A 72089-nucleotide genomic window follows, 5' to 3' on the forward strand; every position below is an offset into this window, starting at 1 on the left:
TGACAAGTTTAGGCACCGCTGGTGTTATTACCTCAAACAAAAAGTAAGAGATTGACGTTACAAAATGGCATGATTTTGATGGCTAAAAAAGCTGCACTACCTCTTTATTAACAGGGAGGATTGCGTTTTTCTCAGCCGCGATCCTCTCGGGCAACCGAAGATGTTCATAACCGGGAAAGAAATCAATTCAGACGCCGCATGATCTCCCCACAAACTGACCGCTATCACGAACGGACCTGTTGGACCAGAAAGACGGACGATAACATGAGCAGCCTTCCCTTTTCCGTGGAAAGAGAAAGGCTGACACGACCGGGGACCCTCCCTCGCCTCCCATACACCCAGTCCACGCGCGCCCTCTCACTGCCCCGTCACCTGCCACCGCACACGGCTTTCATGGACCGCGACCACCCAGCCCCCAGCACCCAATCCAATTGCCCGCACGAAGACAGCCAGTCCACGGCTTCGCGTGCGCCCTGGACCGAGCCCCCTGCACCGCCCGGCCACCCGTCCCCACCTGGCAGGGTCGGCTCCACGCTGGACCCGCACCCACGGGAAACAGGCGCCGTTAATGGCCGCCACAACGGTAAACGTTACCCCTGCGAAGGAGAAGAAGAGAGCGCCCCGATCCCCTCCCCCTCCCCCTCCAGATCACACCACCACCGTCTCCGCCCCCAAATCCATTCCCAGGCCCGCGTCTCTGCTGCCGCGCGTTGCGAGCTCGGGAGCTCGGGCTGGGCTTTAGGGCTCCAGGTCCTCGCGTCCCCGCGCGCTCCGCCTCCCCGGGGTTGGTTAGGGTTACGCCGCGGTCGTCGGGGGCCGTGTGGCTGCGAGGCGCCGCGGGCCGATGCGGCGATCGCCGGCGATCGAGACGCTCTAGAGGAGGGGATCTGCTGCCGCCGCCGCGGTTTCTCCTGCGATGGCCGCCGACGCGCTCTCCATCATCCCGGGCGCCGTGCTGCGCAACCTCGCCGACAAGCTCTACGAGAAGCGGAAGAACGCCGCGCTCGAGGTGAGGGATTTCGATTGCTTTGGGGAGTCGGGGCGGGGCCTCGTTCGAGCAATCGCGCGGGATTTGAGGCGGAATTTTTTGTTGTGGCCGGATGTGTTGGTGTAGATTGAGGGGATCGTGAAGCAGCTGTCCACGGCGGGGGAGCACGACAAGATTGCGGCCGTGATCGGTCTGCTCACAAACGATTTCACATACTCCCCCCAGGCGAACCACCGGAAGGTTTGCTAGGATCGCTATGACTCTTGTTTCTGCTGTTGCTGGGCGATCAGATTTGTTAAGTTCTTTGGTGTTTTGTTGTTAGCAGGGCGGATTGATTGGGCTCGCGGCAGTTACTGTAGGCCTCACCAGTGAGGCTGCTCAGCACCTCGAGGTTTGGCAATTCACCTTGTGACCAAATATATATTGAAATTCTATCTAGTCTGGTCCATTTAATTTTTTGTGTAGAATTATTCTGTATCTCTATCTCTTGAGACTTCTCTGCCTTGATTTTATGAAATGTCATATAAACCGAGCAATCGTGGGACTGGATTGCTATTGGTGGTACCACAGTGTCCAGTTGGTTTATTGAGGTTCGCTAATGGTCATTGAAGAATATACCTGGCTTCACAGTCGCAGCTGCATTCATATGATTAATGGTTAATTTTAGTAAAAATACTGGATGTTCTAATGGCTTTTGGCTCTTGTAGTTTTCATTAGCTATTGCTTTTGATTTGCATGCTAATATAGTAATATCATAGTTCAAGTATTGGGACCAAGCTATTTAGGAATGAAAAATCATGGAAAGCTTTTGCGTGTTCCCTAAAAGAAGCCCACTTAGGACGCGCTGGATGGGATTTTATAAAACCCTTATTACTGCTAAAGTCGAAAAATCGTTCTGTGTATGGATTCACCATGATTGCTGGGAGGGTCGGCCCATTTTCCCTTTGATATTAGTTCTGTATCTTTTTTTTGTTCATATTACGACCCACAGGATACGAGGATATTATAGACATATTATTGCCGTCTCCAAGAGTTGATAGATTGGATTTGGAAAAGATTATAGTTGTTTTTTGACATCATTCTACCAAATTTAGGTGCATTAATGGGGTTTAATATTGGATCTGGGAACAAAATTGTCACATGCCACTGGTCGATCCATGACAAAATTACCTTATTAATTACATTATACATTCCATCAATGCTTTACACAGGGCAATAAACTATATTGCGCTGCTTACGCCTCCCCCACCCTCCCCTCCGTCGGTGCTGGTCTCCTGGATAAATACGCTGCTGTTGCTCTGTGTGGTGTTGTTGGGGATGGGGGTAGCATTCTGATGGTTGTCACTTTTCCACAAAGGTGAAACTTGGAATAAATTTGCATAATATGGTTGCTGTCCTGTGATATTGCATGACAGTACAGCTCCCAAGTAACTTTGCTGGTATTCCTGTAAGCACCATGTAATTTTTCACTACAGAAAACACAGTGTTCTTGTCTTTTGAATTATGTACGATCTTACTGCATCTATCATTTGTACTATGGTTCTGGAAAGTAGGGCATCTGGGGTTTATGTGTTAGCTGTGGGCATGAGCCCGCATACAAGACATACTCATATGTAACATACCAATTTGCTCGAAACTTAATCTAATTTGACTTCTCTAAGTAACAAGACAGGCAATAGTTAATTGTCAATACCTTGTTCTCTCACTTGACGTCTCAATGTTATATACCAGATAGATGCCTATAATCTTATATGTTCTTTAATACATAACATTCATCTGCAAAAGGACTGGGATCATAATTGGTACTCCCTCCATTCACAAAGTTTTGGACATTTCAATATGGACTACGTATGGACTGAAATGAGTTAACAAACACACTAAAATGCTTCTATATACAACTGAATCAGAAAAAGGTTAGAACATCTTATAAAGTTATAATAGTGAACGGAGGGAGTAGTTTTTATTTTGGATGGTAAACCTACCAAACTTCAGTATATGCATTTGCTAATTCCATGGTTTGACCTGAAGTGTAAAGCATATAGCGTGTTTAAGCTGCTCACTAATCCAGCTATGCTAGGACTGTGATCGATCATGTTTCAGCTCTATATTTTTGGGCTGTGCTATTATTCTCTTGCTGTCAATTTGCTTGCATAATGAGCTTCATTGATATGTGCTTCCAGCTAATTGTACCTCCCGTGCTTAATTCTTTCCTGGACCAAGATAGCAGAGTGCGCTACTATGCCTGTGAAGCGCTATATAACATAGCAAAGGTGAAGATTTCATCGAGTAACATGAATTAAGTGATATGTATGCTTTATGCTAATGTGGTATTTGTCTGTAGGTTGTAAGAGGGGATTTTATCATCTACTTCAACAAGATTTTTGATGCGCTATGCAAACTGTCTGCAGACTCTGATGCAAATGTGCAGAGTGCAGCTCATCTTCTTGACAGGCTTGTCAAGGTATGGCTTAGTTTATATACACCCCATGTTCACTATCCTATTTTTAAATTGTCCCTGATAAAATTATTTGTTTATTACCCAGGATATTGTAACTGAGAGTGATCAATTCAGGTATGCCGTACATCTTCATTCTGTTTCCCATTGTCGGATATTTTGCTCACCTTAATCTTAATAATGCCCATTTCTGATTGCTACCTTTATCTTAATTTTACTTTTTAGCATAGAAGAATTTATACCACTCTTGAGAGAACGCATGAATGTGCTGAATCCTTATGTGCGACAATTTTTGGTGGGGTGGATCACGGTTTTAGACAGTGTGCCTGATATTGACATGCTTGGTTTCCTTCCTGATTTTCTTGATGGTAATGGCTCTCTTTTCCCTTGGTACATTACTTATGTTGGCAGTTAAGCAAACCTTGTGCTTTGGTGCCCCCTGCAGGTTTATTTAATATGCTGAGTGATTCCAGTCATGAGATAAGGCAGCAAGCAGATGCAGCACTTTCAGAGTTTCTGCAGGAAATTAAAAATTCACCAGTAAGTCTATACTTTGTAAAACTGTTTATCCTTTTTTAATTCTGTACCACTCTGTAAACAGTGTAAATGCAATAGATGTCTTGCCTTATAGTTACTCTTTTTATGTGATATTGTGATTTTGCCTTTACATAAACAAGCAAAGTGTTGTTTTCATTTTTTACTCTTCCAATGCTGATTGTCCGCCCTTAAATGAGAAGAATGTAGATTATGGTCGTATGGCTGAAATTCTTGTTAGGAGGGCAGGCTCTCCTGATGAATTCACCCGTTTGACATCTATCACATGGGTAATTCCTGCCTTGCAAGTTATCAAGAATTTAATCTTTAGAATCTTATTGCAGTACTGTTACATTCTGTATACTTGAAAGTGCAGATCAACGAGTTTGTGAAGCTTGGCGGGGAACAACTAGTCCCTTACTATGCAGATATCTTGGGAGCTATCTTGCCATGCATCTCTGACGAGGAGGAGAAAATTCGAGTGGTACTTCCTTTTTTCTGCTTATATTGAGACAATTCTTGAGATGTAGACTGTGTGCTTATTATTTACTTCTTTGTTTGCTAGGTTGCACGTGAAACTAATGAGGAACTTCGAGCTATAAAAGCTGATCAAGCCGAGGGATTTGACATTGGAGCGATTCTTGTGATCGCGAAGAGGTTCTCTATTCGAACCATTGAATAGAAATTTTGATTTCTATGTTTAGTTATGTAATAAATGTTGTTTGTATTATATTACACAGTATCCTTCATATTGCCATGGCTTAGTAGGTACCTTGCTGTTCAGTGTTGTAAAACACCCTACATGGCTGCGGATTAAATGGATACTGTAGACAAACCGTCATGCATATGATAATCAGAGTGACGTCATGGTCCATGAATGTCTTTGTTTAATCAGCTGCATAAATCCATTTAATTACCAAAATTCAGTCCAACCTCCCAGTGGCTTTGAACAGCACAGTAAAGCCCAACGGTACGTTAGAGTAAGTTTTATGCTTCTGGAAACTGGCAAACTGCAAATTATAGTAATTTTTTGTTTGGGAAATAGCAACGTTTTTTTAATAGTGTGTAAATATCGTAGTGATTAGAACACCAGTTACATACTTATGTTAGCTCGAACAAGGATTTTGAGTCAATGAGTTGAGCAGATGAGTCGGGGTACCGACTCATAGACTAGTCTAGACTACTCGACATGTATTTTAGCAGTAGCTAGTACAAAAATACCATAGTACTCAACTATTGATACCTAGTATATACTCCCTCCGTTCCGAATTAGTTCTCTTAGATTTGTCTAGATACGATCTAGACACGTTTTACTGTTAGGTACATCCGTATCTAGACAAATCTAAGACAATTAATTTAGTATAGTATACAATATTTTTTTTGAAGGCATGGGAAGTGGATGAAAAACCTGAGGCTGTGCCAATTGTATCCAATGGCCAGGCCCTCACTTTTCCAGGAGTCAGCAGCCTACAGAAGATCAAACAACTCAGATTTGCACTATCAGCGAACTAGTTGAGTCGAACAAGCTAGCCGACAGTCAGGTTGCGACTCATAGACTAGTCGCTCGACTAGTCTAGACTAGTCGTTCTAAACTCTCAATCCATGACCTTGAATCATTAGTCACAGCATAATTCTGATTACTCATGCTTCTTCCAGTTAATCGCTTTGCACTATCCTGTCCAATAGCTGTATTTTGTTTCTTTGCAACACTTATAAATGTGCAAAGTCACTTGTAACTTGAGATGTCTGTCTGCTTGGGATTTGTGATGTGGCTGTCCTTCTCTGTTTCAGAGAATTGAATAGCGAACATGAAGCCACTCGGATTGAGGCATTGCATTGGTTTTCCACTTTACTAGTTCGAGGTCGTGCTGAGGTACTAAAAAACTATGCAAATGTTTTGGATTACGTATATCCTAACTTTTGAATTGCTAGTCTTATCTCCTCAAGTCTGGAATGAACATAACTGCAAATCTATTTTGTTATAGATGTGTTGATAATCTTATGATTGATGTCTTGTATTTATGTGGAACAGTTCTCGGCATACCTGGATGGCATTTTTGAACCACTTCTAAATGCACTCTCCGATCCTTCAGATGCGGTAAGCTGTTCCAAAAAGCCTACCAAACTGCACTACCTGTTTACTTGTAACTTGAGATTATGATATAACTGTGTCACATTGTGTCTAGCTAAAATTACTTTGCTCTATGTATGGTTTCTGTAGTCAAATCTTGGAAACAATTATTGCACAGTTTGGAACAGTGTGTAGTGTATAGATTAATTTGTTTCCCAAGTGGAGCTAAATGATGAATCATGGTTCTGTGCTTTCTATACTGATATTGTACCAAGGGGACAAAATCACATTTTGATCTGTTCTTGACTTCTTGGACTTATAGTCCCCATCTAACTCTCTCAACCATTTGATTCTCCAAAGCATTTGTACATGGGAGTGAGATTGTATGCTTGCACGATGGTCACTGTAATGGGATCGCCATCCGCTATTAATATGGTTATCATTGCCATTGGCGATAGAGTACCCTTGTTGTGATTGCCCTCGGCAAGTCTGAAATGGATGTCTGGACCCAGTTATCCATTGTTACCTTGAAATGACATAACCAGATATAGCTATATATGTGATTGGAACAAATTTCATGCTTTCATTGTATTGTAAAACAGTCATTCCATAGAACTAGCTTCCACTAGTGTTTTACTTTGGTAAAAAGAAAACGCTATCACAGAAGCAAGCCTGGCAGTTTGGTCACAGCATTTTTACTTGTGCAGGTTGTCCTTTTAGTGTTGGAAGTTCATGCACGAATAGCTGAAGAGTATCATCACTTCCAACATCTCATGTCTTACTTAATCCACACTTTCCACAACAATCATGTTCTTCTGGAGAAGTACGTACATTTTGCTACTCTAGAGCTGATTCTTTCTTCATGAATTGTTGTGGTTTAGGTTAGATACTTCAATATTTGGTTAATGCCATGCAAATAAATGTTTTATTGCATACTGTGTACAGGCGTGGTGCTTTGATTGTTCGTCGACTTTGTGTTCTTCTGGGTGCTGAAAAAGTTTATCGAGAGTTTTCTACTATTCTTCAGACTGAAGGTGACCTTGATTTTGCCTCCACCATGGTTCAGGTACGTTCAATTGGCACATCTTCCAACTTGGATGTTTTAAATGCAACATCTGTATAACTAAGCATTTTTGTGTGCAGGCATTGAATTTGATTTTGCTCACATCTACTGAACTTGCGGAGCTGCGGTCTCTTCTTAAAAAGTCATTGGTGGATACTTGTGGGAAGGACTTATTTCTATCTTTATACGCTTCTTGGTGCCACTCTCCAATGGCTACCATCAGTTTGTGCTTACTTGCTCAGGTGGTAATGATGGATTTTATGTTTGTGTTGCTTACCTGGACTCTACTGATCTTTGATCTTATCCAATGTGTATAGGCATACAATCATGCGAGTTCTGTTATTCAGTCTCTGGGAGAAGAAGACATAAATGTGAAGTTTCTGGTGCAGCTTGATAAATTGATCCGTCTATTAGAGACTCCAGTATTTGCTTACTTGCGTTTACAGGTGAAGTCGCCTTTTCTGACTAACTAATCCGTTCCAGCATTTGGATGTGTCTGTTTCTCTTTTTTTGTTCTCCTTTTTTGACAGTTTTGTCATTTAATCATCCTACTTCGACTTCTAGCTTCTGTTAATCAAGTTCTGCTGTAACACAACATGATAGGTCCGGATGCATCTTCGTAAATTACTGTATGTCCATGTCTTCTTCTGGTCATACTTTTCCCAAAGTTTGATGCTCTCTCCTAGAGATTTCACATTCAGATAAAATACTCTTAAGGCCAACACAAAGATACGCTATGAAAATTGTGATGGCATGCCTTACATTTTGCTTGTTTATACATTTAGACCTAATATGTAAGTTCTGTTGTTTCAATGTTGGCTACTATTTTATATGGTATGCCACTCTGCTGATGTACTATTTTATACATGCAGCTTCTTGAGCCTGGAAAACACACTTGGCTTCTGAAAACACTTTACGGTCTCCTTATGCTCTTGCCTCAGGTATGTTCAAATGTGATCCCTACAGCCTTTTCAATAGTTCAACAAATATGCTGTTTCCAAATTGTGAACTTGGAGACTTCAGATATTTATAGAAAGAGAAGCCATAGAGATAAATATGCAGTGGACGCTATTATCGTTATTGCCTGAAGGCTATATTTCTCCGTAGTTGGAACACGCATGTGTTATACTAAGGTGCATATTGCTCACACCAGACATGTACCATTATAATCTGCCTCTTTGCACAGTTTATTCTAGAACTTTTTCTATCAAAGTCAAATTGGAAATCCCTGGATAGCTGCAGCCATCTTGCACTATGATAGGTATCCCATGAATGGCCTTTACCTTTCCACTAGAACAGGATTTTCTACTCGCATAGATATTCTTCCAACTTCTGTGTGGAAATAGGCGTGTTGCTTTTGCGCCATTCCTTCGAAGTCTTATATCCATGTCAATTCCCTGAAAGTACTGGTGTTAGCTTATGCTGTAAAAAATGTTGCTCTAATGGTCCCTTTGTTAGTTCTGCATTTTGGCATTTTGATCTCCATTTCTTTGAGCCTTGTACTGTTAGGTTCCATGGTAGTTTGGAACGTGGTCTTCCATTTCTTCTGGAATGAGTTTTTTTTTGGCGCAGGGACTGTTGACCTTTTCACAAGTTCCCCCTTCTGAATGTTTACTTAAGGGAAGTTTTAACTATTTAAATTGTCTATAATATATTGTTTATGTTTATGCAGCAAAGTGCGGCCTTCAAGATCTTGAGGACTCGACTGAAGACAGTGCCTTTCAGTGAAAATCTCAAGCGCACATCTTCTGCAAATCCATACTCTCAGATTCTACAAGTGACAGAAGATGGCAATCGAAATCAAGATGCGCCAAACTATAGCGCAATTGATTTTTCATCTCGTCTCCAGCAATTTGGGAGCATGCAGCAGCAGCACCGAAACCATTTGAAGAATCAACTGCAATCTCGAAAATCCGCTTCAGCAGCAGTATTATCGCAGGTACTGTTTTGCTTACATTCACGATCTTACCACTATCTTCATTCTTAGGCATCTTGAAGGGCGTGCAATGAAACTAATCTAACTTTGGCTACTAATTAATATATGAACACTATTTAGATTGAAAAGGTCAAATCATTAGATTCATCCAAATAGTATAACAATTTTGTACTATATTTGTTATTCAAATTCCTACTATTGGACGCTTTGGCCTTGCTGCTCTTGGAAAATATATCTATTCGAATCCAGAAATGCTGACCCTTGATCACTGACTGGTTTTGCACCCCTTGATCACTGACTGGTTTTGCACTGGTGTTCTTAATCACCTTCCTAACAGAATATGACTGCATCTTTATTTAACTACTTATTTGTGTAAACCTGCCTTTCCTCCAAAGGATGATTGCTAGGGTAAGCATTTGTGAATTCCATGCAGGAGATTCAAAGATATGAAGAATCACAATCCTCCTCAACACCAGAGATAAGCAGGCCCCCATCTAGAGCACCCAAAGCCATTTCATGATGCACATATGGTTGCTTGTGATGTATGGTACGTTTGCAGGACGCATCGTCACAAATTTGTTGGGGCTTGGTTGGTCTCCTTTAGTTTTTTCCAAAGGAGGTTGCATAGGGGGGGTACATAGAGTGTAATCTTTTTGTTTGGTTCCTAGATTTTGTCATGGGATGGCAATTATTTGTTGGAGAAATCTCGTTTCCATTCTCCCTTTAGTGATTCTTATTTTTTTTCTTAGATGTTCTACTGCTCATCTGGTTTCTGTAATTTTTCAATTGAAGGCCATATGAGCATAGTAGTATCTGGAGATATGTTACAACTGTTCTGCCTACCAATCTCCAATAAATTTAGCGATATGCGGTGTAAATTTCTGTCTCTACCTTCGTGGGCTGGTATATGTAGCCTTTTGCTATTAAGCATGCATTTTTTGGACCTTGTCCATACATCAGTTTACATGTTATATTTGGGAGCAAGATCTGCGCTTAACCCTTTGTATCAACATATTAGTTCCAAACTGCTCTCGAATTGATCTGCCCTGTGTGCTGATTAGTGTCTCAAGTGGTGACGTGTGGGCGGTCTGAGTGGGTTTGCTTTCTCATTGTTGATTTACTATTTGGGTTCAAGCGGACGCCTCTGCAACTCTAATTGTAGGATTAGCACTGCGCAAGTTTTGACTGCCCGCTATGGCCTGCGGGCACATGTGGACGTCCGCATCTTCAGTTTAGCTGCTTTGCCTAATGCAAAGTACAATAGGCTAGCTTTGATCCTGACGAAGCTAGCTATACACATTCAGATTTCACTGTGTTATTTTTGTTCCGAACACAAAAGCTCAACCTCATGTAAACGTACAGGCTCATGAGGACACATTCAGACAAAAGTAGTTATTCAGGAGGAGCCTCGTGCTCCTTCAAGAATTCTGATTAGCTAAAGTACAGTACCTACTTCAACATTTCAGCATGAGCTTATGGCATGAGCCTTGCCGCTTGAAAAATTCAGATTTTTTCACTTTGGCATCCTCTTTACTTTACACAAATTCCTCTCTGCTTATTGGTTCTGCGCTAGGCTCGGTGTGTGTGAGGTGTAACAAAATGACTCGATGTGTACATTCGTGTAAACCGCAAATTGGTCTACTAGGCTTCTTAGAAGCTAGCTATACACATTCAGATCTATATATGCTGTGGAGTTCGGCTGCGGCTAGGCTTCTTAGGAGTTCGGCCAGAGATGCTCATGATACGCAGGGAATATATATCCACGTCCTAGATGAGATCAATTTGCGGACGCTCTACTAGGCCATGTAAGATTATGTACGACTGGTCCTAATCCATCCAGCCATGGGGCACATTTCTATCCAGTCTTGTCAGCAAAATAATGCATTGGCGATCTGGTGGTTCTAAGCCAGCCTCCTTTTTGCGTCTATCTTTGCCAATCCTCCTACTCGCTTTACTGTTACGGTGCCCGCTGCCCCTCCTTTCTGTACAGTGAAACGCACGCGAAGGAATTTGTGCCTGATGCCGATTCGATGCCAGTTGCTGTGTGATTGCCAATGTGTTTGCACCTGACCTGGTGGTGTTTCTTGCAGCTTCTGTTTTCTTTCAGAAGCTACACCCAGTGAATTTGATGCCAGTTGCGCTATAAAGAAGAGACAGAGGATTATAAAGCAGACTCTTTCTTGCAGCCATACCCAAACCTGGATATATAGAGAGATTTGCAGAGAATCAACTCTAGGAGAACTTATGTCAATGTCCCACAATTTCTGTAGTTTTTGCCATAAAACAACAGCTACTGTGCTAACGATTCACACACCATCCAAAACCCTCATTTGATGTGAAAACTGACCAGGACCCACCTGTCAGGTCACGTGACTATTTGGACTGAATTTTGTCTGAAAGAAAACCTTGTTGTCTAGAAAAATCTGAACAAATCCAAAAAAACATAAATACTTTTTTGGGAAAGTTTCAGCTTATTTGCAATTTTCCTAAGGGGACCGATCAACCAGTTTTGACATCATATGATGATTTCATGTGTTGTGCAAATCATAGCACACAAGCTGTGATTTCACGACAAATGATCCAGTTGTGCTGAATCGATATAATATCAAGCTTTCTCGGAAATTCAGTCATATATATACATACATAAATTACTCTCATGAGCATGGGAGCTCATATTTCTCAAGATAATCACCTTGAATGCCAGTCTCTCAACAACTCTATGAGATATGCTCTCTCTCCTTCTAAACACCGAGAAATGGGTTTGTCGGGACTTGGTGGTGTTTCCTCGCCGACCAGGTGTGAATTCTGAATTATGGTACTCCCTCCGATCCAAATTAATTGAGAGCGTCAATTAATTTGGATCGGAGTGAGTATCTCATGTTTGTTCTGTGCTTTAATCAATTAAAAATTTCATTGGGCCTCTCTGGTTGGACTAGTTTTTTCTTTCTCTTATTCCAAACACTCTACATGACTAATTAGTTGTACTGAAGTAAATATATATGCTTACTACTTCATTCCTTTTTTAACCGAAGGACCACACCGAAATGTAGTTGAGGTAACATCTACTACCAGATGCGCGGTAATCTAACAAGTAGGGGCATCCGTGACGTCCCATGACAATATCACTGGTTGAACGGAAGAGTACAAACATGTTCTTTTATCATATTTTTCAAAAGATGATAGCGGAAGTTGTTGAAAGGCCCATAGTTTTCTCATTACATTAATTAGGATGGAAGAGTTGAGAAACAATGGACACGTTGAATGATGGTTAAGTTTACAGGGTCTTGATGCGGAGATAGTACATAATAATGAGTATCTTGGTTGACCTTCCATCCATAAAAGATAATTTGTCCATCCAGTGTAATACTACAAGAGAGTTTTTATACTTCCATTGTGCCGAGAATAGATTCCGTGACCAATAGTACAAGCCGGTGATGCAACGGAGATGCAAGATTCCTCACAGAAAAATGGGTACCAAAGTACAAATTGAGTTCTTGGAAACAAGTTAAGAAACGTAAACCGGCCAGTCGGTTCTTGGGGGAACAAATGAGACACACTGGCATGACTTTTATGAGCCTAAAGGGACATCATGGTGAGATCGTCTGTCGCACCTCAACCCTCAAGGGTTGGACTACACTGCCCCCATATGAACACATGGACGGTCGTTGGTTTGTTGCATACTCTAGTATGCCCCCTGAAAAAATTTAGGGGACTACCTTGTACAAATAAACACTTATGCTTATTTTATTTATTTATTTCTCTAAGCACATTTTTTAAGCACCTTGTATTGTAAATGGCCTCCGTGTTCGGTTGGGAGGAGAGAGAGAAGAAGGGGATCATGCATGTGCGGGAGAGAGAGAGAAGAGAGGGACATGCATGTGATTGGTCAAATGCATGTCCGGACTCCGGCAAAAAACCCCACGTTTGTCTAAAAAATACCAGAATTTAGACGTCCGGACAGCTTCGCGGACGAATACAGGTCCCATTGGGTTGTAAAAGTGAACAAATGTGTCCGACCAAACATATACCAGTGTTTTGCGGGTCTCTTTTAGAGATGCCCTTAGTACGATGCCGACTGTCTATTATAACAAGATTTGTGTGGCTCCGGTGAGTGAGGGGCGATGACGGCGTCATGCCTCTGGCTTGCTTAAGTGTTTGTAGTCGTCGTTAGATGGTCTATGAATCGGATGTAATTTCTTTTATTTTTAGTGTTTCTTGTGTTGCCATTGTATTTGATGAATAGATCCGAAATTTCGGTGCACTCATACCTTGAGATCGGCGAAAAGGTCACCTGCCTTAAGTTCCAATGATTGGAGACATGCAGAAGACATCAAAACAGGGGGGCAATGTGGTTAAAACACAACGAGTTTGTCCAAAAATGTGTCCATCAAATGACGATCTTCCATGCCATAAAAAAGTCAATATCTTACCGCATGAAAAGGACAAGAGAGAAAAGAAGGCCAAACAATGTGTAGATGCAAAGTCAACCAACAATGCGGTGTCAGTAATTTCCCTCAAAGAAAAAAAACAATGCGGTGAATGGACGACGTTTAAGATACCACAGGGCATGTTCCAATACTGCCTTTAATTGGCCCTTGGTATTCCGTTGTTTAGAATCCAGTAGCTGTAGACAACAGTATAGAATCAAGGAGTACTTCGTAGTCCAGGTTAGCTGAATAATTTGGACAAACTAAGGAACAAAAATAAGATTGGCGGAGGCGAAAACTATAACGCGAGAATCTTGAAGCAAAGAGAGAGCTCACTTGTTTATTCCTACTAACTTCAATCATGTCATCAAATAACAAATCTCTCTTGTATACTCGTCCCCCGGTCTAAAAAACTTGCAAATTGGCGAATCGTCGTCGAAAACTCAGGAACGCGGCGTAACAGCGGATGCATTGTTCTTGTGATAGCCGGCCCGTTTCTTGTCGGTTTAAGCAAAATGTCATCGTCTATGCTGAAGGATGGGCCAATCCATGGCTTTTGTACCGAAGTAGACGAGCATTTTAAAAGGGCTCCGTGTGGATCAATTTGGCAGTCTTATCTTTGGCTGATGTTTCCTATTGAAAGCCTGATGATGGCCTACATGACGCCTACCCATCGCCCCATGAACAGAGAAAGGTAACGGCGAGAGAGAGAAAAAATGTTGCTGTTTCTATGTAGTCCACCCATTTTGGGTAGACTGATGGCATCCAATGCCTAGTGAAAGTTCTCGCCAAGAAAAGGCCAATGCCTTGTTATTTTGTTTATTATGTGCAATATACATGTAATTAACCAGAAGCATGGTTCTTGATTGGTTGTGGAAGTAGAAGCTGACAGCTCACATATAGTTCCGGCAAAAAAGAAAAGAAAAAAAACTCACATATGGGAAAAGGCCAGCCAGAACTTGCACTTGTTATAGGAGGAACTTGTTGTTTACTGGAGGTGATCGGACCGTAGAAGCAAGGTCACGTCGGTCGCTTACCAATTCCGGCCCCGAACAATTAACATCCAACGGGACAAGGGCAAAGCCAGCACGAAAGTGAATTCCTACACGAAATACCCAACTTGGTTCAGTTTAGCAGCTCTACCACCACAGACGTGTGCCGCTACCAAAAATCATTGGCATATTGCACCTCTACAAAATACACCCCAAATATTTCAGGTTAACACCGGAACATACATTTGGCCGATCGGCTGGCAAATTACAATCGTACCATGTTTGGCTATATAGGGGACACTCAATACATACTGAGAAACTTTTACCTCTTGGCTGCAACCCTATAATTATGGAATAAAACTTCTATTTTGTGTAGAGATACTGAACAGATCTGGCACAATTATTGGGTTGATATGGCTTGGAATGGGACACTACCTGCTCCACCCCTTTGTTCCTTAGGTGGTGGTCACATGTGTGTTTCCTACTTCTTCTTCAACGTGGAGTCACAAAACTCTGTGCCATTGGCTATTTTCGGGAGGTGGGTTCTACCTCAAGCTCTGCACGATTGCTTAACGTGTAACATTATTTATGACTCCACATGTAAAAACACTTGATGTTAGGGAGAGTGCTGCTTAGAGCATGTGAGGGACTGAGCAGGTAGCGTCGCTACCATGCCACCACACCTCTTTTACTTGGATCCTCACATGGATGATACATTTGTCACTACGTGTACGAGTAAGAACAAGTGGCTCGACATCAAGGACATCGCCAATTTGCCATCCTCTAAGCAAGGTACGGTGTGAATCTCTTCCACCATCTAATTGCAGAGCATATGAGATGCAATGATGTGCAATACTGCTAGAACACCGCTAATATTATTGGTCATAGTTGGCTGAATATGAAGAAAGTTAACTATATCATTTGGTTAATGTTAAACTCAAAAGTCCTCTATGAGAAATGATTGATCTAAAGATGCAAAGATTTTTTACAGTTGATTTTTGATTACGGTCACCTTTAGCTTAAAGCAAACCTAGACCGCATCCCAGTTTTTGGCAACAATTTCTTTTATTCTCTAGCGACTGGGAAATAATTATGTCCGCTGACAACTATCCAATTTAAACATCATATACATGCAAGTTATAGTTATTCCCAATTCAGAAACCGGTCCCTTACATTTTGCTCCTTTTAGTTAAGGTTTGCCCCTTTTAGTTACGGAAAAATTAACGCCCACACGTGTGGGCGTTTGCACATCGCCCACACGCCTCCATCATCACTCATTTTGCCACGTATGAACAGATGACAGCAGCGGAAATCTTTTTGGTTTTCGGCTTAAAAATGTTTTATCTCCTAATTAAAAAAGCAAATTAAGAATTCATTTTCATCATTAAATCCGTCTCGACGAGATCTTCAAAACTAGACCCCATGTTGATATGTTTTGACGAAATTTTTTTTTTGCCCAAAAGTTGCCATGATGTTTGCACTGTAGTTGCCATAGTGCTTAAACTAAAGTTGCCATGTGGCAATTATAGTTTGTATATCATGACAATTTTAGTTTTCCGATGATGACAATTCTAGTACTTTGACCATGATTTTTTTTGGTATGAACCATGGCAATTTTAAGTGCATGTATCATGGCAATTTTAATTTATGGTGCATGGCAAGTCTAGTTTCTTAATTCTCTGTTTTATAATATGTCAAAATTTACTTTTAAATATAGAAGAAAATAGCTGAAACATATCATGTCAATTCATGTGCAATAGATACGGCAACTTTTAACAAAAAAAAAATTTCGTCGAAATATATTGATATGAGATCTAGTATCGAAGATCTCGTCGCGAGGTATTTAATGGTGAAAACGGATCTTCAATCGGATTTTTCATTTAAGAGATAAAATATTTTAAAAACAGAAAATCCAAAAAGATTTCCACATGCATGCGGTGACATGACGTATTCTGTGTGCTATAGGGCGTGTGGACGGGTTTGGCTCTCTCCACACGTGTGGGCGTTAGCGTTGTAGGTCATTCTTTTTCGCAATACGATACTCGCACAAGTTGTGTCTTCTGGAATGCCTGACAATAAGTTTTTCTTTCTAAGGCATGGATTGCATAAGTCAATATTTGATTTAAAAAACTAAACAATATAAAAGTGTAGGGGCAAAATTATATATCCAACTCAAGTTACCATGGCTGATCCTTACCAAGAAAAGGGTCTCGTCCAACTAGACAAAGCACCGACCAACATACAACAAAACCATACAACTCGGACACCACAACACACACACTCAAGACAAGATCATGGGTGTTGAGAACAACTACACCACCCCATATAACTCCAAGCCATCTACAAGTAGGAAGAGAGGGCACCGCTGAAGTCTTCGAAGCCCTCAACCGTGAACGAGTCACAGCGAAGAGTCGAAGCCGTGCACGACGAGACGTGTAATCTAACACCGCATCTTTAGGAAAAGGGCCCGACACCGGAGCGCCGCCATTGCTCGATCCAGGGATAGAGGTTTCCCCCAAAACAACAAGGAGGACGATGAGGAACCGCGGTGACACCTTTCAAGAAGGAGACAATCCCATAAGTGTTGCTGTCGCCGTCCTGGCAGAGCAGAGAGGGTTTCACCCCGGCAAGTCCTCTCCGCCTTAGAGATGTAGTACAACAAGCTACGGGGACGCCCGTTGTACCACTGTTATCGATTCACACTAGCTACGGGGACGCCCGTTGTACCACTGTTATCGATTCACACTAGCTACCACGTCGCCTACACGACCATGATAACCAACCAACATCGGAGCCACGAGCTCTGCCCACGAGAACCGCGGCTCCCACCACCAAGGCCATCGCCCCGACATCCGAGACCACCTCTCAACCACCGCCACCGCACATGAACACCGGCAACTAGTTAAGGGGCAGAAAATACCCCTCCTTCCGCCCAAATGAGCCCCTTTGGCAGGAACGGAGCCTAGACGGCTAGATCCGGGCAGGAGGAAGTCGCCGATGATCATAGCCACTCGCCAAGCCCAATTTGGCACCACCAGATCTCAACAACGTCGAGTCCAAGAGACCCCTGCGTCCCTCCTTGAGGCGCCCCTCCCACCCACCGGCCAGCCATCAACGCGCCGCACACGTTTAACCACCACCTCCATCCCAAAAAGGGGCCGCCACCTGCTGCCGAACCAAGTGCCAGCATGAATAGAGAATAGGAGGCCGAGCCACCACCGCTGCCGCGCCACCACCTCCACCACCATCGCCACGGCAGAGACGGCCACCACGACCGGTGTCACTCATGACACTTGCCGCCTGGAGGGAAAGACCGGCCGCCTGCCACCGCCTTCCCAGGCGAACACCGCCATCGCGCTGCCGCTACAGCTGCGAGCAGCCACCACACCTGGTCGTCGTCTTGTGGTGACGCCCGGCATCCGCGCCACGCCCTGGCCTGGGAGCGTTGGCCTGCGCCAACCCCGCCACGTGAGAGGACGAAGAGTCCCTGCCGCCGACCACCGGGCTTCGCCTAGCCTCGCTCCCTAGCAGCGGCGAGGGACAAGCCCGGCGGCTCGATCTAGGGTTCCCTCCCCGTCGCCATCCGGGAGGGGTGGGTGAGCTTTTTCCTCCCTAAAGCAAACAAAATCTGGTTGACACCACGGCTGATCCTAACGGTTATAACTTGTAACCACATTATTTTACCTATATGTTTCTTACACGGCCTCAAAACTTAAGCTATTTGCCATCTCAAAAAAAAAAACAGCTATCTGCTCAGGTCAACTTACAACTACGGTCTGGTTGCGTGTGAGCCCCCCTCAAGTTGAGATGGTTACTTCAGGCTCTTGCAACACACACACACACACACACACACACACATACACACACAACCCCTGTGGATCCTTCTTTCTACAATAAAAATAAAATAAAAATAAGGAGATAGACAGAGTATCTTTTAAACGTCGCAAAACAAGAGAGAGAGAGAGTATCTTTTGAAACTGAAACAGAAAAACGAATCAATACGGGCAGTTGAGAAGAGAAACTTGGCACCGTAGCCGAGCCAGCTTCGCGCTATAAATACCGGCCGCGCCTCCCGGCTCTCTCCTCATCCCCTGCTTCTCGAGCCGCACACCTCATCTCATCTCATCTCATCATCGTCTTCCCCCCATTGCCATTCCCTCCTTGCGAGTAGTAGCAGCAGCAATGGCCAGCCTCGCCGACCTCGTCAACCTCGACCTCAGCGACTGCACCGACAAGATCATCGTCGAGTACCTCTGGTCAGTTACCTACCAGCCTCCTCTCCTCTGCTTCCCATCTCCTCCTGACCTTACGAAGAAGAAGAAGAAGAAGAAGAAGAAGAAGAAGAAGAAGAAGAAGAAGAAGAAGAAGAAGAAGAAGAAGAAGAAGAAATTCTGCAATATCGCGCCCTTATGATACTTACATTCTGCACCCATGATCTCTGGGCTCTGGCCAATTTTTCTGCCAAGTTTTTTAAAAACTTTTCTGACGAATTTTATCTGCGTGATCTTTTTTTTTCATCTCTAATAAGTGCTTTGTTTGCTTTGCTCAGGGTTGGAGGATCCGGTATCGACATCAGGAGCAAAGCAAGGGTGCGTACACATACCTCTCAACTCGCTGAACTCTCTCGTTCTTGGCTGATGAAACTAGCTGAATCTCACTGAAATTTTCTATTTCCCTCTGTTGGATGGAGCAGACGGTGAACGGCCCCATCACCGACGCGAGCCAGCTGCCCAAGTGGAACTACGACGGCTCCAGCACCGGCCAGGCTCCCGGAGAGGACAGCGAAGTCATCCTCTAGTACGACGATCTCGGTTCCCTCGCCTTCTCTAATGGTTTTATTTTACTTGCTACTGTATTACTTGTTTGCTTACAAGCTGTATTTTCTTTCTTCTTGACTCTGATGAAGCCCCCAGGCCATTTTCAAGGACCCGTTCAGGAGGGGTGACAACCTCCTTGTAAGTCGTTGCTACTACTTTTTATCTTCCTTGTTTCTTTCAAACTTTTTGTGCACCATAGATGCTGGATGCCATAAAGTAGGAAAAGTAAGATGCAGATGGGCATGGTCTTTGAAAAAAACTACAGGAAAACATTGTTTTCTGGGCACTTTTACGTTTTAACCTTGTCAAGATACTATTGTTTACCGTCGCAAAATTATACCGTTGCTAATTATCAGGGGCTTAATTTTTAAAATAAAAACTGAATTTTGTGGCTGTTTGATGTGCTTGGACATATGTGTGATTTGGTAGACAAAATAGCCAGGTGCTTGTGCCCTGCTGTATAAACACCCCAAAATTCCACCAGTTGACCTACTTGGCTCATAATTAATTGCTTATGAGACCGTCTCTTCAGAAAAACAACTTGGCCTTTCAGAAACAGTAGGTCAACTGTTTGACTAACACAAATCTTAAATACTTGAACTGAAAAATAAATAAGCTTGAGCTAAATCAGAGGCCAAGTTTCTACTGTATTTGGTGCAAAGTCGTTGGTTTGTTGATCTTTTTTCTGTTTATTACTCCTTGTAGGTTATGTGCGACTGCTACACACCACAAGGTGTTCCAATCCCCACTAACAAGAGGCACAATGCTGCCAAGATCTTCAACACCCCGAATGTTGCAGCTGAGGAGACATGGTACGAATACCTCTGTCGATATTTAAGGTTTTTTTTTGTCGACAAAATTTAAGTTTTTTGTTGTGGTGGTGTTTCATCTGAAGTTGTAGCGTTTAAAAAAAACACACACACATATATACTCTCTTTGCATCATATGGAGATGAGTTGGAAAAACAAGTGTAAAATTCATGTTCCTGGAATTACGGATTTATTTAAGCAGATACAGACAGAAAAGCTACCAAAATGGGTTGAAGGACCACAAAATTTGGCGGTTTCCACATTTGTATCCTTATCTGCTTACGGTTACGGCACTGATTAGGCTTATCTCTGAACCCAAACAGGTATGGTATCGAGCAGGAGTACACTCTCCTCCAGAAGGACGTGAACTGGCCCCTTGGCTGGCCCATTGGTGGCTACCCTGGTCCTCAGGCAAGAAAATTCTCAACAAATATGCTCTTGAACTAAAAAATTGTCCAGAATCCACTGAAGATAGATAGATAGGTTTTTCATCATGTTGATTGTGTGTATTTTGTGCAGGGACCCTACTACTGCGCGGCCGGCGCGGACAAGGCGTTCGGGCGTGACATCGTTGACGCGCACTACAAGGCGTGCCTCTACGCCGGGATCAACATCAGCGGCATCAACGGGGAGGTCATGCCCGGCCAGGTACCACTGCTCTTCCAACAACAATTTGGTTTCTCTCCTGTCAGAAATGCTCATTTGTGAACCTGATTCCTCATCCTGGTGACATGACATGACATGACAGTGGGAGTTCCAAGTCGGGCCGTCCGTGGGGATCGCCGCGTCCGACCAGCTGTGGGTGGCGCGCTACATCCTCGAGGTCCGTGCTGATACGTACTTACTGGACTGTATTATTCGCACCTCGTGTCGCAACTGACTGAATCTGGTTCGATCGATGGTTGATGCTGAACTGCAGAGGATCACGGAGGTTGCCGGGGTGGTGCTGTCCCTGGACCCGAAGCCGATCCCGGGCGACTGGAACGGCGCCGGCGCGCACACCAACTACAGCACCAAGTCGATGCGGGAGGCCGGCGGGTACGGGGTGATCAAGACGGCCATCGAGAAGCTGGGCAAGCGGCACGCGCAGCACATCGCCGCCTACGGCGAGGGCAACGAGCGCCGCCTCACGGGCCACCACGAGACCGCCGACATCAACACCTTCAAGTGGGGCGTGGCTGACCGCGGCGCGTCCATCCGCGTGGGGCGCGACACGGAGAAGGACGGCAAGGGCTACTTCGAGGACCGCAGGCCGGCCTCCAACATGGACCCCTACGTCGTCACCTCCATGATCGCCGAGACCACCCTCCTCCTCTGAGCCAGCAGCAGATGACACACGCACACGCTTTCTTCCTCTACCTCGGAGTGAGAGAGGGCGACGATGAATTTCTTTCTGCAAAACGTCTCCTGTTTCCATTTCTTTTGCAAGGTCTAGTCTGTTTTTGGGGCGTGCCTTTCGTGTCTTTCACTTTACTCGTTCAGATAAGAGTCTTCCGTGTACTCTGAAAATAATGTTCTTCTTTCCGCATTCCGATAAATGAAATCATGGAACCGGTTGTGATTCTGTTCGATCACATGTCATGTAGAGTTCACATACAGTACATGGTTCCATGTTCTCCACTGCTCTTTCCACGTCACCCCGAGCCGAACAAAATTGACGTTGGCCATGCTCTGTCCTTCTCCGTCTCTCTGCATTTTGAGAAAGTGTCGCTAGCTGCTGCAGCCATACTGTCTTATGTGTTGCAACTTGTTGCGGCCTAACGCATCTTATCTTATCTTTCCTCACTCGCTCACGCGACAACTCGACGAATGTGATACTATCTGGCCCTCTTTGACGTTGGGCCATTCTTTTTCCGCACGCCGCGTACCGCCATTCCTACTTTTTTGAGACGAAAAGTTGGAATTTCAGTTTCATGGACGGAACAAGGAAGCGTTCCGTCGGCTTCCAGCTGATCTGCGGGTAGTGACACTATGATCGATGCTTCTCCATCCGAGAATGGGAGAAAAGGGAGGAGAAATGCTCACCGCACGTCGAAATTGATCGCTACATCGACCAAAGTTATTGCCAAAGTGGTGGTCCTGCACCATTGGATTAGATTGGATGATGAAATTTATTTTGTCCGAGCATCTCGTAAAGTTTTCTGTTTGCTAGTTACTACTACTGTGAACCAAAATTGTTTCTGAATCAGACTGAAAGCAGTGGCATAGGCAGCAGATCAAACAGCGAAACGATTCAGCAGAACCCGGTTGCTCAGTGTACCCCGTCGGGTCAGGACGGAAAGACCGATCAAGATGGTAAGGCCGCGTTCGGCAGTCCACCGCTTCTTAAATCCTAGAATCTACGGAGCAGCTGTTAGCTCGCTCCAGGGATTATAACTCCAGCTCCGTCCGCTCCGGGAGCGGAGCGGAGGGACACCGAACGCGCCCTGAGTGTTCAGGTTTACCGCGTTAAGCAAAGTGAACTCGGATTTTCGCTGGTCCTCAAATTTGACAAGGATAAACCATTATTATGGTGGATTCAACCAAAACTAGACTTTTAAAGCACACGCCGTGGTTGACAGTTGCAAGATGGCCATATACACCCTTTACCGCATCAATAATACTCCCTCCATTTACTTATATAAGGCCGCTATAGAATACACATTTTGCATCTATACAAGGCCATCAACAGTAATTGAGGCAAAATTAATGATATTTTCTCATACACTAGCAACCTATTTAATACTTGCATGCATGTAGCCATAATGACAGTCAGCTACTTTCTCCAGTCAATTTCCTTACATGCATGTGGCGTATTAATGATTTCAGTAAACAAAAAGAAATCCTGACTTGCAAAGCACACATTAAATTTTACATTGGTACATGTAATTTGAGTTTGTGGCCTTGTATACAAAAATAAAGGGAGTATCAGGGTCACGAAAGAATGAAACATAAAAATTCTTCACGTTGGCACTTCAAAAGCGAAGAGGGATCCTGTGACAAATACTGTAGAAAGGAAAATAGCACAAAGGAGTCATGAAAAATATAATCACTTTTGCCCGTACACATATCAAAGGAATCAACATCATTATATTCTGATAGACAATTTAAAGTTGGGAAATATTCTTCTACTCAAACAATAATAGTATGCAAATTCACTAAATATACGTAGTGTAATTGTGTTTCAACTAATGTGCAGGTCGGAAATATAATCAATGCTTTGAGAAGTCTATACAATGATCATAACCCTTTGTTCAATTATGCAGAGGAAGGATAAGTAAAATGTTCATCATCAGGAGACAAAGACAGTTCAGGCGACAACCTGTGTGGTCTGCGTCATCCGCCGTGTGCAGCGGAGCCGACGCTAGCTCTGGTCCTCACGAGTGCCTGTTCCTCGTCAATCTGTCCGCAAGGAAGCCGATACAAAAGCTTAGGTAGCTAGCTCACGTAGCTAGCTTTGTACACAAGCGTTACCTTGAACTCATGGTCTGGATGAAGCTATCTCGGCCTTGTGTTCGGATTAAGCGCCCCGACCTGTGTTGCGCACCCCGTTCCACATGCCCGCGAGCGGAGGAGTGTAGGACAGCTGGATTGGGGAAGCAACGTCGGCGAACAACACAGCGCCACCATGTACAGCGCCTGTCCATCCTTGTTGAGTGCCCAGAAGTCCGTAACTCCAACCGCAGCACAGCCGCGCGTCCAATCTCTTCAGACTGGTACGTACCTCTTGGATGGGTTCGCCTTCCTTTCCCTGCGTCCGCGTGCCTCCAGGAGTTTTCTCCTCGTCCCCATGGGATCGTCCTCCATGCACCTGCTCCACCGGCTGCTCCGTCAGGAGTTTCCCCTCGTCCCCATGCAGGGCCGGTCCTGAGATTTTGGGGGCCCGGGGCGAAACTAAAATCCGGGGGCCCTTAACTAAAGCATCAAAATAATAGACTATGAAGAAAGTAGAAAACGATACGTGATGCAAACTCATGTTTATGTCATGCTTGAACTACAACTGTAGGAGTATATTATTTTAGGTACCGGAACGACAAAAAACTCTAGAATAGTCCTAAAGAATTTGCATCCAAAATGCATAGTTGGATTCACATTTTTAGTTCTTGGAATGACTATGGCAAGACTAGAGGAGCAAAATCCATGCAGCTGATGTGAAAAATATTCTTTCTTATATTCAAAAATTAAATACCTTCATATTTTTAAACAACAAATCTGTGGTGCTGCGATATTGCAAAGTTACTCCCACCTAGCGAGTTGTGCAAATGATTAAATTAAGAAATAATTACCAGATTGTGCCGTCATTGCTCAGCTCATATATAACCAACCGCCATGAGCAGCATCCAGAACCTGGTTCTTCCCTTGATCTATTTGATGATGAGATCTATACCAGGACCACCACATGAACATCAATATTAAACTGAAGAACTAGAACGATTAACTGTACTCTGTACAAACAAGGGACGATGTCGACTGGCCGGCAATACTCACCTCTACAGACGACACACAACAGCTCTGGTCCGCTGCTGATCTCCGGCGCGCACCCGTCGCTCCGTCCCTTGAGATCTGGGCTTCCTCCTTGAGCAAGCTTTGGTTCATCTGTCATAATCTGGGCGTGAGGAGGAGGAGCAAAGGCGGCGGCTGCTGCGTACATGATGGCGATGCATGCGTGGGTTTCTGGGTGGATCCCGCGAGTAGATGCGTGAGTGACGGCGATGTAAGTCACGCTGCATCACGAGAGCTGCTACTACTTGGGCTATGGCCCAGCCCTAATGATCTTTTTTTACTGCACCCATGAAATTATAGGCCTAATGCAATACATAATTGGGGGCCCCTCCACAGTGGGGGCCCGGGGCGGCCGCCCCCCTGCCCCCCCTCAGGGCCGGCCCTGTCCCCATGGGATCGGCCTCCATGCACCTGCTCCACCGGTTGCTCCGTCGTCCACGTGGGATCGGCCTCAGCGTGCCTCCTTGACCGGCCGCTCCGCTCTACCCATGGGATCGCCCTCCGCACGCCTCCTCGACAGGCCGCTTTCACGTGTTGCTTCTCCTCCAGCCGCTCCGTCGTCCATGTGGGATCGGCCGGCCGTTTCGTGTTTTGCTTCTCCACCTCTACGGTATCGACCGCCTCCCTCTTATCTGATATTTATCGTAGGGGTTAGGGTATTACCAGTTTGAAAACCGAACTGTCTAGATGGGAGGTACGTGTATGAGTCAGACACGAAAGAGAAAACCGAATTAAACCAATGTTTTTGACGCACAGACCGGATTAGTACCACCTTGGATTTTGGAAAAATATGCACATGTTGAAAAAAAAACTGAAAACGTAAATTCACGGGAAGAAGCGTATTGTGACGGTGAACCCACGGAGTCAATCTAGCAAAAGTGCCCGTGCGTTGCAACGGATACAAAATTATTTATGACTCAAAAAACATTTCGTAAGTATAAAAACAATAAGCTACCTCGGGCAGCGGCATGCCAAGTGGCGTATGGGAGGATCGATGTTTTTTTCCTACTTATCGATGGTATGGTGAGCAATTTCCTTTAACTTCAGGGACTGTTTCAATCACTGTTGAGAAAAGGCATCCCTCCCTTTAATAGAAGAATGTTATTGGAAAGAATTACCTGACGTATCCATTTGCGTGGAGAGCTGTGGTACCAAGGATTCGGTTACTGGGCCGAAGATTGTCTGAATAGATCATTATGTACCAATACACAATAACCGCCATTAACTCCAATATCTTTTAATTCATTGGATCTCTCTTTACTTCAGATTTCTTATACTTGGTTTATATCTTTCCACTTCCAACAGTACCAGAATATAATCCTAGTCCATGCAATTTTGAAAACCAGAAGAAATATCACAATTTTGAGGATATAGACATATATATAGTGACCATAATTTACCATGCTACATAAAAGCTAAATTTAAGCCTGGAACTGAGCATATCGATCATGGTGCGACTTCTGCACTGTGGCCTTTATCCTATCCCTGCCCACCAGAATCTAGTCATTTAGTTCATCTATATGCCATAAATAAAAGAAGTTCATAACAAACTGAGGAAAACTGAGCTATGAACTAATTAAAGGAAGCTTACACGGTTTCGAAGTGAAATTTGTGTGGACACACTTTTTTCCTTGATTTTTTTTGTGTGTAATCTTTTTTTTTCTTTTTTGCAGGAGACTCCTTTGTTGACCTAAAGAAGAATTAAAAATTAAAAAATTAGAATGAAATTAAACGGACTGCTTTCTTAGAAGGATTTGGGTGGAACCATTGCTAAGTTGATGAAAAACAAAATTAACTGAGAAAAAATAAATTAAGGGGTCGGTTTGTCAGGAGTTTATAGATGGAGTTGTTCAATTTTTTTCATTGATGTCCAGAAATACAAAATAAACTACAGAAAAATTAAAGAAAAGAGACAAAGGAACTGGAGTTCTCCTGTATAATACATGAATTTGGTATAGATATAGCTATTAGCGCAGTCACGCACGTACCACGGTACCTGGATGCTTCCTCGTACTGCATGACTGGAGAAGGTAGAGACAGCATCGCCATCATAGATGAACGGCAAGGAGAGCAGCCGCCGCTGCTCTGGCGAGATGACGGCCGCCGTGTGGATGTCCTACGGTCTCTGCGGAATGCCGCCGAGCATATTAGCAACTTAGCACGCGCACGCACGTACATGAGCCACATGCAAAACTGCACACGGTTATGACGGACACGTACAAAAGAAACCGAGAAGCCAGTATAATCAGCGCCAAGGAAGATGACGCGGTGTGGATGGCCCGGCTACATGGGAAGTAACATTGTGCTGTCGCGTGATTGTTCTGCCCGTGGCTGGGCACATCCGCATATGCCTGCAAGCTGGGAATCGAGGCGGGGTGGTTTCGTTGTGGAGATAGCCGGCGGCGACGGCATGGCCTAGTGATCTGGGCGGTGGGCTTCCCCGATCGCGCCCCTTCGCAGACGCGGAAAGCTCCTTGTTGTCACTGGCGGCCATGGCTTGTCCTCTCCGACTTCTACCACCCGGATCTCCAATCCGAGCTCCGTCGTTCCCCGGCGCGGCGCCATCGTGCTCCGTAACAAACATGCTGGCTCCCTTCGCGGGCGTTGGTCCCGGCGGCAGGCCGACTCGGTTCATGGAGCCTGCCATGCATGGTCTTCTTCCGCGACGCGCGGGCGAGCGAAGGTAGGCAGCGGGCGCCATGGCATTAGCGAGTCGAGCTCGTGGCGTCGGGGAAGAGAGGCGACGGAGGAGATCGGGACGGCGGCGTGCGTTTGGTGGCGGGTTGGGCTGCAGATTGAACGTGGTGGCCGGTCGCTCGAGTCGTCCACGATGGCGCTTGGTGCGTCGTGCGTGGCTCGTGGAACGCGTGGAGGGAGTGCTTACGAATGTGCGTGGGACAGCAGGGCCGGCGAGAGGCGCAATTTAGCTGGATTTCCGGTCGAGCCTTTCATCTTTTAACAATGAAAAATTCTGTGTGAAATCCGGGTCGGGGCACTCATGACTTCGTATTGGAATAGTTCTCGTATGATGATTATGACTAAAACGTACACGGCGACAGCGACGGTGGTGCCGTACACACTACGTCCTCTTGATGGATCAACCAATTAAGAAAACGTGGGCTAGTTGGCTGGAAACATATATGGGCCGGTGTAATAGACGGGCATACATGACTATAATAACTTGCAGAAAAAAAGTTATAATATATATAGGTAGATTAGTACCACCTTGGATTTGGATTTTGGAAAAAAAATATGGATATATTGAAAAAAAACTGAAAGCGTAAAATCACGGGAAGAAGCGTATTGTGACGGTGAACCCACGGAATCAATCCGTGCTTTATTATTACTAGCAAAAGTGTCCGTGCGTTGCAACGGGAGAAATAATTATCACCCCTAGCGCCCCCATTCCAGTTAACACTTCTTTTCTTTGTCATCATTGTCGGTAACGATGTCCACTACACGACGAACATTCCACCTAAGCTTGGAACCAATAAAGAATTGCATCACCTACATGGACAGACCAGCAAACGGTCGCGTTTGAGATACCGGCCACATGACCCACATCTGCACAATCAAATACTTGTGCCATGTGTTTATGTTATCTGGATTTTACCAATCCGTGAAGGACACAAACAAAAACTAAATTCAATTTTATTTTAAAATAATCAACACTTTTTTTGTCGGGTAACACAATCAACGCCCAAAACACTGGAGGTTGTGAGTTTGATTCCAGTAACGGTCAACTATTTTTTGCCTCATCTCCTAAACAGGGTGGTGGGTTGCCTCATCTCCTAAACAGGGTGGTGGGTTTGATTTGTTGGGCCAGATTGCACGGGCATGTTGGGAGGGCATGTTTCTTTTTTACTGGTGGAACGTTACGCGGGCAAATGTGGCAAAGGCCAAGTGGCCCAAGACTGACGATTGGTAGAATAGCCTAGCTCAATATGAGGAAACACCATGGACATACGAAATGGGAGGACCAATAATATTATACCTCCATTTATATATTATAAATAGTATATATGCCCGTGGGTTAGAACGGTAGAAACAATTGACATAAATTTAGTGAGGATTGTATGTGCAAACATAATGTTCAATGTGCTACAAATTTGGCGCAAATTTTGTAAAGATTATAAGAGCAAGGAAAACATAATGGAAGAAAAAAAATGTCATGAATTTGTGAGGTTTAAAAAATGCCATATCATTTTTACTCATAAGATGGCATGGCAACCTGCCATTGATTCCCGCACCTCCTGTTAATTAGTTTTTCCTTCTCACGATGACTTCCCAGAGTGGTCGAGCACGTGCATTGCAACGGGGAAAACAAATCATTATATGTGCGTAGTAGCCCATCCATATTGTCACTTCTCCTCTTCATCACCATCGCCGATGGTTGTCAGTCATCCACCAATTAACGACGACCATGATCAATCTCAAGGTGAGCTTGGTCATCACACTTTAACACACTGTTTTTGCCGGCCCCTTCCTTTGTCACATTGTCAACCAATTCAAGATGAATGTGGTCAATTCCATGGTGATGAGTTTGGTCATTGCACTGAAGCATGTCGTTCCCGCGAGCACCTCGCTATACTAACTTATAGTTTCATGGACAATGATGGTGTTCGTTGCGGTGAGGAGAGTAATAGAGGACAGGTGGAGGCTGCGCCATGCGCGCATCAGCAGAAGCACATGGACCACATATCCAAACCAATGCTAGATGCAAATTGCGCTTGTATAATTCACTTAACATACAATCTTTCCCTAATAATATACATATTTGAAGGTCTAGGCCCTACGGAGTACAAAAACACACGCGACGGACCGAGGAACATTCGAAAAATCATAAGGAAAAAACGTTACTCCCTTTAATTAATTCCCAGTCAATTGTGCAACGTTCTCTAGTACTCCCTCCGTTCCTAAATATAAGTCTTTTTAGAAATTCAACTACAGACTACATACGGAGTAAAATGAGTGAATCTACACCCTAAAATATGTCTAAATACATCAGTATGTAGTCCGTAGTGAAATCTCTAAAAAGACTTATATTATGGAACGGAGGGAGTATTTTTTAAGCATGTACGCCCTTGCATCATGCGTGGGCAGCCATATTGTTTTTGCCGGCCCCTTCCTTTGTCACATTGTCAACCAATTCAAGATGAATGTGGTCAATTCCATGGTGATGAGTTTGGTCATCGCACTGTAGCATGTCGTTTCCGCGAGCACCTCGCTATACTAACTTATAGTTTCATGGACAATGATGGTGTTCGTTGCGGTGAGGAGAGTAATAGAGGACAGGTGGAGGCTGCGCCATGCGCGCATCAGCAGAAGCACATGGACCACATATCCAAACCAATGCTAGATGCAAATTGCGCTTGTATAATTCACTTAACATACAATCTTTCCCTAATAATATACATATTTGAAGGTCTAGGCCCTACGGAGTACAAAAACACACGCGACGGACCGAGGAACATTCGAAAAATCATAAGGAAGAAACGTTACTCCCTTTAATTAATTCCCAGTCAATTGTGCAACGTTCTCTAGTACTCCCTCCGTTCCTAAATATAAGTCTTTTTAGAAATTCAACTACAGACTACATACGGAGTAAAATGAGTGAATCTACACCCTAAAATATGTCTAAATACATCAGTATGTAGTCCGTAGTGAAATCTCTAAAACGACTTATATTATGGAACGGAGGGAGTATTTTTTAAGCATGTACGCCCTTGCATCATGCGTGGGCAGCCATAATGGACCGGTCGATGATGCTCATTTAATCACGATGTGTGCATGCAGCGCCCACAATTCCCGGGATTTAATTTCCTTCACCCTATACAACCTTCCTTCCCGTGATGTATGTGCATGGCAGCTTTTCCTTCACAATTCTGGGAATTTATTTTCCTTCAGCCTACAATCCCTCCTCCACGTGAGTGTGCATGCATGGCCCCGGGATTTATTCCTTCATGGCAGCCTCACAATCCTGGGGATTTACAATTAATTCCTTCATGGCAACATCCTTTTGTTCCCTCTGCCTATTGATCTTTCAGGTGGCTTGCATATTTCAAGTCATAACCGTATTTAAATTGGTGGGTCTGGATATGAAGTACCGAGGTGGTACTATCTTTGAACAAATAATCTCTTATAAATACATAAGGGGGGATGCTAGCTCAGTTGTGTGCTCCCTTCGGCAGTTAACCTCACGTTGGGAGTTCGATCCCTGACGAAAGCACATTATTTTTGCGTCCCTGTCGGACTGCATCGGTTGTGGGCCGCCATTTCAGCCGGGCCGTCTGCCACAGCGAGGTCCATCGATGGGCTGAGGCTTGGGCGAGTCGGAAAGATAGTTTTAAGGAGTTTTAGCGAAACTTTTAGTGCGCACGTACAATCAGAATCATATTTTAGTACCACCTCGCGTATATATAAGGGAGAGACTAGGAAACATGCCCGTGCGTTGCAACGGAAGAAAAACTAAGCAACGGATGGGAAACACATCACTCTCTCCTTAGCCCAATAAGCACCCACATCAAATACTCCAGCATGAAGAAGAATTGTGCTTTCAGTGAAAGCATCTTTGCAAAGTGGCTATTTAGTGTATGAATTGTTTAGTTCATGGTTTTTCTTGTAATCATAGCATCACATCCTAGCCATCTCTGCAAAGCGGCTACGAAATGTATAATTTTTTCAGTTCACGGCTTTCCTAGTAATCAATATCACATGACATTCTAACCATGTGTTTTTTCCATCTTGATAACACTAATTCATAGAAGAAGGCATATCGTTGGGTGGTATCTTATTTGATATTTGTACTCCCTCCAATCCATATTAATTGTCGCTGACTTAATACAACTTTAAGTATTTTTCTATTCGAAGGACCCTGCATCTCCTGTACATTTTAAGTTTTTAACAAATACCTACATGCTGTGCCATGACAAAATAAAGTCGTAGAATGGTATGCATACAATTTAGAAATTATAGAACGTGCATTCGATTCCAGTGAAATCACTAACTACTGTAAATTACAAATAAAGTAATTCTTAGATGACCAAGGATACAAAAGGAAAATACCAGTAAATATCACATATGGCAGAGCAAAAAACAATTACCAGCAGTAGCATTCACCTGAGAAGAGAAATAATAATTGATATAAACATATGGAAAATCCAACCATGCATAGCTCAGATTAGCTGTTTACATTTATACCGCGGTCAAAATTCATTTTGGTCACAAAAAACCTCATCCGAGATTGTGTCGCAACAGATTGCTTGAAGTCGACCATTGACTTTCGGATTTAGGACCAGTCTTTCTGTTGCTGGAAGTCAGCCACAAGACTCGGCATCGATTTATGCTAACAATGTATACATAACTACTGCTATCTAGTGTAGTTTATACCCAAAAAGCTATGAAAGCTACAGGGCACAAGGAAGGGTGGACAAAATGAGAGGTTTGGAGAAGAGCGATAAAATTTTAACAACTTGCAAGCACCGCGAGCTGATCCTAGTTTGCAAGTATAGTGGAAAGATACATATGATTGCATTGGCATTAAAACTAATGTTCTACCTGGCAAGTAAACTGGCTGTGGATCAACACGTGTAGCAAGTGGAAGATCTCAGACTTGCAGTACACAATTTCTGTGTTTACTAATAGGTATCCATCTGCAGTCCAGGGTCATATTTGAACTCCTTATAACACGCTCATTTGCCTGACAATAAAACAGGAAACATGAATCAGCTATTATGCATTAACTGCATTTTTACAGCCAGCTACTCTCATATCTAATTGTGATTTAACCACACAAACATTACACAATTTCATAATAGACCATGCTTAGATTCAATATGCACAGAAGAAATATGACAAATGAGCAGAATGTATGACTATGCCTACAAGATTGCAATATAGCTTAGCTATTCTCAAGACTATCACACATTCAAGCATTCGGATATGTAGAAGCCAAAAAGCAATGCTAGCAGACAAAGAAAAACCAATAAATTCAATGTGATGCTTCATATTGCACAGTGCATGCACATGCCATGAAAGACAAGCACTTTGCCTATGTATATCTGCATACAAAACTCATGTAACTTGATGCTAACAATTTATTGGGTAGCAAATAATTATAAAGGTGAAGTAAAAGGATGATTGTCAAGAATCTGAGCATCCAAGAAGGAATCTAGCCATTCCATTCATGAATCCTCCAATACTGTTCCATGTACATAAAGCAGGGGTCAAGCTAAGTACAGAGGAAAATCAAATAACAAACCTGTTTAAGTAGTTGATGCCGGATCCATATTTTTCAGTTCAGAAGTATGACAACACCGTATGAGAGGTAAGATCAGCGCTAAAACACACCATCATCAAGTATGACCACCGTAAGAGAGGTTAAGATCAGCGCTAAAACACACCATCATCAACACTATAAACCAGATCGCTCGTCACATCTCGAATCCTACTTCAGGACAATCCTACTTCAGGACAGTAAATCTGAAAGCTAAGCCCATACATTATATAGCTCACCATGGATTTTTTTTGCGGGGTAAAAGGATTGTATTGCTTAAGTATTTGTCACATTACAATCCCGAAGGGTAAGGCCTAAAATTTCATCAGGACCCGATCCTAACCAAACTACTGTGCGATCTTCTTGGCGCCCAAAGCGAGCTAGCAGGTGGCTTGCTGGTTCTGTTCACGAGTGATTTTGTTGATGGAAAAACGTCTTCCCTGTCTCATGAGATACTTCACCTGCTCAACGAGATGTCCCAGCTGTGAGCAGTCACGGGAGGAGCTATTTATCATTGCAGCAAGTTCAGCTGAGTCAGTTTCCACCATAACATCCACATGGCTCCAATCTAGTGCAAGCGACATGCCCTCCAAGCAGGCACATAGTTCGGGCTCAAGGGCTGACCAGCAGCGTTGCAATGATCTGCAGGAAGAGAACACAATCTGTCCTTGTGCATCTCGAAGGATCATGACAACACCCACATCGCCTGTACTCCCCATGAATGAGCTATCAAAATTCAATTTCATCATGCCCTCAGGTGGTTTCTCCCACGACTTGGCTATAGCAGTACACTTTGCTGGGGTGGCAGCAGGAGCAGGCCATCTAGCACACTGTTGCCCCTAATAATATGTTCTGTTGTCTGCGTTCGAATCTGCCTTAAACTCGCCAGGTAGCTGCAGGGGAAGTGCCGGGAGCCTCGAACATAGGGGAAAGGCTTCTCACGTCGGCGTATAGATAACTTGAGTATAGGAATTGGTGCCACGCATCGTTCTGTTCTTTACTTTTCTCACGTCGGCGTCAAACTGGTGTTCCCATCGTCGACTATCTCATTGACCCTGCCGCACGCCACCCGCAGCTGCTCCCACCCATCCAATTCCTCCCTGAAGCACTTCTGAGTCCGGCCATCACCGCTGCCACCGCAGGAGCATCGTCCGCGTGCTCGTATGGCGACGCGGCCTCCATCCGGCCGCCCAATACCAACGGCTTCTTTGCTTCTGTCGCCCCCTGTTGCTGCTTCGAGCGAGGCAGGCCACAAGGCCCCGCCGTCCAGCAGCAGCGCGGGTGAGGGTGGCATGCGCCAGCGCCACGAAGCGAGGAAGAGAGGGGATTGGTGGCGGGGGCGGACCTGCGGCTGCGTCGACCCGCGTGCGTGCTCTCCTCGCGAGGTGTCCTTCGGTGTTCTAGGGTTGCGTCTTTGGCAGCGACGCAGGCGAAATATAGCTGACGGGATTCCCTTGCTCTGCTCCAATTTGTAAAGAAATCTTCTCTGAGTTGTAGAGGAATTGAGATTAGAATTTATTTTCTTTAGGGAAAAAGGAAGAAGTGAGAGAAACATAAAGAGGGGGCAGCGTGCAGCAACGTGACTCAGGCGAGTCCATTAGCCCAAAAAGCCCAATGAACAAAATGTGTGACTGATAGAGATAGAGATTATAAAAAGTTGTACGTGTATGGGCTGGACCAAAGCAGGCCCAAGTCTGCCATCGTGCTACCACGGAGGCAAAAACGAATTGTTCCGTTAGTACCACATCAGTTAATTCCAAAACATAAACGTAAAAGCGTAATATGACTGGTCGGAAGCGTATTGTGACGGTGAACCCGACAAAGTCAATCCGTGCTTTATTATTAGGGATAGACTAGCAAAAGGGCCCGTGCGTTGCAACGGAAGAAAAGAGTACCACACCCTCTTAGACAAAAAATTGTCTATAATGTGAGTATTTGTAGCTACGATCCAAACAAAGATTGTCTTTGCCTACAAAAGCGCAAGTTTAAGATTTCACATGTCTTCTATTTAAACACGGCTTGCATGTAGATTTAATACGTGCAAAGAAACGGGCAAGCGATCTTCAATTTCATCTCCGATCCTAATTTTGCTGAGATGTTCATCCACAATCCGGATCGGATAAAGCACTATTGATTAAGATTGTACCCTAGATAGTATTTTTTAATGGATAACAGATAAAATAACATCATATTAAGATTCTATATATTTTTCTAATCAAAATTCATATATAACATTTTAAATTTGGGGCTACGGTTAAGAAGATATGATTATTTTAAAAAACATTTGATATGTACTGCGGGTTTAATGTCAAAAATATTGGGGTTTTTTTTATAAAATATTAGTAGGTATATAGAGGTATAGATTTTCTTAGAAGAATATAGAGGTATATATATAGATATAGATAGCACATGTGCCCGTGCGTTGCAACGTGAAAAAATTAACCTGCAAAGGAGTTGTCAACAGGATGGTCGCGACGATATTTGTCCACCTGTGATGCTGTGCACAGCAAGAGTGGGCGTGGTGGCATAGGGGGAGCGCAAGGGCAACGATGCTGCTAGGGCTGGAGAGGGGAGAGGTTGACCTCACCAAACCATGCTTCCTCACAACGTGTCCCTTCCCTTCACGTCGAAGCTTCCTCTCCAAGATGTTGCTCGTCTTTTCACCGCCAACTTCCTATTGTTTGAAGCACCTTCCAAAAACAGGTGTACGTAAGCCACCTTTTGTTAAAGAGAAGAAGAAGAATGCCCAAAGAATAAATAATTAATCAAAACCATACTTTAGAACAATGTTCGTCATGTTTGGTACCTCGGAAAGATCTTCATCATGTTTGTCATTGCCAATAGACATAAAAATATGTTCACTACCACTGAAAAAATCCTTAGCTTTCCCCAGGTTCCGGTCAATCACAACTTCACAAGACAAACTTTAAGAATCTGTATTCAAGAGGTCAAAGTGAACTAAAATGGTTGATATACTATCAAACTAACGGAGTGATATTTCTTCATAGTTTTCTCTCGACAAAAATAGACATACCTCCTCTGAACCCCTTGTGTAGTAAAAGGCATCACCGCCCTTGCTTACACATGGGCCATGAAGCCAAATTTCGACGTCATTGTCATTGCCTAAAAACTTAGTTTTCGCAACATTAGCTTTGTTGCAACGGTGAAGGGTGTCGGTCAGCCTCTCGATGGCGTTAGATCTGACGTCTCGCGATCCAGCCGATCTTTCGGCGGAGGCGTAGCACGCCCATATAATAAGTCCGAAAAAACAAAGGCATGAACTGAAGGATTGCTTGGAAGCTTGATCACTGTATCGTCGACATTGCCAGAGCTAAACATACTCGTTAGGCAAGGAGAGGCAAGTCATGCAACGCTATACTTTTAGTTCTTGCCTGACACCATCCAGTGCTTTGACCTGTTTTGACCGAATCAGAGACTCGCATGTTGCTGTTGGCCTGCCGCCGCCCGGCGTCGTCACAGGCAAGCTCGTTCATGCCATCTTCCAATCAGATCAAAATCTGAGCTAATTAGCCATTGGCCAGCAGCCACAGGCTCTCTGTTGCGGTTTGCATTGACAAAGCAAAGGGAAGATATTAGAGGCCACTCACGGGATTAAAGTTGAGGCAGTGGTCGGTGGAGTAGGATCAGGATGAGCGGCCACATGAACTCAGCGTTTGTTCATGGAGGGCTGCCCGGCCTTCATCGTTTTGGCGGTGCGACTATCAGGTGACGATGTGGGGGTGACCATGTATGCGGAACCCTCCCCGCAGCCAGTGACACATGATGGCAACGCGTACATCCGTGGTTCCGCCAGCACCTATGATCGGCTCTCCACTCCGTCGAGCTCGGCATCTCCTAGCCATCGACAGCACTCTGTGACGGGCACCGCCATCACGTCAATGAGCCCGTGCGCTTTACGTGATCAACGGCCATGCCTACAGGGTGGCCCATGCCGACGGAACCTGCCGTCGTTAACGTACCACGTGGGCGCGGGTGCCGTGTCTGGAGATCTTCTCATTATTGTCAACGATCATCATCCATTACCGTGCCGGCGCAGCGAATCCAAAGAACGAGAATCCTCCCAAAGATGTGGGCCTGTTGGCGTTGCCGCGTTGGCTTCGGCTGTTGCTACCGTCCGCTTCGGCGGCTTCGGCTGTTGCTACCGTCCGCTTCGGCAAGGGCACGCACCTGGATGAATTGTCCATGGGATCGGCCTTGGTTTATGCTGCTCATCCGGCGGCTCCGTCTGTTGTCTCGGGCAACGTATTTAAGGAAGAGGCTAGCAAAGGCAGGCGAGAGACCAGCTCGTGAGGGACTCAAATCCTGGGGAGAGACCGGATCGATCGCGACGGACGGGGAGAAACAAATCTAGGTGGAACGATTACAGATAGTGTATTAGGACTTGCAGGAGGCGTATTATGACACATGAATAGTACCACCTCGGATGTAGAAAATAATATAGGTAAAGAAAAACTGAAAGCGTAAATTCACAGGAAGAAAGCGTATTGTGACGGTGAACCCGACAAAGTCAATCCGTGCTTTATTATTAGGGAGAGACTAGCACATATGCTCGTGCATTGCACCAGGAGAGAAAAAATGTGTGTACTTAAATTAAATGTAATGGGAAGCAGAATGGAGCTAGCAGCAACCGAGTCTGAATTAAAAAGCCTTCCTCTTTGCCGCTATACAAAAAGCCTTTAGGATTCATGACGCGCCAGTCCAAAGGCTTCCGAGGCTTCCTGCTGCTGGGCGCGCGAAGGAACTTACAGTTCTCCTCTCTGGAAGCCATACGTAGCTTCAAGTAGTTGAAGGTATGTGGATGGAGAGGAAGATGAGTATATGCTGAATGTTAATGCAATCATAATCCAGATATTATTACCAGCAGAATGGTAAATTTGCTATGTTAAAATTAGTCAAAAAATGGTTTAATGGTAGCCTGTTCTATCACAAATCATGATATTGCGAAAAATGTGTGTAAGCAAAAAAGAAAAAGAAACATGAACCGCCATATTCAAATTCTATCAAACCAAGACACTGTTATTCATAAATATCTAGTGTAGATGACAAGGCAATTCAAAAGGGATGGAGAATTAAATTGGAAATTAACTTGACCCAATCTGCACGAATAGAATAGTAGTGAGGAGAACCAGTTAATTGTCTTGGAAAAACATATCAAAAAATTAGAAGTGATGGAGCGTAGCAGTAGCAGATAACCATTAATGTGTTGGAACATTCATTCACATAGTAATAATCAGTCAAATGCTAGTAGTAATGTTTCTCGCGGGACGGGCCAAAGAACATCAAAGAAAACTATAGGCACCATCAACCTAAGATAGTATCAATGTTACTAAACATCGTACCTTAAAGTGCAACATGACTGTTAGTGTTTGATAGGTTGGTATGTGCCTCCTTAAACGCTGACCGGACTCGGGTCCACTTCGGTGCCCTCCGCTCGCCCACCTCCTCGTCCTCGTTGTTAGTTAGTACCGCGTACTCCTTGCCCTGTAAGCTCAGCATCATGTACACCCGCTCCTGCAGCACCAAGCCCACTGACCCAAATTAAACTACGAAGCATCAGAAACTACATGATGTTACAGCAAGAACAACATTCAGTTCTACAGCAAAGATGAAGTCCACTCAATCATTTGCACTATACAACTTAGATATACATATTGACAATCGAAAGTGCTTCATGTAAAAAGAATTCTCAGAGGTTCTGTACCTCCAGGAGCTTCCTTTTGAATCAGAGACAGGTAGACATGGCAGATTCTGGTTTATTTTGGAGCGATTCCTACACGAAGCTCCTCGAACTGAAGAATGCCACAACAGCAAAAACATCAACTCAGTGCTTCACTATTTTCTTTCAAATCGGCTGCCTATGCAGGAAGGAAGCAAAAGGGAAGGAGGGCGGAGGGGTGAAATTTAAGAAATAAAGCTTTGCTATGTGCAACATCCATATGTTCTGAGGTTCAACTTTTTTATTTAAAAAATGGGTCACGGCTTTAAATAACAAAACTGAATCACCTAGAAATCAGGATGTCACACAATGCTAACAACATATGAAGTTTCACCCATTTTAATGTTAAATGAATAATCACTTTCTATTTAAAGGAGATACAGAGTTCAGAATAGTATGATGAATATTAAAAAAATGAAGATCAGCAACATGACACGGATGTCAGGTGGGTTGCTATGTTTTGTAGCACCAATCTACATTACCAAAATTGAGATGCTGAGAAATAGGATTAAGAATTGAAAAATCAACAAAGCTTATCAGAAGATATGAAAGAGTTACCCTAATTTTCAGACCCTCGAGTTGATCCTTTTTTTCAGATGTAGAATTCATGATATTAGGCAAGAGGATCAACGAACGCCTTGTAGACTTATATTGAGAAGCATACAATAGTAATACAATTCACCAGATTAGCAACTTTAGTCCTTAACCCATGCCACTTCCTTTGTTGATTAGCAAAGCCAACTCCAATATGTCTAGTAAAGCATTGTCCGTCTGCAATGTCCTATTTAAGAAGTTATGACATCAAATTACACATAAGAGACCACTCCAATTCTGTTGTCAAAGTGTGGTGATGTTTTAGGTCCTCAATCAAATTAAATTTGAAAATTGTCAGAATAAATTAGATAAAATTAAACAATTAAATACTCATGTCTATATGATGACCCAAGCAAGGTGGCGATCAAAGTATGTCGGAATAGCTTTATTGAGTGCTTATATATCATGGCCCAGAATATAAGGATATATTACAAAATTCACATATTAGCATCCGTTAGGACTGACGACAGATTACCAAACATCTATATCACACGTACCTTCAACAATCCATGTTTCACCGCTTTAGCAGCCAACCCCATCTCCTGCCACACCGGCGCTGCAGGTCAGAACCAAAGTAGCATCCTCCTTTGCCACCGTTCTGAGCAGCACCACCGCCAGAATCCTCTATGCTTGCCCCCTCCCTCGCTCCTCTATCCGTCTTCCACATCCGGTGCATGGGACGGAACAGGAGGCACCCCTCCTCCAAATCTAGATCGCGAGGGTCATCAGGTGAGGAGCGGCCGCGACTCTTGGGCGTATCGAGCGCTAGGGCTGGTGGGGCATGTCGCCGTTGCAAGCACGCGGAGGGTCGTGAGTCTGCCTAGGGCATCGAAGGATGGCTCTCCGCCACCACCGCCGAAGGAAGATGTGATATGCCTCCACTACGAACCCGAGACAAGGGCGAGACGGGACGACCCGTGGGCCTCGTTTTTATTCGTCGGTGGGATGTTGAACCGTTTTTTCTATATCTAGCAAACGTATTTGTCAAATCTATACCATGGCAACATTAGTACCACCTCGTTTATATGTTTTAAATTCAAATTGAAAGCGTAAATTCACAGGAAGAAAGCGTATTGTGACAGTGAACCCGACAAAGTCAATCCGTGCTTTATTATTAGGAAAAGACTAGCAAAAGGACCCGTGCGTTGCAACGGAAGAAAAAAACATAATCTTCAATGCACTGGCGGAGCTACGTGTTAGGAAAAACGACCGTGGCCCGCCCAGCCAAAGGGAGATGCAGTGGAGACAAACTGTAAATTGGGCCATCAGAATAAAAATACTGAGTCTTCCTTCGTACTGGCCCGCCCATGTTTGCTACTGAAGCTCCGCCACTGCTTCAATGGCTATGAACCTATGACCACATTTTGCTGATTTCAGCATACTATATACAATAATACTGTTGTGGTGAAATTCTTTACATTTTTTTTTGCGGGTGAAACTTCCTTCCAAAAATTGATTGTGCAGTTGGAAGGAGATAAGAAAGATAACAACAGTTAGACGTTGTACATTGTACAATTTGACTATGTAGCTAGCTAGCAAAGCTAGCCGTATCGAGTTGCCGTCTACCGGAAGTTCCTAGGCTTGAGTGCACGATGACTTCCCAGAGTGGTCGAGCCCGTGCGTTGCAACGGGGAAACAAATCCTTATATGCACATAGTAGCCCGTCCATATTGTCACTTCTCTTCATCACCATCGCCGATGGTTGTTAGTCATCCACCAATTAACGACGACCATGATCAATCTCAAGGTGAGCTTGGTCACCACACTTTAAGACACTGTTTTTGCCAGCCCCTCCCTTTGTCACATTGTCAACCAATTCAAAATGAATGTGGTCAATTCCATGGTGATGAGTTTGGTCATCGCACTGTAGCATGTCGTTCTCGCGAGCACCTCGCTATACTAACTTATAATTTCATGGACAATGATGGTGTTCGCTGCGATGATGAGAGTGATAGAGGACAGGTGGAGGCTGCGCCATGCGTGCATCAGCAGAAGCACATGGACCACATATCCAAACCAATGCTAGTGCAAATTGCGCTTGTATAATTCACTTAACATACAATCTTTTTCTAAGAATAAACATATTTGAAGGTCTAGGCCCTACGGAATACAAAAACACAAAAATCATAAGGAAGAAACGTTACTCCCTTTAATTAATTCTCAGTCAGCTGTGTCCTGACCTATGTAGTCAGGATGAGTACGTCAACACAAACAGATGGGGTTACAATGGGTACAAAGGATTGAAAATTTTAATCAAAAAATAAAAGAAGAAGAAAATATAGAACAAAACCCATCAATCCTGTGCATGTATCCAACTTCATCAAGAAGGAAAAGAAATGTAGAACCAAACCAGTCAATCGTGTGCAATTGTGCATGTAGATACGGAGAAGCAAACAAATACATGCAACGGCGAATAATCAAGCATTTATCGTTTTGTAGCTTTCTCGTTAAAAAATCCTTTTTCTAGCTCATCCCTCCTGATTTAGTTAACTTTTTTTTTAATCTCGTTGTTTGCATGGCGAGAACCAAGCCTTGGGTGTCTCCAGCCCGCGCTTGGGCACCAGCCGTCTCACGCGAAGGCAACGCGTGTCGTTTGGCCCTCCACCGCTCTTCCCTCCGACCTTATCTTCTCAGCCCCGTCCTCTCATCCTCTCGTCTCTTCCCCATACCTTTCTTCTCCCCATCCCCGATTCCCTTCTCTTCTCAGCGCCCGATGCATCGTGCACGCCGTCCCCTACCGGAGCTCCAGCCCGCCTCTCCTCCTCCCTCGTTTCTCTCTCCCCTGCCTCTCACTTCTTTCTTTTTTCCCTTGTCCATGAGCAGGAGCACACAAGGAGCCTCGCCGCTGCTGCCACCACCACCACGGACGTCTTCGCGCCACCGCCGCCTCCGAGTTCGTCAGCCGCCGCTCAGATCTGCGGTATCCATGTCCCCAAGACGCCGGTGTCCGTCCTCCGCCCCGGATCTGGCTTGTCCACGCCCTTTGTCCTCCCCTGCGACCGGCGCCGCCACCCTCCCCACTGCCTCGTCTACATGCGTGAGGACAACGATGACAACGCCACCGTCGACCGTCTGGGTCGTCCCTCGGCCTCGCTCGCGTGGGCAAGCCAGTCGTCGCCGGCGGGAGCGAACTACTCCTTGCATTTACTCTATCCCATCTGCATCTCTGTTTTTCTCACCGGACTGACGTTGAATATACCAAATTACAGGGTGTTATTTGCATAAACGAAACGTTTTCTCCTATAATCCACTTAAATAGGACGGCGGGTTCAATTACTGAAAAAACAAGGGCTTTTTAAAAAAAATGCGCAACGTACGACCGGAAGCAATGCGTTGTTTATTATTAGGGGAAGATTAGGGAAAGATTAGGAAAAGACTACGTGAGGCGTTTGGTTCCCCCGAACCGAACGGTTCGGTACTTCGGTATTTTAGATTTTACGGTTCCTAAAAAACGTGCACCGATCGGTCTCCAAAAATTAACGGAACCGAGCGTTCGGTGTTCGGGTCCATCGGTTCGGTACTCGGTGTTGTACCGAGCAGACAGAAGTTGGCTGTTGCCTGGGGCACTTCCACGCTGGGCTGGGCTGGCCTGCTGGGAAAGCTGCTACCTCGTAGCTTGTCTGGGCTGGAAACGGTAGTTCGATTGGGCTAGGGAAAAGCACGTCAGCTAGACAACATAAGAAACAACAAAAGCTAGCGATAATCTGGGGGTGTTTCAGGCAAGTCACTGCAAGTTAGAGATCAGGCTGGAATGGGCCTCCCCGTATCGGTGCTTCGGTCTGTTCGGTTGACTGAGGTTGCTGACCGAAACTACCGAACTATATTCAGTTTCTAAGAATTGTTAACCGAGCTGTACATCGAAATATTCGGTTTCGGTCACTTCGGCTTTGGTCCAGGTTAACTCGGTTCGGTCCTTCGGTTTTCGGATTATATGCCCACCTCTACTCACGTATATGTTTTAAATTCGAACTGAAAGCGTAAATTCACGGAAAGAAGTGTATTGTGACGGTGAACCCACGGAGTCAATCCGTGCTTTATTATTAGGAAAAGATTCATCAAAGCACAAGCGGTGCAGGTTGCGATGCGAACAAAAACTAATGGGCTGAGCCCAGCTAACACGCTGCAGGCGCCGGTTTGCAGAAACAGCTGTAACCGATGCCTGTGGCGCCAAATAGGAAATGCCGACTTGAGACATCCTCTTTAGCGCTACACGCGCCAGGAAGATCCAGAGCGCTCATGCGGAATTCGTGCGGACGCGGCCCATTAGGACGCTGCGTCTTATATCGCTCGTTCGGTCAGCTCTACTATTGCTCATTCGCTGGTTTTCGCTTTAGCGTTCGCAACGACCATTAGCTGTTGACCAGGCCATTGACCATTGACTTTTCTGAAAAGTTCATGAAATTTGAAAAAACTCAAAATCGAAAAGAAATCTTAGTTTGGAAAAAGCTCACAAATTTGAAAAGCTTCATAAATTTAGAAAAAAGTTCACACAAATGAAAATTTTCACGATTTTGTAAAGTTCACAAAAGTTTGGAAAAAGTTCACAAATTTGGGAAAAGGCGCATGATTTTTACAGAGAGTTCATGAATTAGAAAACTTCACAATTTGGAAAAAGTTCGCGAAAATTAAAAAGTTTCAAAAACAAATTAAAAAATAAGTCAAAAACTAAAAAGAAGTTTGCAAAAATTGGAAAAAAGTTCACGAATTTGAGTGTTCACACATTTGATAAATACTAAAAAGGAAAGGAAAAAAAGAATAACTGGCCAACGCGAAACGTATAACCACCTAAAAACCACTATAGTGTGTTATATGGGCCAAACCGTTAGTTCCTGGGGGGGGGGGGGGGGGGGAGGGGGTGCGCTAGTTGCCAAATGGCCTTTATTTGACGCTTAAATCATCAAATAGGGTTTGGGGTTAGCAAGGTGCCTCATGGCTTGGAAGAGGTTATGTAGGCTTTTTTGACTATGGTGGGCTAGGTATTGTTGATCTAAAAAATAGTCGGGCTCTCTAATGCAGATGGTTGTGGCTGGGGTGGACAGATGTGGAGAGGCACTGAAAAGATCTCCCTCTTCTCATTGATGAGCATGTTGTTTCTCTGTTCCAAGCTTCAACAAAAAATGAGATTTGGGATGGAACTAAGATTCTATTATGGGATGATAATTGGTTGGGTTACGGTGCTCCGAGGTAGTTGTTCTCGGACCTGTTTTCTCACAGAAAGGAAAAAAGAAGCACTCACTCTGTGATGGCCTACTGCAGAATGCGTGGATCTCAGCGATCAAGCCCAAGCCAGGCCTCAAAGTATTGCAGGACTACCTTCAGCTTTGGAATGCCACGTAGGATGTAATGTTGTCGCAAAGACATGATGAGATTGATCGGAGATGGACAGTAGATGGCTGCTACTCTTTGGAATCTGCTTACAACATCCAATTCGTTGGCAGTTCTCCATCCAACCTTAAGGCCGTTATATCTGGAAGGCCCCGGTGCCGCCCAAGGTGAAGCTCTCTGCCTGGCTATACTGTTGGGTAACATAGTAATTTCAAAAAAAAAATCTTACGCACACACAAGATCATGGTGATGCATAGCAACGAGAGGGGAGAGTGTTGTCCACGTACCCTCGTAGACCGAAAGCGGAAGCGTTAGCACAACGCGGTTGATGTAGTCGTACGTCTTCACGATCTGACCGATCAAGTACCGAACGCACGACACCTCCGAGTTCAGCACACGTTCAGCCAGATGACGTCCCTCGAACTCTGATCCAGCCGAGTGTTGAGGGAGAGTTTCGTCAGCACGACGGCGTGGTGACGATGATGATGTTCTACCGACGCAGGGCTTCGCCTAAGCACCGCTACAGTATTATCGAGGTGGACTATGATGGAGGGGGGCACCGCACACGGCTAAAAGATCAAGCGATCAATTGTTGTGTCTCTAGGGTGCCCCCTGCCCCCGTATATAAAGGAGCAAGGGGGGAGGTGCGGCCGGCCAGGAGGAGGCGCGCTAGGAGGAGTCCTACTCCCACGGGAGTAGGACTCCCTCCCTTCCTTGTTGGACTAGGAGAGGAGAGGGAAGGATAGAGGGGGAAAGGAAAGGGGGGGCGCCGCCCCCCTCCTTGTCCAATTCGAACTTGGGGGGGAGGGGCGCGCGATTGCCCTTGGCCGCCTCTCCTCTTCCACCAATTGGGCCCATGAGGCCCAATAGCCTCCGGGGGGTTCCGGTAACCCCCCGGTACTCCGGTGTATATCCGATAACCCCCGGAACCATTCCGGTGTCCGAATATAGTCATCCAATATATCAATCTTCATGTGTCGACCATTTCGAGTCCTCGTCATGTCCGTGATCACATCCGGGACTCCGAACAACCTTCGGTACATCAAAACATATAAACTCATAATATAACTGTCATCGAAACGTTAAGCGTGCGGACCCTACGGGTTCGAGAACTATGTAGACATGACTGAGACACGTCTCCGGTCAATAACCAATAGTGGAACATGGATGCTCATATTGGCTCCCACATATTCTACGAAGATCTTTATCGGTCAGACCGCATAACAACATGCGTTGTTCCCTTTGTCATCGGTATGTTACTTGCCCGAGATTCGATCGTCGGTATCTCAATACCTAGTTCAATCTCGTTACCGGCAAGTCTCTTTACTCATTCCGTAATACATCATCCCGCAACTAACTCATTAGTTGCAATGCTTGCAAGGCTTATAGTGATGTGCATTACCGAGTGGGCCCAGAGATACCTCTCCGACAATCGGAGTGACAAATCCTAATCTCGAAATACGCCAACCCACCAAGTATCTTTGGAGACACATGTAGAGCACCTTTATAATCACCTAGTTATGTTGTGACGTTTGGTAGCACACAAAGTGTTCCTCCGGTAAACGGGAGTTGCATAATCTCATAGTCATAGGAACATGTATAAGTCATTAAGAAAGCAATAGCAACATACTAAACGATCGAGTGCTAAGCTAACGGAATGGGTCAAGTCAATCACATCATTCTCCTAATGATGTGATCCCGTTAATCAAATGACAACTCATGTCTATGGCTAGGAAACATAACCATCTTTGATCAACGAGCTAGTCAAGTAGAGGCATACTAGTGACACTCTGTTTGTCTATGTATTCACACAAGTATTATGTTTCCGGTTAATACCAATTCTAGCATGAATAATAAACATTTATCATGATATAAGGAAATAAATAATAACTTTATTATTGCCTCTAGGGCATATTTCCTTCAGTCTCCCACTTGCACTAGAGTCAATAATCTAGTTCACATCGCCATGTGATTTAACATCAATAGTTCACATCTTATGTGGTTAACACCCATAGTTCACATCGATATGTGACCAACACCCAAAGCGTTTACTAGAGTCAGTAATCTAGTTCACATCGCTATGTGATTAACACCCAAAGAGTACTAAGGTGTGATCATGTTTTGCTTGTGAGATAATTTTAGTCAACGGGTCTGTCACATTCAGATCCGTAAGTATTTTGCAAATTCTATGTCTACAATGCTCTGCACGGAGCTACTCTAGCTAATAGCTCCCACTTTCAATATGTATCCAGATTGAGACTTAGAGTCATCTGGATCAGTGTCAAAAACTTGCATCGACGTAACCCTTTACGACGAACCTTTTTGTCACCTCCATAATCGAGAAACATATCCTTATTCCACTAAGGATAATTTTGACCGCTGTCCAGTGATCTACTCCTAGATCACTATTGTACTCCCTTGCCAAACTCAGTGGTAGGGTATACAATAGATCTGGTACACAGCATGGCATACTTTATAGAACCTATGGCTGAGGCATAGGGAATGACTTTCATTCTCTTTCTATATTCTGCCGTGGTCGGGCTTTGAGTCTTACTCAATTTCACACCTTGTAACACAGGCAAGAACTCTTTCTTTGACTGTTCCATTTTGAACTACTTCAAAATCTTGTCAAGGTATGTACTCATTGAAAAAACTTATCAAGCGTCTTGATCTATCTCTATAGATCTTGATGCTCAATATGTAAGCAGCTTCACCGAGGTCTTTCTTTGAAAAACTCCTTTCAAACACTCCTTTATGCTTTGTAGAATAATTCTACATTATTTCCGATCAACAATATGTCATTCACATATACTTATCAGAAATGTTGTAGTGCTCCCACTCACTTTCTTGTAAATACAGGCTTCACCGCAAGTCTGTATAAAACTATATGCTTTGATCAACTTATCAAAGCGTATATTCCAACTCCGAGATGCTTGCACCAGTCCATAGATGGATCGCTGGAGCTTGCATATTTTGTTAGCACCTTTAGGATTGACAAAACCTTCTGGTTGCATCATATACAACTCTTCTTTAATAAATCCATTAAGGAATGCAGTTTTGTTTATCCATTTGCCAGATTTCATAAAATGCGGCAATTGCTAACATGATTCGGACAGACTTAAGCATAGATACGAGTGAGAAACTTTCATCGTAGTCAACACCTTGAACTTGTCGAAAACCTTTTGCGACAATTCTAGCTTTGTAGATAGTAACACTACTATAAGTGTCCGTCTTCCTCTTGAAGATCCATTTAATCTCAATGGCTTGCCGATCATTGGGCAAGTCAATCAAAGTCCATACTTTGTTCTCATACATGGATCTCATCTCAAATTTCATGGCCTCAAACCATTTTGCGGAATCTGGGCTCATCATCGCTTCCTCATAGTTCGTACGTTCATCATGGTCTAGTAACATGACTTCCAAAATAGGATTACCGTACCACTCTGGTGCGGATCGTACTCTGGTTGACCTATGAGGTTCGGTAGTAACTTGATCTGAAGTTACATGATCATCATCATTAGCTTCCTCACTAATTGGTGTAGGAGTCACAGGAACAAATTTCTGTGATGAACTACTTTCCAATAAGGGAGCAGGTACAGTTACCTCATCAAGTTCTACTTTCCTCCCACTCACTTCTTTCGAGAGAAACTCCTTCTCTAGAAAGGATCCATTCTCAGCAATGAATATCTTGCCTTCGGATCTGTGATAGAAGGTGTACCCAATTGTCTCCTTTGGGTATCCTATGAAGACACATTTCTCCGATTTGGGTTTGAGCTTATCAGGATGAAACTTTTTCTATAAGCATCGCAACCCCAAACTTTAAGAAACGACAACTTTGGTTTCTTGCCAAACCAAAGTTCATACGGTGTCGTCTCAAACGGATTTAGATGGTGCCCTTTTTTTACGTGAATGCAGCTGTCTCTAATGCATAACCCCAAAACTATAGTGGTAAATCGGTAAGAAACATCATAGATTGCACTATATCCAATAAAGTACGGTTATGACGTTCGGACACACCATTATGCTGTGGTGTTCCAGGTGGCACAAATTTGTGAAACTATTCCACATTGTTTTAATTGAAGACCAAACTCGTAACTCAAATATTTGTCTCTGCGATCAGATCGTAGAAACCTTATTTTCTTGTCACGATGATTTTCCACTTCACTCTGAAATTCTTTGAACTTTTCAAATGTTTCAGACTTATGTTTCATCAAGTAGATATACCCATATCTGCTTAAATCATCTGTGAAGGTCAGAAAATAACGATACCCGCCGCGAGCCTCAACACTCATCGGATCGCATACATCAGTATGTATTATTTCCAATAAGTCAGTTGCTCGCTCCATTGTTCCGGAGAACGGAGTCTTATTCATCTTGCCCATGAGGCATGGTTCGCAAGAATCAAGTGATTCATAATCAAGTGATTCCAAAAGTCCATCAGTATGGAGTTTCTTCATGCGCTTTACACCAATATGACCTAAACGGCAGTGCCACAAATAAGTTGCACTATCATTATTAACTTTGCATCTTTTGGCTTCAATATTATGAAAATGTGTATCATCACGATCGAGATCCAACAAACCATTTTTATTGGGTGTATGACCATAGAAGGTTTTATTCATGTAAACAGAACAACAATTATTCTCTAACTTACATGAATAACCGTATTGCAATAAACATGATCCAATCATATTCATGTTCAACGCAAACACTAAATAACATTTATTTTAGGTTCAACACTAATCCCAAAAGTATAGGGAGTGTGCGATGATGATCATATCAATCTTGGAACCACTTCCAATACACATCGTCACTTCACCCTTAACTAGTCTCTGTTCATTCTGCAACTCCCGTTTCGAGTTACTACTCTTAGCAACTGAACCAGTATCAAATACCGAGGGGTTGCTATAAACACTAGTAAAGTACACATCAATAACATGTATATCAAATATAGCTTTGTTCACTTTGCCATCCTTCTTATCCACCAAATACTTGGGGCATTTCTGCTTCCAGTGACCAGTCCCTTTGCAGTAGAAGCACTTAGTCTCAGGCTTAGGTCCAGACTTGGGCTTCTTCACTTGAGCAGCAACTCGCTTGCCATTCTACTTGAAGTTCCCCTTCTTCCCTTTGCCCATTTTCTTGAAACTAGTGGTCTTGTCAACCATCAACACTTGATGTTTTTCTTGATTTCTACCTTCGTCGATTTCAGCATCACGAAGAGCTTGGGAATCGTTTCCATTATCCCTTGTATATTATAGTTCATCACGAAGTTCTAGTAACTTGGTGATAGTGACTAGAGAACTCTGCCAATCATTGTCTTATCTGGAAGATTAACTCCCACTTGATTCAAGTGATTGTAGTACCCAGACAATCTGAGCACATGCTCACTGCTTGAGCTATTCTCCTCCATCTTTTAGCTATAGAACTTGTTGGAGACTTCATATCTCTCAACTCGGGTATTTGCTTGAAATGTTAACTTCAACTCCTGGAACATCTCATATGGTCCATGACGTTCGAAACGTCTTTGAAGTCCCGATTCTAAGCCGTTAAGCATGGTGCACTAAACTATCAAGTAGTCATCATACCGAGCTTTTGTTAAAACGTTCATAACGTCTGTATCTGCTCCTGCAATAGTTCTGTCACCTAGCGGTGCATCAAGGACATAATACTTCTGTGCAGCAATGAGGTTAATCCTCAGATCACGGACCAAGTCCGCATCATTGCTACTAACATCTTTCAACTTAATTTTCTCTAGGAACATATCAAAACAAAACAGGGGAGCTAAACGCGAGCTATTGATCTACAACATAGATATGCTAATACTACTAGGACTAAGTTCATGATAAATTTAAGTTCAATTAATCATATTACTTAAGAACTCCCACTTAGATAGACATCCCTCTAATCCTCTAAGTGATCACGTGATCCATATTAACTAAACCATGTCCGATCATCACGTGAGATGGAGTAGTTTCAACGGTGAACATCACTATGTTGATCATATCTACTATATGATTCACGCTCGACCTTTCGGTCTCCGTGTTCCGAGGCCATATCTGTTATATGCTAGGCTCGTCAAGCTTAACCTGAGTATTCCGCGTGTGCAACTATTTTGCACCCGTTGTATTTGAACGTAGAGCCTATCACACCCGATCATCACGTGGTGTCTCAGCACGAAGAACTTTCGCAACGGTGCATACTCAGGGAGAACACTTATACTTTGATAATTTAGTGAGGGATCATCTTATAATGCTACCGTCAATCAAAGCAAGATAAGATGCATAAAAGATAAACATCACATGCAATCAATATAAGTGATATGATATGGCCATCATCATCTTGTGCTTGTGATCTCCATCTCCGAAGCACCGTCATGATCACCATCGTCACCGGCGCGACACCTTGATCTTCATCGTAGCATCGTTGTCGTCTCGCCAATCTTATGCTTCTACGACTATCGCTACCGCTTAGTGATAAAGTAAAGCATTACAGGGCGATTGCATTGCATACAATAAAGCGACAACCATATGGCTCCTGCCAGTTGCCGATAACTCGGTTACAAAACATGATCATATCATACAATAAAATATAGCATCATGCCTTGACCATATCACATCACAACATGCCCTGCAAAAACAAGTTAGATGTCCTCTACTTTGTTGTTGCAAATTTTATGTGGCTGCTACGGGCTTAGCAAGAACCGTTCTTACCTACGCATCAAAACCATAACGATAGTTTGTCAAGTTGGTGTTGTTTTAACCTTCGCAAGGACCGGGCGTAGCCACACTCGGTTCAACTAAAGTTGGAGAAACTGACACACGCCAACCACCTGTGTGCAAAGCACGTCGGTAGAACCAGTCTCGCGTAAGCGTACGCGTAATGTCGGTCCAGGCCGTTTCATCCAACAATACCGCCGAACCAAAGTATGACATGCTGGTAAGCAGTATGACTTATATCGCCCACAACTCACTTGTGTTCTACTCGTGCATATAACATCAACGCATAAAACCAGGCTCGGATGCCGCTCTTGGGTAACGTAGTAATTTCAAAAAAAATCCTACGCACACGCAAGATCATGGTGATGCATAGCAACGAGAGGGGAGAGTGTTGTCCACGTACCCTCGTAGACTGAAAGCGGAAGCGTTAGCACAACGCGGTTGATGTAGTCGTACATTTCACGATCCGACCGATCAAGTACCGAACGCACGGCACCTCCGAGTTCAGCACACGTTCAGCCCGATGACGTCCCTCGAACTCCGATCCAGCCGAGTGTTAAGGGAGAGTTTCGTCAGCACGACGGCGTGGTGACGATGATGATGTTCTACCGACGCAGGGCTTCGCCTAAGCACCGCTACAGTATTATCGAGGTGGACTATGGTGGAGGGGGGCACTGCACACGGCTAAAAGATCAAGCGATCAATTGTTGTGTCTCTAGGGTGCCCCCGCCCCCATATATAAAGGAGCAAGGGGGGAGGTGCGGCCGGCCAGGAGGAGGCGCGCCAGGAGGAGTCCTACTCCCACCGGGAGTAGGACTCCCTCCCTTCCTTGTTGGACTAGGAGAGGAGAGGGAAGGAGAGAGGGGGAAAGGAAAGGGGGGCGCCGCCCCCCTCCTTGTCCAATTCGGACTTGGGGGGGAGGGGCGTGCGGTTGCCCCTTGGCCACCTCTCCTCTTCCACCAATTGGGCCCATGAGACCCAATAGCCTCCGGGGGGGTTCCGGTAACCCCCCCGGTACTCCGGTATATATCCGATAACCCGCGGAACCATTCCGGTGTCCGAATATAGTCATCCAATATATCAATCTTCATGTGTCGACCATTTCGAGACTCCTCGTCATGTCCGTGATCACATCCGGGACTCCGAACAACCTTTGGTACATCAAAACATATAAACTCATAATATAACTGTCATCGAAACGTTAAGCATGCGGACCCTACGGGTTCGAGAACTATGTAGACATGACCGAGACACGTCTCCGGTCAATAACCAATAGCGGAACCTGGATGCTCATGTTGGCTCCCACATATTCTACGAAGATCTTTATCGGTCAGACCGCATAACAACATATGTTGTTCCCTTTGTCATCGGTATGTTACTTGCCCGAGATTCGATCGTCGGTATCTCAATACCTAGTTCAATCTCGTTACCGGCAAGTCTCTTTACTCGTTCCGTAATACATCATCCCGCAACTAACTCATTAGTTGCAATGCTTGCAAGGCTTATAGTGATGTGCATTACCGAGTGGGCCCAGAGATACCTCTCCAACAATCGGAGTGACAAATCCTAATCTTGAAATACGCCAACCCAACAAGTACCTTTGGAGACACCTGTAGAGCACCTTTATAATCACCCAGTTACGTTGTGACGTTTGGTAGCACACAAAGTGTTCCTCCGGTAAACGGGAGTTGCATAATCTCATAGTCATAGGAGCATGTATAAGTCATGAAGAAAGCAATAGCAACATACTAAACGATCGAGTGCTAAACTAACGGAATGGGTCAAGTCAATCACATCATTCTCCTAATGATGTGATCCCATTAATCAAATGGCAACTCATGTCTATGGCTAGGAAACATAACCATCTTTGATCAACAAGCTAGTCAAGTAGACGCATACTAGTGACACTCTGTTTGTCTATATATTCACACAAGTATTATATTTCCGGTTAATACCATTCTAGCATGAATAATAAACATTTATCATGATATAAGGAAATAAATAATAACTTTATTATTGCCTCTAGGGCATATTTCCTTCATATACGTCCAAGAGGAATCGTCTTACCAAGCGTGGCAAGAAGCATGACCCTCTTTGCCCCTGTGTTCCAGCGCTCTAGAGACGACGTTGCACATCTTCATGCAATGCCCTTTCTCCATAGGGTTGTGGTAGAAGGCCTTCGGCTCTTTAGTATTCCTCAGAACCTTGCTCTCATGGTGGATACGGTTTCACTCCGAGGTTTGTGGGAGCAGGGCTATGCTGTGGTTGCCACCTAGGCGCGCATGGAGAGACGGCCGGCCGCTACAACCACTGCTTTGTGGTTCATATGGATTGAGCGGAGCGCTCAGGTATTCAGGGCTACTATGCAAACTACTGACGACATAATATATAAAATCAGAGAGGAACCGTCAGAATGAAGATTTGACAAGATTAGAGGGGCTTCAATTCTTTTGCCATCGGGTACATAATGGAGATGATCAAAGGTCATAAACTTCTGCGCCGTGACTTGTTGCGCGAGCTGCGACCAGTCAGATGCAAACTTCTCCATAGATTTTCACATGTTTGCTTTTTCTTTCTTTACCCTTTGTAGCCTCTGTGGTTTAACCATGCAATTATGTAAGATAATTTTCTCCTTATTACACATGCATGAAAGCAGCGCTTTGCTGCTCTTTGCCACAAAATTGTTTTTTGTTTCCATCCATATCCATGGAGAAACACACATGAGTTCAATGCGATTGCCGGAGTGGCTATTGTGATGGAGAGTTGCAACCAAGTCCCTGAAAATGCTAAGAATATTCACTCCAGATTCCAGAAGCCCGCTAAGAATATTTCATCTCTTTTAGTCTCCCCGGTTGTAGTTCAGGTGCATGCGATTAGTACCAGTTGTTTTATTTTCTTGAACCAATTAGTATGGTACTCTTTCAGTTCCAAAATAGTGTCTTAAAGTTTAGTTCAAAATTATACTCTCTCCGATCCATATTATTTGTCGCTCGAATGAATATATTTAGATGTATTTTAATGCTAGATATATTTATTTAAATGACAAGTAATATGAATGGAAGGAAGTACTAAATTGAAGACACTTGTTTTGAGACGGATGAAGTAGTTAAAAACTTGTTCTCGACGTTTCCAAAGGAAAGAAGCGGTCTGTTATGCACTTCAGTGCTCCGGGGGACAGACATATGTTGCGCTTGGAAGTACGTTAACAAAAACATATGCAAACGGTTATGTGGAGCATAAAATCGGAATATCGAGAGGAATATCTTCCGATCCGCCGAATGTGACGCAGTTCATGGCGAATGGCTGACGGTTCGTTATTGAACCAACGAAAAGTCCACATCAGGTCTCCCGTTACGCGGCACCCACTACCAGTCCAACGTATATAGCGGCGGCAGACCGGAGGCGCTTCCGGCACAAGAAATCACCTGCGGCGGAGGCGCTTCCAGATCAGCGCCACACTCTTTTACTCCTCTGCCTTATCATCTTCCCGTACGCCCACCTACATTCCACAGGCCCATGGAGATAAACCACACGAATTTCCTGGCACGGTAGGCGCAGTCCAGTTCGCTAGCGATCGACCATGGCAATCGCACTGGCAGCCTTCCTGCTGCTGCCGCTCTTCTCCCTCGGCGCTCTCTTCGTCCTCGCCGCGTGGAGGGTCGTCGACAAGAAGGCGGCGGCGCAGCGGCAGAGCGCGCCGGGGCTGCTGCGGCCGTACCCGCTGCTCGGCCACCTGCCGCAGTTCCTGGCGAACCGGCACCGCATACTGGACTGGCTCACCGAGGTGCTCGCGCGCCAGCCCACCTGCACGCTCGTGTTCCGCCGGCCGGGCGGCATCCGGGGCGTCATCACCGCCAACCCGGCGAATCTGGAGCACATCATGCGCGCCAGCTTCGACAACTACCCCAAGGGCCCGCGCTTCGCGTCGCTGCTCCACGACTTCCTCGGCCGGGGCATCTTCAACGCCGACGGCGAGGCGTGGCGCGCGCAGCGGAAGGCGGCCAGCTACGAGTTCAACACGCGCTCGCTGCGCCTCTTCGTGGCACGAAGCGTGCACAGCGAGCTCCACGGCAGGCTCCTCCCGCTGCTGCGCCGTGCCGCCGGCTCCGGCGGCCACCTCGACCTGCAGGACACGCTCGAGCGGTACGCGTTCGACAATATCTGCCGCGTCGCCTTCGACCACGACCCCCGCCAGCTCTCGGACGGGGACGGAGACGACGGCAATTCTTGCCCGGAGGTCGAGAGCACCGGGACCGCGAGCAGCAGGTTCGCCGACGCGTTCCGGGACGCGGCCAATCTCAGCGCGGGCAGGTTCCGGTACGCCGTCCCAGGATTCTGGAAGATAAAGAAGGCGCTCAACCTGGGTTCCGAGCGGCGGCTGCGCGAGTCCATCGCCATAGTGCATGGCTTCGCCGATCGCATCATCCGGTCGCGGCGGGAGGAGATGAGCATGGGATGCGAGAAGCACGACCTCCTGTCGCGGTTCATGGTGAGCCAGGGCGAGAGCTACACCGGGAGGGCACTCCGCGACGTGGTGATCAGCTTCCTGCTCGCCGGACGGGAGACGACGTCCTCCTCGCTCAGCTGGTTCTTCTGGCTGCTGTCTTCGCGCCCGGACGTGGAGCGCCGCATCCGCGACGACGTCGCCGCCGTGCGCGCCCGCCGAGCGATCTGCGACCTCGGCAGAGCCGGGTTCGACCTCGACGAGCTGAGGGAGATGCACTACGTGCACGCGGCCATCACGGAGTCAATGCGACTGTACCCGCCGGTGCCGGTGAACTCGATGCAAGCGAAGGCCGCGGACGTTCTTCCGGACGGCACGGCGGTGGGGGCGGGGTGGTTCGTGGCGTACAACTCGTATGCAATGGGGCGGATGGAGTCCGTGTGGGGAAAGGACGCGCTGGCGTACCGGCCGGAGCGATGGCTTGACCCGGCGGAGGGGACGTTCCGGCCGGAGAGCCCGTTCCGGTACATGGCGTTCCACGCGGGGCCAAGAATTTGCCTGGGAAAGGAAATGGCGTATATCCAGATGAAGTCTATCGTGGCATGCGTGCTTGAGGAGTTCGAATTGGCGGTGGACGGCGCGTACCGGCCGCGGCAGGTGGCCTCGCTGACATTGCGGATGGCGGACGGGCTCCCGGTGAGTGTGAAGGCTAGAGTGAATTGAGTAAGATGACGGAAAATCTGCTTTGGATGATAACCGTGTAGAAGAATGCCAGTGAGTGAAAGATGGATTCACCGGGGCGGATGGTTTCATAGGGCGTTTCTACTTGGGCTGTTGGTCCATCATCAAGCTCGATCTTGTGTGGTATCTTTTCACGCTTTGGCTCCCAAAGACTTCCATGGATTTAGTGCCATGGAAAAACAGTGATGGAGCCAGGATTTGCACATATAGGGAGACCAAATCAAGTTGATAAAATAAATATCCAGTGTGAAAAAATATAATATACTAATATTACAACAAGGTTTTGCTTGGGCGCTATAAAAATATCATTACATTTGAATTAGTTCAAATTTGCCTCTATGCTTCCAATGATCATGTTTTCTATTAATTTCATCAGAAGGTATTTTAGTTGCTAATTATCTTTCAGTGTATATTATCATGCAATTGTGAAGCAAGTTGTCTCAAATTTTATTGCAAAGACGTGTCTTTGAATTTTAATAGTTGAAAAAAAAGTTGCTTTGCGCTCGCCATTGAGACTCGGAGAATTATATCTAGTCGCAACAACATGCTTAAACATGAATTAATCTTAATGGTGTTTGGCTGCGCTTTTCTCTGCATAGAGTTTGAACTGCGTCTCCAAAGTAGCTATATTGCATAAATTCAAATCTCTGCATCATTGATATGAATTAGTAGCTGATAATTTGCATCAAAATGATTCCTAGAGCACGTACAAGATTGAAACTCTTCACATCAGTAATTAAAACATGAAGTATAAGTTCGGCACAGTCACCAGTTCACATAGCCTGACTTTATAGATAAAGCCATCTAGCAACGGTCACCGGTTCACATAGATAAACACCCATAGGGGCGGGATACATGAATAAAGTGTACGGCTGCTCATGCAACAATAACATACAAATATGACACACCAGCCATCAACCAACGCACAAAAGAACGACCAACTCGCAGAGCACCAACTACTCCCTCTATTCCATAATGTAGTGCGCTCGTGTTTTTCGAGAATTAAATTTAACCATAAATTTAATCAACATGGAAAACTGCGACAGTCACTTTACATTGTGGAATGGAAGGAGTACATCCTAAGGCACATGAGCTTGATCAGGATGATAGATGGGTATCATCATAGCCCGGACGCGAGAGATCAATAGCTCCGTAGCCTCTTTGTCTCGAGCTTTAGTCAATGGTTTCCACTAATGTAAAAAGGTAAGAAGTTTGCAAAGGCAGTCACCGGGCTAGTTAGGAAAAGAATGTTCAATCATGAACTATTTCTAGTCATCCACAAAACCCAGCACATGGCAGAAAAACAAACCAAAATAAGGTCCCGAAGAGAGGATGTAATTCAGCAAACAAAGTGGGAGCCCAAATCACACCCAGTCATGAATGGATGCAACTCCAAAACAAAGCAGCCAAATCACACATGAACAAGATGTGGTCAGTGTCTTCCCACACAGCACAAAGCGCACAAAACTCAGACGTTGGCCCATTTCGTTTGCGAATTTGGTCCAAGGCCGGCAACCTACCACACATGGCTTGCCAGATGAAAAAATGCATCTTCAAGGAATCCGGCACGCCAAATATCCTTAAACTTGTTGGTAATAGAACCCTCAATATTTCAATAAGTCTAGAGTACATCGACTTAACCGTAAAGGACCCAGATGAAGAGTGGGGCCAGGTCATCAAGTCACCCATCTTCGAAAGCACAAAGACGATGATAGCGAGACGATGCCACTCTTACAACTCTACAGGAGACAGAACCCAACGAAACTCAAGGTCCCAATAATTGTGAGAGAGCTCCAAGATGCAAATCCCCGGTGAGGCGCAATAGGAGAAGAGCACAGGGAAGGAAGAGCTTAAATGAACATCACCATGCCATCAGTCTAGCCAAAAACAAACATACGCGCCATCCCAACAACAAACTTAACATGTGAGAGAAATTCATCACTAATTTTAACGAATTGTCGCCAGAACTGGGAGCCCCCAATTACAGAAGGACACAGAAGGCTACAGTTAGGGAAGTATTTGGTTTTAAAAATATCAAACCATAGCAACCCAGGAGCAGTATTAAGAATTGTCCACCACCACTTTAAAACAGAGAAGCAAAAAAACATAGACCATTATTTTCAACCAAAATGATCATATCGTTCGCGTACTGCGAACATTTCCAATGTTCATGAAACTTCCCCACGGATCAATGGTTTAGAGGCCAAACTTATGCACGGGGTCCACACTGTCGCTCTGAGACCGTCCCCATGGCTGCACCGACCCTCGTGTCGTCGTTGCGTCATCCCTTCGTGCCATAGCATCGCGACACGTGGTCCACGCCGGCGTCCCGAGGTCTTCTGCCGTTGCTCCGACTAGCACGCTGCCGCTGCGTCGCCCCTTCGGGCCGTAGCTCCACTCTACCGTCTCCGCGTGTCGACTTTCACGTGGTATGCGCTGCGCCACCTTCCTTGGCACGGGAACGCAGTCGTCCGCGTCGGTCTTCGTCATGTTGTTGGGTTCTCCTCGCCTACTTCGAGCACCGCCGCCACACTCGCAACCTAGCCTCCACCGCCACCTTCTCAGGTCATTGCCACCGCTCTGCTTCCTCATCACCGCTGCCGGTCGCTCACCCAAGCCGCGCCATCCGTCCACCCCTTCATCTTCGTCCAGCATCTGCTCATCGTCAGCGTCTGATACGTCTCCGTCGTATCTACTTTTCCAAACACTTTTGCCCTTGTTTTGGACTCTAACTTGCATGATTTGAATGGAACTAACCCGGACTGACGTTGTTTTCAGCAGAATTGCCATGGTGTTATTTATGTGCAGAAACAAAAGTTCTCGGAATGACCTGAAACTCCACGGAACTTATTTTTGGAAAATATTAAAAATATTGGCGAAAGAATCAAGGCCAGGGGGCCCACCACCTGTCCACGAGGGTGGAGGGCGCGCCCCTGCCTCGTGGGCCCCCTGTCGCTCCACCGACCTCAACTCCAACTCCATATATTCGTGTTCGGGAAGAAAAAAATCAGAGAGAAAGATTCATCGCGTTTTACGATACGGAGCCGCCGCCAAGCCCTAAACTCTCTCGGGAGGGCTGATCTGGAGTCCGTTCGGGGCTCCGGAGAGGGGAATCCGTCACTGTCGTCATCATCAACCATCCTCCATCACCAATTTCATGATGCTCACCGCCGTGCGTGAGTAATTCCACCGTAGGCTTGCTGGACGGTGATGGTTTGGATGAGATTTATCATGTAATCGAGTTAGTTTTGTTAGGGTTTGATCCCTAGTATCCATTATGTTCTGAGATTGATGTTGCTATGACTTTGCTATGCTTAATGCTTGTCACTAGGGCCCGAGTGCCATGATTTCAGATCTGAACCTATTATGTTTTCATGAATATATGTGAGTTCTTGATCCTATCTTGCAACTCTATAGTCACCTACTATGTGTTATGATCCGGCAACCCCGAAGTGACAATAATCGGGACCACTCCCGGTGATGACCATAGTTTGAGGAGTTCATGTATTCACTATGTGTTAATGCTTTGGTCCGGTACTCTATTAAAAGGAGGCCTTAATATCCCTTAGTTTTTGTTAGGACCCCGCTGCCACGGGAGGGTAGGACAAAAGATGGCATGCAAGTTCTTTTCCATAAGCATGTATGACTATATTCGGAATACATGCCTACATTACATTGATGAATTGGAGCTAGTTCTGTGTCACCCTATGTTATGATTGTTACATGATGAACCACATCGGCATAATTCTCCATCACCGATCCAATGCCTACGAGCTTTTCACATATTGTTCTTTGCTTATTTACTTTTCCGTTGCTACTGTTACAATCACTACAAAACCCAAAAATATTACTTTTGCCATCGTTACCGTTACTTCCATATTACTTTGCTACTAAATACTTTGCTGCAGATACTAAGTTATTCAGGTGTGGTTGAATTGACAACTCAACTGCTAATACTTGAGAATATTCTTTGGCTCCCCTTGTGTCGAATCAATAAATTTGGGTTGAATACTCTACCCTCGAAAACTGTTGCGATCCCCTATACTTGTGGGTTATCAAGTCTATTTTCTGGCGCTGTTGCCGGGGAGCATAGCTCTATTCTTTGAGTCACTTGGGATTTATATCTGCTGGTCACTACGAAGAACTTGAAAGACGCGAAAACAAAAATTTATCCCTCAACTACGAGGGGAGGTAAGGAAATGCCATCTAGCTCTGCACTTGATTCACCTCCTGTTTTGAGTAAACTTGCGACACCTAAACCTGCTTCTGCTATTAATTCTGATATGTCGCATGTTATTGATGATGCCACTTCTGTTATGCATGATACTTATGATGAAACTACTTCTATGCTTGATAATACTGTGCCATTTGGTGAATTTCTTGATGAACAACCTGCTAGGGCTAGAGAGAATGAAATTATTGAAACTGGTAATATTGATGAGAGTGATGATGAAGGCTCTCCCAATAAATATGAATTACCTGTTGTGCCTGAGGGCTATGTTATGGATGAAGAAACTAAAAGAGACTTTCTTGCTTGCAATGATAGAAGTGATCTTAAGAAATTATTAGCTAAGCTTAAACAAAAAACTCTGAATGCTAGAATGAAATATGATCCTGCTTATGCTACTTCACCTATCTTTGTTACTGATAAGGATTATGAATTCTCTATTGATCCTGATATAATTACTTTGGTTGAGTCTGATCCTTTCTATGACTATGAATCTGAAACTATTGTGGCACATCTTACTAAATTAAATGATATAGCCACCCTGTTCACTAATGATGAGAGAACTCGTTACTTTTATATCCTTAAAATATTTCCGTTCTCATTAAAGGGTGATTCTAAAATATGGTTCAACTACCTTGATCCTGGTTGTGTGCGTAGTCCCCAGGATATGATTTATTACTTCTCTGCTAAATATTTCCCTGCTCATAAGAAACAAGCTGCTTTAAGGGATATATACAATTTTGTGCAAATTGAAGAAGAGAGTCTCTCACAAGCTTGGGGGAGGCTTCTCCAATTACTTAATGCTTTGCCTAATCATCCTCTTAAGAAAAATGAAATACTTGATATCTTTTATAATGGACTAACCGATGCTTCCAGAGATTACCTGGATAGTTTTGCTGGTTCTGTTTTCAGGGAAAGAACACCGGATGAAGCTGAAATTCTATTGAATAATATGTTGACAAATGAAAATAATTGAACACTTCCTGAGCCAGATCCTGAACCTATTCCTAAACCAACTCCAAAGAAAAGAGGTGTTCTATTTCTCAGTCCTGAAGATATGCAAGAGGCAAAGAAATCTATGAAAGAAAAAGGTATTAAAGCTGAAGATGTTAAGAATTTACCTCCTGTTGAAGAAATACATGGTCTTAATTTACCGCCTGTTGAGGAAATATATGGTCTTAATTCATCACCTATTGAAGAAACTCATGGTCTTGATAACCCGACACAGGTAGTAAAGGTAAATTCTCTCTATAGATATGATAAAGCTGAAATCCCTCCTACTAAGTTTGCTAGCCAATGTTTGGATGAGTTTGATAACTTTATGGTTAAGCAAGAAGATTTTAATGCTTATTTTGGTAGACAATTAAAAAAAATGCTTATATGATTGAACACTTGGGTGATTATATGTCTAGAGTTAAAGGTGAACTTAAACTCATTAGTAAACATGCTTCTATGGTTACCAATCAAGTAGAACAAGTACTTAAAGCTCAGAATGATTTGCTCAATGAATTGAATAGTAAAAATAATAACTATGTTGTTAGAGTGGCTACTAGAACTGGTAAAATGACTCAGGAACCTTTGTATCATGAAGGTCATTCTAAGAGAATTGAGCAAGATTCTCAAAGAACTAATATAGATGCACCTAGTCCTTCTAAAAAGAAGAAAAAAAAATGATAGGACTTTGCATGCTTCTAGTGAACCTGTTGTAGACACACCTGAGAATCCCAATAATATTTTTATTTCTGATGCTGAAACACAATCTGGTAATGAACATGAAACTAGTGAAAATGTTAATGATGATGTTCATGTTGATGCTCAACCTAGTAATGATAATGATGCAGAAATTGAACCTGCTGTTGATTTTGATAACCCACAATCAAAGAATCAACATTATGATAAGAGAGACTTTGTTGCTAGGAAACACGGTAAAGAAAGAGAACCATGGGTTCAGAAACGCATGCCTTTTCCTCCGAAACCATCCAAGAAAAAGGATGATGAGGATTTTGAGCGCTTTGCTAAAATGATTAGATCTATCTTCTTGCGTATGCGTTTAACTGATATGCTCAAAATGAATCCTTATGCTAAGTACATGAAAGAAATTGTTACAAATAAAAGAAAGATATCGGAAGCTGAAATTTCCACCATGCTTGCTAATTATACTTTTAAGGGTGGAATACCTAAGAAACTTGGAGATCCATGAGTACCAACTATACCATGCTCCACTAAAGAAATTATGTTAGAACTGCTTTATGTGATCTTGGAGCCGGTGTTAGTGTTATGCCTCTCTCTTTATATCGTAGACTTGATTTGAATAAGTTGACACCTACTGAAATATCTTTGCAAATGGCTGATAAATCAACTGCTATACCTGTCGGTATTTGTGAGGATGTGCCTGTTGTGGTTGCAAATGTTACTATTTTAACAGACTTTGTTATTCTTGATATTCCCGAGGACGATAGTATGTCTATTATTCTTGGAAGACCTTTTTTGAATACTGCAGGGGCTGTTATTGATTGGAACAAAGGCAATGTCACTTTTCATGTTAATGGTAATGAGCATACGGTACACTTACCGAGGAAACAACCTCAAGTTCACAGTATCAATTCTATTGGAAAAATTCCATCGATTATTTTTGGAGGTTTTGAATTTCCTCTACCTACTGTCAAGAAGAGATATGATATTCTTATTATTGGGGATGTGCATATCCCCGTTGAGGTAACATATTGTTATTCGAAATTTCTCCGGTTCCATGTTATTCAGAATGAGTTTGTTGACAAGACTTGATCAACCTTGTTAGTGGATTCCTTTTGATGAGCATGAGATGGATGAATTTAGAAGGCACAACCTTCTGTACCCTCCTTTTACTTTCTGTTATTTAGTTGAAATAAAGTAAAAATAGTATTTTCTGTCAGTTTTCTGAATTATCCGTGCAATATAAAAATACCCCGAAAATAAAAGTTCTCCAAATGCCCCGAAATTGAAATATAATTTTTTCTGGAATATTTGAGAATATCTGGCACTCAGAACACAACAGGGGGAGCAAGCACCTGGCCACGAGGGTCCAGGGCGCGCCCACCCCTACAGGGTGCGCCCCCTGCCTCGTGGGCCCACGGTGGCTCCCCTCCACTTATTCCTGCACCCACACGCTTCTTCTTCCTCCCAAAAAAATCACCATCCAGCTCAAGCACGAGTTCTAGCTCATTTTGCTGCGATTTTCGATCTCCTTGCTCAAAGCACCTCTCACAAAACTGCTTTGGGGGATTGTTCTTTGGTATGTGACTCCTCCATTGGTCAAATTAGTTTTTGTTCTAGTGCTTTATTCATTGCAAATTTGTGCTGCCTAGGTGACCATGTTCTTGAGCTTGCATGTCAAATTTATATGGTTTCAAGTAGTTCTAATGCATGATATAGTCTCTAGGCACTTGTGGGAGTAGTTGCTATCAATTTTGTTGAGCTTGGTTCACTTTTATTTGAAGTTACTAAAATTTTCAGAATTTTTTCAGAGGAAGAAATATGTTTAGGAAAATGTACCAAGGTGGTTCTTCAAGGAAGCAAGGACCCAGGCTTGCAGATGCTAACGATGAACCACCAAGGGACGCTCCAGTGCGGCCTTGTGAATGGCCTTCAGAAGACTTTATGGATCGTGCGGGAATCAAGGAAGAATTTAACGCATATTTGCGTAACGCTGATCTTGTGAGCTTCGAGGCAGAAAAGTGCCGTCAGTACCACTATCTCACTAGTTCCTTTGTGAGGAGGCTTGAATTTTCATCTTCACGCAATTCTCAAACTGTCCTGTTTGATCTTTATGAAAATTCTTATACTATGGACTTAGAGGATTTTACTACTGCTTGCAAACTTCCACAATGGGGTAGTACTAGTGAACCTCGCAAATCTAAATTTAGAGATTTTCTTGCTAGTATAACTGTGGGGGAATCTAGAGATATAGCACAAGCTACCATAGGGAGCATTCATTTTCCTGCTATATATTATTTTGCTCTCATCATAGGTAGGTGCATAAATGGTAAGAATGAAGTATGTCACATGTGTGTCCCTGACCTCAGTATTCTTAGGAGTGCTGTGTTAGGAGATAAATCTTATAATTTGGGAGCCATTGTTGCACGTAGGTTGCATCATAATAGATTTAATGGAGATTTCTTTGACGGAATTTATGCAACCCGCTTAGCTGATTTTCTTGGTGTAACCATACGCGATGATGATATTGAATTGCCTCCTACTTATCTAGACTTTAATGCTATGGTTCTCCATCAGGTTGTCGAGAGGAATGAACCACCTCTCCAGTACCGACTAATCTTTGATAGGCGTCACGCCATCAATATTGTTCTCCCTGCCCCTACTCTCTTTGACTTTCAGGCAAAGGGGAGACATTTTATAACCAGGGAGGAGGCAAATAAGTACGAAAGGAGGACGAGGGCAGCTCGCCTCCAAGCCGCAGCCCACGATGCAATAGCCGCTGCATCTCAGTACAACCCCAACTACAACTATGGATATCCGCCAGGCCATCCGTGGCAATAAACCAACTTAGGCCAAAAGCCTAAATTTGGGGGAGTACGTATTTCCCACCGACATTACATTTATGTTTACACACTCGTTGCTAGTTTTCGGTGCTCATACTCTTTCACTATATTATCCATGCTAGTTTATTTTCCTTTTTCCTGCTTTCTTCTTGTGTGTTTGATAAACTTTAAAGAAAAAACCAAAAAAATTAGTGGTAGCTTTTAGCTAGTTTACTTTCTTGCTGTAGTAGTTATAATTAAAAGGAAAACCCAAAAAGATTTCCCATTCTTCTTTTGCTTGTTGGGAGCTTTCCCATGTAAATAGTTTTATTTATTTTGTTTTCTTTGGGGGTCGATAGGAGAAGACCATAATGAAATTGTTGAAGTGGCTCTTATATGCATTATTGTTGATTTAACCAAGGGCCCATATTGCCTTGTCTTCTTCTGTTTATTGAATGCTCACAGATTCTAGCTTAGTCCAATGCACGTGCACTATTATTATTATTCACATCGTTCGGTCGTGCAAGTGAAAGGCAATAATGATGATATATGATGAATTGATTGAGATGAGAGAAGCTGGTATGAAATCGACCTCTCTTGTTTTTGTAAATATGATTAGTTCATCGTTCCTGATTCAGCCTATTATGAATAAACATGTTTGCAATGACAATTAGAGATTATAGTTGCTTATGCCATGCTTAATTATCTAGGAGTTTATAATGGTTTACCTCGCGTGCCAACATGCTATTAAAATGGTTGTGATGTAGTATGATGGGGTGGTATCCTCCTTTGTATGATTCAAGTGACTTGACTTGGCACATGTTCACACTTGTAGTTGAAACAAATCAACATAGCCTTCACGATATTTATGTTCACGGTGGATTATATCCTACTCATGCTTGCACTCAATGTTCATTAATTTTAATGCATGTTCATGACTGTTATCGCTCTCTAGTTGGTCGCTTCCCAGTCTTTTGTTAGCCTTCACTTGTACTAAGCGGGAATACTGCTTGTGCATCCAATCCCTTAAACTCCAAAGTTATTCCATATGAGTCCACTATACCTTCCTATATGCGGTATCTACCTGCCGTTCCAAGTAAATTTGTATGTGCCAAACTCTAAACCTTCAAATGAAATTCTGTTTTGTATGCTCGAATAGCTCATGTATCAACTAGGGCTGTCCTTATCTTCCATGTTAGGCGGGTTATTCTCAAGAGGAGTGGACTCCGCTCCTCACTCACGAGAAAATGGCTGGTCACCGGGATGCCCAGTCCCTGCTTTATGCAAACCAAATCAAAATAATTGCAACAAAACTCCCCCGGGACTGTTGTTAGTTGGAGGCACTCGTTGTTTCGAGTAAGCCATGGATTGATGCTTGTTGGTGGAGGGGGAGTATAAACTTTACCATTCTATTTGGGAACGGCCTATAATGTGTGTAGCATGGAAGATATCGCCATCTCTTGGTTGTTATGTTGACAATGAAAGTATACCGCTCAAAATATTATTTATCTCTGCTTTAAAATCGAGCCCTGGCATCTCTACAAATCCCTGCTTCCTTCTGCGAAGGGCCTATCTATTTACTTTCATGTTGAGTCATCACCCTCTTATTAAAAAGCACCAGCCTGAGAGCACCGTTTTCATTTGCATTCATTACTATTAATTTATATTGGGTATCACTATGACTGGATCTCTTTTACCATGAATTACAATGTTTAGTCATTTCTTGATCTTTAAAGGTGCTCTGCATTTATGTTTTGCGGTCTCAGAAAGGGGCTAGCGAGATACCATCTTGTTATATCATATTATGATTGTGTTGAGAAAGTGTTGTCATCCGAGATTTATTATTATTGCTCGCTAGTTGATTATGCCATTGACATGAGTAAACATGAGACCTAAATATTATTGTGAATATGGTTAGTTCATAATCTTTGCTGAAAACTTGAATGCTGGCTTTACATATTTACAACAACAAGAGCAAACAGAGTTTGTAAGAGTTTTTCTTTATCACTTTCAGTCTATCAACTGAATTGCATGAGGACAAGAAAAGGTTTAAGCTTGGGGGAGTTGATACGTCTCCGTCGTATCTACTTTTCCAAACACTTTTGCCCTTGTTTTGGACTCTAACTTGCATGATTTGAATGGAACTAACCCGGACTAACGTTGTTTTCAGCAGAATTGTCATGGTGTTATTTATGTGCAGAAACAAAAGTTCTTGGAATGACCTGAAACTCCACGGAACTTATTTATGGAAAATATTAAAAATATTGGCGAAAGAATCAAGGCCAGGGGGCCCACCACCTGTCCACGAGGGTGGGGGGCGCGCCTGCCCCCTGGGCGTGCCCCCTGCCTCGTGGGCCCCCTGTTGCTCCACCGACCTCAACTCCAACTCCATATATTCGTGTTCGGGGAGAAAAAAATCAGAGAGAAAGATTCATTGCGTTTTACGATACGGAGCCGCCGCCAAGCCCTAAACTCTCTCGGAAGGGCTGATCTGGAGTCCGTTCGGGGCTCCAGAATCCGTCGTCGTCGTCATCATCAACCATCCTGCATCACCAATTTCATGATTCTCACCGCCGTGCGTGAGTAATTCCATCGTAGGCTTGCTGGAAGGTGATGGGTTGGATGAGATTTATCATGTAATTGAGTTAGTTTTGTTAGGGTTTGATCCCTAGTATCCATTATGTTCTGAGATTGATGTTGCTATGACTTTGCTATGCTTAATGCTTGTCACTAGGGCCCGAGCGCCATGATTTCAGATCTGAACCCATTATGTTTTCATGAATATATGTGAGTTCTTGATCCTATCTTGCAAGTCTATAGTCACCTACTATGTGTTATGATCCGGCAACCCCGAAGTGACAATAATCGGGACCACTCCCGGTGCTGACCATAGTTTGAGGAGTTCATGTATTCACTATGTGTTAATGCTTTGGTACGGCACTCTATTAAAAGGAGGCCTTAATATCCCTTAGTTTCCGTTAGGACCCCGCTGCCACGGGAGGGTAGGACAAAAGATGTCATGCAAGTTCTTTTCCATAAGCACGTATGACTATATTCGGAATACATGCCTACATTACATTGATGAATTGGAGCTAGTTCTGTGTCACACTATGTTATGATTGTTACATGATGAACCACATCCGGCATAATTCTCCATCACCGATCCAATGCCTACGAGCTTTTCACATATTGTTCTTTGCTTATTTACTTTTCCGTTGCTACTGTTACAATCACTACAAAACCCAAAAATATTACTTTTGCTATCGTTACCGTTACTTCCATATTACTTTGCTACTAAATACTTTGCTGCAGATACTAAGTTATCCAGGTGTGGTTGAATTGACAACTCAATTGCTAATACTTGAGAATATTCTTTGGCTCTCCTTGTGTTGAATCAATAAATTTGGGTTGAATACTCTACCCTCGAAAACTGTTGCAATCCCCTATACTTGTGGGTTATCAGCATCGCCGTCATCTTCCTCGACCACTTCATCTACTCTGACAACCGTGGCTCACATCGGCACCTTCTACCCTACGTCGACTGGCGCTAAAACCGTCGTCGAGTCCTTCTATGCTAGCACTCTCGACATGGCGTCCAGCTCGTGCAGGTCCCGTCTACGCATGCCCGATGCTGGCAACACCGACATGTGCCTTCGTCCATGACGTGTCGCCGGGCTTGGCAAACCCGTAGCGATGCCTCGTCAACACCATCTTCTTCCTGGTGCACCACTACCTCGACACCACTGCACCCATGACTAACTCGGCATCTCCTTGCGCCCGCGGCTCCACGGCGACTACCTCAACACTGGCCATCCCGACTCGTAATCGACCAAGGCGTGCCTCGCACGGCTATCACGACCACGGCTACACCATCTTGCGATTTCGGCTACATCAACATCGGCACAAAGGGCTACCCCTTGCTTGAGTAACCTCATCGGTTTTCACTCCAGCCACGACATCCGCGATGCATCGCCCGTTACGACTGTGGGAGGAATGTCCGCCGGCTTACCTTCAGATTCTTCTTCGGTCTCACCGTCCGCGTCGCTACCATTGTGACTGCGTGGGGATGTTGAGTATTATGATTATTAGGAAAGATAAGATAGCGTAGGATCTTATTCTACATTGTCTGGTACTCCAAGTTGGTCACTTTACTCCTATATATATGCCCACGAGGCTCAGGCAATTAACGAATAATTCCACCAATTCCCTCTCTATTCCCCTCTACAGTACCAAACTACGTTAGATTTGGTGATAATTTATCCTTTAGACAAAAAAACTGTGATAAGAACTAGGGAAACGTCTGCAGCCGGCGGGCCGGCTGAATCGTTCGGCCGGTTGCGCGACCAGCGTTCGATCAAAGCAGACCATACGTTCTCGACACGAACGAAACGCACAACTCTTTCTCGTGGGCCCAGCAACCGCTCTTCCTTCTGCCTAATGTTCTCCCGCAAATCGCTCTCGTCCACTTGTCTTTTCTTCTTCCCCTCTTTGCCCGAGCTATCTCTTGGTCTTCTCTGTCTCTCTCGCCCGCCCTCTCCTCCGGTGAGCATCACAAAGCCGATCATCGAGCCAACATCCTACCCTCGTTTTTTCTCTCTCAACTGCATCCGCCGCTGCTCGAGACGACCGGAGCTGCGGCCAGGGGGAGCATGGTGCTGCAACGCCGAGCGTTGACGCCTGCGGTGGAAGGCTGCAACCGGATCCCGACGACTGCCGCAAATGGGGGGCGAACCATGGTGCTGGAGCGGAGCCCGAAGATGCTGGAACCAGCAACCATGGTTGTTACAACTAGCAGCTGCCGATGGTGGAGACGGCAACAAGTGTTGGAGATCCGGGAAGGTTTTTTTTGGGAAACGTTTCTGTGCGGTGCGCCGGCGCAACGCTTGGGCCGGTCGCTCGTGCGTTGTACGATAGAAACACCCCTGGCCACTCGTTTTGTAGGTCCTAGCACCGCCCAGCCCTCCCATCCTTATCTCCTCCTCCCGCATCTCTCTTCCTCCACTTCTTTTTCCATCGTCAGCCATGGGAGCGGCAGCCCCAATCTTGCTTATCTCCTTCCTCTCTCTACTCCTCCCTCCCCTACCCTCTGAGCTACAGAGGGCTATTGACAGCGCCCGCACCACACCCTTCAGAGCTGCTACAAAGGGGGGAGTTGCGCAGCCAGGATGCACTCGTCACTATGGGTCGTCCAGGTGAGCTCGTCGCCATGTCGTGCACGCCGTCGTTCTCGACTGCTGCGACCGCACCTCCTGCTGATGCCCTCTTTTTCTGTGTAGGGGACGGCGAGCGGGGGGTGCGGCAAGCAGCGGAGGACGGGGCTACAAGTGGGGCGGCCACCACCAACCACCGATGTGATTCGCGGTGGAGATGCTGCTACCCCGGTGCGGCGGAGCTACAACCGCAGGCCGGTGGAGTTGCTACCAGCAAAACAAATGCTGGAACCGGCGACAGCCGTGTTGCGACGGCCACGGCTGCGATCCATCATTGCTGGAACCAGCAATTTTTTTGCTGGAAACAGCGATTTTTTTGCTGGAAACAGCGATTTTTTTGCTACGACCCCAGCGACGATGATTCATAGTTTTGCTGGAACGACAAGTATTGCCGGAACCGTTTTCTTTTTTTGTTGCAGCCATAATTTCTTTTTGTTATGACCGTTTTGATTTTTTCTGGAACAAACATTCATTATTTTTGTTACCATCGTCTTGGATTTTTTTGCCGGAACCGGTGTATTTTTGTGCTACAACTGTTCTTTAATTTTGCTGGAACCAACCCACCTTTTTTGTTTGTGATTTTGACGATGGCGAGCATGCGGACGGTGAGCGTCGACGGCGAGCGATGGGCCCGTCGCCACTGGAGCTGCAACCGTCGCTATCGGAGCTGCAATTGCAGGGCACAACTGTTGCATGCGTGGAGTCAGAGACAAGTGCAGGCGGCGACCGGCGGCGAGTGCGGCGACCGGCGACGAGGACATCCGGCGAGGGTGACGAGGACGGCCGATGAGGTGCGGCAACCGGCGACGAGGACATCCGGCGATGGCGGCGAGGACAAATGGAGCGATAACCCGGGAAGACAAAGGGAGCGATGAGAGGCAGGGGTCTTTTTTTGTACGCGCTCGTGTGGCAGACAACTGCATCGATCGTACGACTGCAGACGACTTAATCAGACGGCTGAAAGTGGACCGGCCGAACAATTAGGCCGGTGCGCCGGCGCCTATTAGTGGCCTTTTTTTTGCTGGAACCAGCTCTACATTTTGCTACCATCATCTTCGATTTCGTTGGATCCAACCTAAATTCTGCTAGTACGTTTTTTTTGCTGGAACCCGCTCTACATTTTGCTACCATGGTCTTCGATTTTGTTGGATCCAACCTAGATTCTGCTACTACGTTTCTTTTTTGCTGGAACAAGTGTACCAATTTGTTACCATCATCTTCCTTTTTCATGAGGTTGCACAATCGTGACTATTTTTTTTTCGCTGCAACCATTACTGATTTTTGCTACTACGGGAGAAGCCCCGAGCCTGGACCAGAAGCTGTTTTTGAGCGTTTCTGCGATTTTTGTTGCAACCGGCACCCGCAAAAGCTTGACATGTTTTTTTTGCTACCATGTAAGCTGCATGCGGCTGTTAGGTTTCCTCGACGGCGGCGAGTTTTTTGCTACCGGCGAGCTGCGCCGGCGTGTGGCGACGGCGAGCCGACAAGCGCCGCGACGGGACCTGCAAGTCGGAGACAACTTGGGGCGAGGAGCAAGTAGGGGCTAGGGGGCATTTACCGCGAGGAAGAAGAAGACCGTATGCGCGAGAGGTAGCGGCTTAATCGGGCGGTTGCGGTGCGACGGCGCGACGGCGCCTATCAGTGGCCTAAGAACTACCATGTGGAGGTTGCAGCTCTAGTTGAAGTTACGTGCATGCTGCCCCGCACGCCTTAGCTACTATACATATCAAG

At 44.6% G+C, this 72089-nt stretch overlaps 4 protein-coding genes across 11 annotated transcripts; 3 read left to right on the forward strand and 1 right to left on the reverse strand.

Annotated features, from left to right (window-relative positions):
• The first annotated feature begins 607 nt into the window (after positions 1–607).
• On the forward strand, positions 608–9925 carry LOC123098201 (protein VAC14 homolog). Of its 2 annotated transcripts, none has more exons than XM_044520121.1 (20): positions 608–1009; positions 1115–1228; positions 1311–1379; positions 3169–3258; positions 3330–3449; positions 3532–3560; positions 3669–3811; positions 3889–3983; positions 4181–4267; positions 4354–4461; positions 4543–4634; positions 5769–5850; positions 6010–6075; positions 6756–6871; positions 6994–7114; positions 7192–7353; positions 7429–7557; positions 7984–8052; positions 8784–9050; positions 9481–9925. In XM_044520121.1, the coding sequence occupies exons 1-20, from the start codon at positions 917–919 to the stop codon at positions 9565–9567; spliced, it is 2139 nt and encodes a 712-aa protein (XP_044376056.1). In that variant the 5' UTR covers positions 608–916; the 3' UTR covers positions 9568–9925. The 2 variants fall into 2 exon arrangements, with proteins under 2 accessions (XP_044376056.1, XP_044376057.1); XM_044520122.1 differs by having other exon boundaries at positions 1314–1379.
• An 8540-nt stretch (positions 9926–18465) lies between these two features.
• On the forward strand, positions 18466–21661 carry LOC123098202 (glutamine synthetase cytosolic isozyme 1-2). Its single transcript, XM_044520124.1, has 9 exons — positions 18466–18722; positions 19016–19055; positions 19160–19263; positions 19373–19421; positions 19989–20095; positions 20416–20503; positions 20612–20740; positions 20841–20915; positions 21012–21661. The coding sequence occupies exons 1-9, from the start codon at positions 18649–18651 to the stop codon at positions 21408–21410; spliced, it is 1065 nt and encodes a 354-aa protein (XP_044376059.1). The 5' UTR covers positions 18466–18648; the 3' UTR covers positions 21411–21661.
• Positions 21662–22822: 1161 nt separating this feature from the next.
• Positions 22823–27484, reverse strand: LOC123100133 (uncharacterized). Of its 7 annotated transcripts, none has more exons than XR_006448361.1 (6): positions 26563–27484; positions 26166–26264; positions 24560–26059; positions 24358–24452; positions 23394–23986; positions 22823–23077 (listed from the first exon to the last, which is right to left on the reverse strand). XR_006448361.1 is itself a non-coding variant. In XM_044522110.1 (2 exons), exons 1-2 carry the CDS (start codon positions 24371–24373, stop codon positions 23592–23594), a joined length of 411 nt encoding a protein of 136 aa, XP_044378045.1. In that variant the 5' UTR covers positions 24374–24534; the 3' UTR covers positions 23088–23591. The 7 variants fall into 7 exon arrangements, 1 of the variants encoding a protein (XP_044378045.1); XR_006448364.1 differs by lacking the exon at positions 22823–23077 and having other exon boundaries at positions 23088–23986; positions 26571–26699; positions 26795–27484; XR_006448363.1 differs by lacking the exon at positions 22823–23077 and having other exon boundaries at positions 23088–23986; positions 24560–25206; positions 25693–26059.
• Positions 27485–54630: 27146 nt separating this feature from the next.
• Positions 54631–56735, forward strand: LOC123098203 (cytochrome P450 94B3-like). Its single transcript, XM_044520125.1, has one exon. It carries the CDS (start codon positions 54802–54804, stop codon positions 56386–56388), a length of 1587 nt encoding a protein of 528 aa, XP_044376060.1. The 5' UTR covers positions 54631–54801; the 3' UTR covers positions 56389–56735.
• The last annotated feature ends 15354 nt before the right edge of the window (positions 56736–72089 follow it).

This window comes from Triticum aestivum, chromosome 4D (genome assembly GCF_018294505.1).
Source record: "Triticum aestivum cultivar Chinese Spring chromosome 4D, IWGSC CS RefSeq v2.1, whole genome shotgun sequence".
NCBI classification, from domain to species: domain Eukaryota; kingdom Viridiplantae; phylum Streptophyta; class Magnoliopsida; order Poales; family Poaceae; genus Triticum; species Triticum aestivum.

Coding starts and splice junctions, on each gene's coding strand:
- LOC123098202 (XM_044520124.1), top strand. CDS start 18,649: ATGGCCAGCCTCGCCGACCTCGTCAACCTCGACCTCAGCGACTGCACC. Junction 19,056..19,159: donor ACATCAGGAGCAAAGCAAGG/GTGCGTACACAT, acceptor TGGATGGAGCAG/ACGGTGAACGGCCCCATCAC. Junction 20,504..20,611: donor GTGGCTACCCTGGTCCTCAG/GCAAGAAAATTC, acceptor TATTTTGTGCAG/GGACCCTACTACTGCGCGGC.
- LOC123098203 (XM_044520125.1), top strand. CDS start 54,802: ATGGCAATCGCACTGGCAGCCTTCCTGCTGCTGCCGCTCTTCTCCCTC.
- LOC123098201 (XM_044520121.1), top strand. CDS start 917: ATGGCCGCCGACGCGCTCTCCATCATCCCGGGCGCCGTGCTGCGCAAC. Junction 1,380..3,168: donor AGGCTGCTCAGCACCTCGAG/GTTTGGCAATTC, acceptor ATGTGCTTCCAG/CTAATTGTACCTCCCGTGCT. Junction 3,812..3,888: donor CCTTCCTGATTTTCTTGATG/GTAATGGCTCTC, acceptor TGCCCCCTGCAG/GTTTATTTAATATGCTGAGT.